Source organism: Lagopus leucura, unplaced genomic scaffold (genome assembly GCF_019238085.1).
Source record: "Lagopus leucura isolate 7727_CA_CO unplaced genomic scaffold, USGS_WTPT01 Super-Scaffold_100008, whole genome shotgun sequence".
NCBI classification, from domain to species: Eukaryota; Metazoa; Chordata; class Aves; order Galliformes; family Phasianidae; genus Lagopus; species Lagopus leucura.
This window is the reverse complement of record NW_024962265.1, coordinates 29,619,855-29,691,943: the sequence shown is the minus strand read 5'-3', so window position 1 is coordinate 29,691,943 and position 72,089 is coordinate 29,619,855. Positions and strand designations below refer to the sequence as shown.

The 72,089-nt window shown below is 42.0% G+C and overlaps 1 protein-coding gene, 1 long non-coding RNA gene and 1 other non-coding gene across 3 annotated transcripts in view; 2 read left to right on the top strand and 1 right to left on the bottom strand.

Annotated features, from left to right (window-relative positions):
- Window positions 1-25,378: 25,378 nt before the first annotated feature.
- LOC122180853 lies at window positions 25,379-51,732 on the top strand. The gene is made up of 3 exons (XR_006179241.1): window positions 25,379-25,442; window positions 43,341-43,409; window positions 51,543-51,732. It is a non-coding gene; the product is annotated as an uncharacterized LOC122180853 (long non-coding RNA).
- Window positions 49,778-49,940, bottom strand: LOC122180958. The gene has a single exon (XR_006179268.1). It is a non-coding gene; the product is annotated as a U1 spliceosomal RNA (small nuclear RNA).
- Window positions 51,733-71,318: 19,586 nt separating the features above from the next.
- The window catches only part of SLC38A2 (solute carrier family 38 member 2), a 15,278-nt gene continuing 14,507 nt past the window's right edge, over window positions 71,319-72,089 (top strand). Inside the window, exon 1 of the mRNA XM_042872471.1 lies at window positions 71,319-71,592. The gene's annotated coding sequence lies outside the window, so the exon portion shown is untranslated. The remainder of the gene's footprint in view (window positions 71,593-72,089) is intronic.

Genomic DNA, 72,089 nt, shown 5'->3' with positions numbered 1-72,089 from the left:
TTGAGTCAGCCTACTTCATTCAGCTGCACAGTTCCTTTATTTAAAGCCTAAAGACTTCATGTCATGGTAGACACTTTGGCAGACACTTCATTTCCTCTGCCCTGTAGCAGCTCTTTTTGAGAACACAATAGCAGAACTCCCTCAAACTCAATTTATACTGCAGATACATCCGCCCTTCAAAAGCTCCAAAGGGCACCTCTCCCCTCTAAACCCTCTCATTTCACTAAGGGTCATGAAACAAGCGGTCACTGCCAGCAGCTGTTCCTGCCAAGTTTTTATTTGCCACCACCACATGTCCCAGCATCCCTGAACAGAGTGAAGGGCTTGAGGCTAGGAGCATCAGGAGGCAGCAGCTGCACAACACCATATCACTGATGGCCCTGGCCAAGCAGAGTGGCCGGTCTTCTGCCCACCGGGGCCCACGGCCACGCGGGTGCCACTGGCTGAGGGCAGCAGGGACTGAAATCAGATACTCATCAGCTCAATGGGACCTTGTGCCAGCATCATGTTCACAGAAAAAGTTCAGGCAAATAAACAGCAAACTCGCTTGATAAATACGTTTCTCATGTTACTGACTCCATTTATAATTGCTTTAATGAAGCAGCAGCCAACTCTCTGCTGTGAAATCTGAGGACATGGGCACCTCTCTCCCTGCTGCACAGCAAAGCATTGTGTGCCACAAGGAAGAATCAGGCCCTTTGGGGTTAGATGTAATATTTTAACTAATTCCCTCTCTGATGGGAATGTCATCATTCACAAGGAATACTAATTTTAGTTGGTCCCCAAGCAGTTGGTTTCATTTCTGTTTTCCCCGAATGCTAATGGGGAGCAAAAAAAAATTTTTTAAAAGCTGGAAGCTGCTCTTAGTTTCCATGTGAGGAAAGTAAGTAAAGCCAGAAGATAGTACCAGGGCCCTGGGGAGATGTACAGGGCCAGGTGACTCGCTGGACAGTGTTCTGCTGCTGGGCCATCTGCATCCCCGATAATGCCCTGTGTTGGTCACACTGGGAGACCTCTCACTGGAACACATCTGTTTTCAGTCAGACTATGGCAGAAACTGCAATACTGCAACACTACACCTCTCTGCAGGCTCTGAGAGTACCTTGGGGTGGCTAGAGATGGCACTGTGAGTTGCTACTCCATCAGAGTGAGCAAAGTGCTGGTATGGGGGTGAAGCTGCCCAGGGCACCTGCTGGTGCTTCACACGGAGACAAAAAATTGGGGGAGTTCAGCTGCTGCCAAGCACCTTTTGAGTTCAAACTGAGCATGCCAATAACTGCAAAGGCTATGTCTTTGGGAAACTGATGAGGCCATGCCCCAAATTGCTCAAGGCAGAGGCTCAGGGAGCACCTACATGGCCCTCTGCCCCATCCCATGGGAGAAGTGCTCCATGGATGCAGAGCAAGCATTTTGTGTACAGGGGTCAGAGAAGCACAGACCTAAGGAAATGCCTTTTAAAAAAAATAGATGTGTCACAGGGCAAGGAGGCATTGCTGTGAAACCTCTCCTGTAGGATGAGTTAGATCCCTTCCCTGCAATCCAGGGACACAGGCAGAGAGTGGACCTCAGTCCCTGCCTCATGCACTCTGAGCAGTATTACAGGCATGGCAATACTGGATAAGAAGATGGCAACCAGCTACTTTCACATAAGATAAGCCTGATTCCCTCTGATTCCCTCCCTGGCCTAGCAGAGAAGATGAGCTGAGATGTGGGACATACAGCTGGGAAGATAAATCTAAGCATGTAACAATGAACAATGTATGGTCTCAGTGGCAAAGAACCTGGCAGTGAGCCACTTAGTCAGCATGGCCTCACCAAATTTAAAGAACCTTCAGGGTGTTGCTGTGAAAACAAGAGAACCCACCGGCATGGTGGGTATCCTCCAGGCAGCATTTGGTTTCCAGAGAACCCCACTGCTTGGGTAGGACTAAGCACCTTTGAGATCCCAAGTCTCATTACCTACAAGTTGTTAGGCTATGAGAGCAGGAAGGGGAGCACGGTGCTGGCACGAAGCTGCCCTTGCTCCCCACCACCCTTCCCTTCTCGAATGCATTTCTACATGGCCTTATCCGCAGAAGAAACCCAACCACAACAAAGGTTCTACAGCAGTGAAAACATCAAGGAACAGATTCATGGCTACTGCCTATCAATGCTCAGGTTCCAATTTTCATTGCCTTGGCATGCTCCTTAATGTCATATAAAGCCGAGTTAACTGAGACATGAGGCTGCTGATATTATTTTGGCTGCTGCTGCAAGGGTTGCTAGCCAAGAGAGCAGCCTTCCCAGAGAAAAGTTGTCATGCTAGGAAACAAGTTGGTGCTTCTTAACCACAAAACCACTTGGTTCCTATTTTGTTTCTCCAGAAGGTCAATGAGCTGAAATAGTTGGCGGTACAATCAACTGGTTGTCTGCTGAAACTATGTGACCCAGCCATCAGGCACAGTACTTAATCTTACCGTATTGGATTCACTAGAAATCTGTGGCTTGTAAGATCGGAGAGTTTTTGCTTTAGCCTTGTGTGTTTGCTGGATCGGCACCCCTGGACCACCACTCCAGCTGCAGGTCCAAATGGCCCCAGCCTCAGTCCCCCCACACCACTCACCCACACCATCCACAGGCTGGCACAGCCAGGTTAGGAACTGCAGCAATGATGGAGCCACACTGATAGCAGCAAGCCAGGGCAGCTGCTGTAGGAGCCAGCAGTGCTGGGAGAGCCAACTGCTCGGTTACACTTAGAGTCAGTGACGAACTCTGCACACCAAGGGCTTGTAGAGAAAAGGTGCTTATAGGAATTAGGAGCTCATCCCTGCTATTAACATCAGGAGAGCTCTGCCCTTGACAGGAGGGACTTGGGAGGTCACACCAGGTCAAGGATGTGCTGGGAGGGTTTGAGCTGGGACGCTCAGCACAACCGATGGCATTCACATGGCCGGTGGCACTGCAAGCTGGCAGCTTGGGAAACCAGTAGCACGGAGATGATCCTCCCAAAACTAAAAGCTGTCACAACAGGAAAGAACTCTGCCTGCCAGTGTCTTAAATAATTCTGGAAAGATAATGTGTTTTTTTTCAATTGTGTGGAATTTGTAAGTTTGCAAGTATCTCTTAGAAGCACACCAAGAATCCTATTACATACACTGACTGAAATATGATCACGTCAAGCATAGGAAGGGGATGCAAAGATTTTCACCCCTGTGCAGTTACATTTGTAGGCGGGAGTTCTTTGGCTTTTAATAGCTGATAACCTTCTAGAGGAGCTGATTCAGGACTATACACCACACAATATAGTACACGCTACTCTCTGCAATGCACATCTTTTGAGGAGAACTTGTGCAAGGAGCTTACTAAAAGGCCAAGCAGAAAATAGTGACAGTCACATACAAACCTCCTGGCAGACTCTTTTACCCTGATAGCTTTTTTTAATAAGTACAGGGCAACGAAGGACCTGCTATAAAGTTTTTATGCGCTTTCACTTACCAATGTTTAATATTCTCTACATCAAATTCTGTGATGAGGTAAACTTCTGCAATTTGTGGAGACAAGAATTGTACATAGACAACCCCTGCTTGCAGGATCTGGCCATCCCACCAAAGCCAACGGCCCCAATTAACATGTTTTGTGTTCAACCAGGAAGCAGCTGGTCTGGGGTTCATGAAAGTTCCCACAACAAAGCTGCAGTGGAAGGGCAAGCAGAGACACACACACGAGTTGAGCACCCTTTATCCAGATCACAGCACATGAAGTTCCCAGAATGGGCCTGTCCAGAAACCAACCTTGGCAGCCACTGTGTCAAGTGTCAGGAAAGGAATAGTGCACACGATGTAACCTAATGAGAGGCTGAAATAAAACTTCATAATGTGGAAGAATGCACATGTGTTGCTGTTAATCTACCTGAAGTATGAAAGTTGACCTGCAGATCACCAAACAGATCAGCCTTTCCTGCCCCATCTCTTTAGTAGGGGTCCTGCATGCCACTGGAGTCATTCAGTGTGACTGCAGCAAGGAAGGCAGATGGCCCAGCAGCCTTTAGGCCATTGTGAGCTCTCCCTTTCTCCTCTCCTGCAAGTGGCCAGCCTACAGAAAGGTAGCATAGCTCCTCTTGCACCAGCTCCCTTCTAGCTTTGGGTGCAGTACCCAGAGGGATGGAAGGAGTTGTGGTTTCACCCCAGCAGATTTTAACCAAGTTAAAGTTGTCCAAGTGCTGCAGGTAAGGACAGCATGCAGATGCTGGGTAGATAGCTGCAGTTACAATCAGCTCTCCAAATACCTGTCACCAACAGACCTTGCCTACAGTAAAGAACTTGACCCACTGCATGCATAAAAATGTGCACAGACTTGCATAAGACGTGATTAGATTAGAACTAATGCAAATATTAGCCGAGGGGTCTTTATGAGATTAAAAAGCTCATGAAGTTGCTACAGCTAATTATGGACGTTTTTAGAAGAGGACATATACAATACTGACGTAAGTACGACTAAAGAGCCAGTAGTGCAAACACTACTTCTTGTTGATCTCCGAAAAACGAGAAGCCTCCATTTTCTTCCCATGTAACAGTAAAAAGTCTCTCTCTCATTGACCAGAATTTCTGGTCTTTTTCTTGAATTACAGATGGAGGAATTGTACTCACGGTATTAGCTTGTAGGCAGTCTTTCATTACAGAGTGCTTGCCACACTGATCTCACAGTGGAAACTCAGGATTGTCCTACATCAAACAGACATTATCATGAGTACCTATACTCAGTGGAGTGGAGAGTTCAGCCGAGGCTCAATTTCACAAAAACAAACATCCAAATGTTCTTAGCATTGGACCTAATCCAAATTAGCCCCCCAAAAGACTCAATTAGAGAAATGAGCGGAAGAGACAATGTACAAGGTGCTGCTGAGGTGGGCATCTCCGGGTAGGCAGTCAGGCAGCAGGGAATGGTGTCCTGGAGGTGGTGGTGGTAAGGCCCAGGTTCCGGAGAGCCATGGAGAACTGCTGTCAGCATGCAGGCTTACTCCTCAGGACAAAACCACCGAGGATGAAGAAAGTCCATACTAAAATGTCAGTGTGATGCTACTGAAAACAGTGATTAGACAAAAAGAATTTTTCCCTTTTTGATAGAAAACTAGAATACTGGTCTATAGCTTTCATAATTGATCTGCTTTAGCAAAGCAGAAGTTCATCCTTAGAAAAATCCAGAAAATAAACATCTGTAGTTTGACCACAAAAAAAAAATATCTATTGACAGAAAAAAAAAGAAAAAGAAAAGGACAAAAAAATCTAAGTTCTTCCACAGTACAGCCTTTCTTCCTCTTTCCAACCACCACCCCCAGCAACAATGAAAATTACTGGCTCCAGTTCGAACAGCTGATGAAAATCATACAAGTTGTGGCAGCAAACACATCCTGAGGTTTGCAATGCTGCCTTCATGATGCTTATGACTGATTCAGCTTTCCAAGCTGCTGGTCAGCATCCGGGCCCTGTATGCATTCCTGGATGGAGCACAGCAGCCGCCTGGCTGGCCTGGGCACTTCTCTGGGGTAGCCTGATAGCAGAGTATGCATTATTTGTTCTCAAAGATCCTTGCCAAGCACAGGACTTAGAGTTAAGTTTTAATTCAGTTATGATTCTGGATTGCTGCTTCTGAGCTGGTTCCTGTGCTGCTGGGATATTACAGGTGCATTCTTCTGGCTAAGGAGCCTCTCCCCTCCCCTCCCTTCCCCTCCCCTCCCCTCCCTTCTCCTCCCCTCCCCTCCCCTTTCCTTCCCTCTCCTCTTCTCCCTTACCCTGGAGAGTAAGAGGAAAAGAGATGTTCTTCAGAAGTGATCAGCAGGCCCATACAAAGAAACCAAACAAATACAGGCCCACCATCCTCCAGAGTGAAATAATACTACTGACTTGCTTAACTTCATGTTCTTCATGACATAGTCTATCTTGATCCCCTAACTTAGAGCTCTCTATGTGAGACAATTAATGACTAATATACAGCTCTGGCTTGCAAATTCGTCACTTCCCCATATGATGGCTCTCTCCCAGTCTGTAGAGTATAGTTTCAACACTTACAGGCACTTTGATTTCTGCAGCAATGACACATAGTAATTAAAGTGTCTTCCTCTCACTCAGTACCACTCAGTCAGTGAAATATCAGGATAGGTCTGACCCACATGAGGCATGGTAGGCAGGTACTCACAAACCCTGTTTCACCCTCACATGGGAGCACACCACAGCAGCAGCCCCTCTTTGACTAATGGCAGGACTGGACCAGGGACATTCAGCCTTATCCAAGCGGGAAAAGGTGGAGGGGTGCCACAGGCCTCAGCCATAGCGCCCAGCATGTCAGGACACATTGCACCAGCTGGCTGAGCAAATCGCCTGCCCACAAAACTCATGCCTCAGCTCACAGCATCCTCCCATGTGAGCCACAGCAGCCCCACAACTGGGACACGAACTGCTGGAGGGGCAAGAGGAGGCATAGCCCCACTTTCAGATAGATAGGCCCCACCAAGGCCCCACTTTCTGGGGCCTGGTGTTGCAAAATGAGTGGGCAGTAAGCAATCCAACTTCCCTGCAGCCATGGGGCCATCTGTCCCACCCTCTTTGCACAAGATACAGGGTGCCAGGGCCATGCAGATGGGTAAGAAGCAAGAGCTGTGCTTGTAGGGCAATGGCAAAAGCGGAGTTTGGGAAAAGCGAGTTGGTTCAAGCATAAACACAGCTGGGGAGAAAGCTTCGCCAGGGTCACAGATACCTATTGCAGTGGTTTGGGACATGTAATTTCCTTGCAGTATAAGATTTGATAGTATCACATTAACATTCCTTTCTGTAGTAAAATGTGCTATTCTAGCATGTTTTGACGTGAGCTTGGGGTTCTGGCCAGCGTCCATTTTCATGGTGGTGCCGTGGTGTGGCTGCTCACAGCAACTACATTGCATGCACTCCTTGTCTCAGAAAGAGGAGTTCAAAACCTTTCGTTACAAAACAAAAAGATTCCAAAATGCACAGTTCAGCCTGTGACCCAGGAAATGCACATTCACACTAATGCAAAAGAGATGAACAATTCTCCTCTGCTGTATCTGAGGTTAAAGCACTAAAATTCAGCGGCGGCTGGAGGAAGGAAGGGGCTGGCCAGTGCGGAGCTTGATTATTCTATGACAAAACGCATGGCTGTGGTGTCTGCCAACTGGTGTTCTGTCGGTCTTGCCCCAAGTTAAAACATTTCTTCCAAAAGCCATTTATGTAAAAGCAAAACAAATGAGAGTGCTCTAAGGCAAGTACCATGGCAGTACTATGGTGTTTGAGATGTTTCTGCAGCATCTCTTGGCCTGAGCCATGCAGCACAGACGACTGCCAGTCCCAGCTTTGTCGATCTCTCCAGTAAAGGCCACAGCAGTAAGAGTTTTCCTTCAGATTTGCACAGTTTTCTGCTCCTTCTGCTATTCCTCAAAGTAGCTCTCCAAATCCCCAGAACAGTGAAAACTGCATTGGGTTTTGCTTCACCAGCATGTTTCGGCCATGCTACTCCTTGTTCCCTCTCTCAAAGTCTGTCTGACCTGACAAGCTCTGGAGAACTCAGCCTTCATCATAAACTGAAGGAAAGAAACAGAAGCCCTAACTCATCATGGGAAAGCAGTGGCCAAGGATCCCAGAATCATACAATGTTTGAGATTACAAAGAACCTCTAGATCCATTTGATGCAACATCTGCCCAAGCAAGGACACTCAGAGCAAGTCCATGTCCAGATGCTGATGAAGATTTCCAAGGAGGAAATTCCACAGCCTCTCTGGGCAGATTGTTTTCCATCACTTGCACACCACAGAAGTGCCTCCTGACAGTTAGTGGGAACCTCCTATGTTTCAGTTTAAGCCTGTTGCCTCTTGCCTTAGCACTAACCACCACTGACAAGAGCTCAGCTTCATCTTTGCACCTTCCCTTCAGATATTTATGGACACTGGTAAAATTCCCCTCTAAGACTCTCCAGGCTGAACAGTCCCAGCTCTCTCAGTCCTCACAGGAGAGGTGCTTCAGGTCCTTCATCATCTTCATGGCTCTTCACTGGGTTCTTTCCAGTGTGCCCATGCCTCTTTTTGCTCCAGGCTCCTAACACAAAGTCAAAACATGAGCACTTATCAGAAATTGGTACCCTGCACTCCTGATTCACTGCAGTAACCATCAGCTTCCATCCTCACCACAGTCCATTCCCAAAACTGCCAGTGGCCAGCCAGCAGCTCCCTGTGAGCTCATGGTCTGGGAGGCAGCAGCCCCTCAGAGTCCCTTCATGCAGCTCACTCACCCCAAGAAAGTTACCAGAGTGCTGCACACTCGGGATGTGGAGCGGAAGTAGTAGCTTGATTCCAGAATCTGGGCAGCCTCCAAGTCGAGGCAAGGACAAGTGTCAGCGACCTTTGTAATATTCCAAGAACTGAAATCCCTCCAGTCTCTTCTGCTCACTGGAGAAATGGCAGAGAACCTGTTCTCTTCCCAATCTCTACCCAGGGGAGAAAAAAAAAACCATTAATCTCTGTGCAAGTGCGTTTGTTCCCCGTGTTCCTGATTTTATATTTTACAAACTGATGCCAACTTTCAGTCATTGAATTCAGACACTCACAGCAACAATGGCTCATTACATTTTCCATCCAAAAGCTTACCCACAAGTGCAAGCATTAATTCAGAGCACACTTTTGGCAAGAGAAACTGTCATGAAGCATCACAGGCCCAAATATTCAGCTGTTGGGGATGGAGCTTCTTCACAGCTGCTGGTCGAGCTGCACCAGTTTGCATCAGTTTATATCACTGGAGGCCTTCACCCAGTGCTGTACTAGCACGGCTGGACAGCCAGGATGCTGTGTTAGGCCAATGGGATTTATGGCCATTTTAAATTGAATCGACATTATCACGCACATCAGTGAGCTTCTGTGTTATTGGACTGCAGGCAGCTGAGTACTTTTCCACTCTTTTTCGCTCCTGCTATCAGAAATCATGGGTTAGTCGATAACCACATTCCTCCTAGATGAGTTTGCCAGCGCACTGAAGGAGATCTGCTCACACTGGGAGGCATTGTTTCCCAGGCTATTCCAAACAATACAGAAAACACTGTGTTCTCATTTGAGTACTATGAAGAAAGAGCTCAGTTGATGGGCTTTTAAAGAACTAGCATGTGCAATTCTATAAACCGTACCCTTTAAAAATAAAACCTCTCTCACACACACAGAACTAAATCACTCTCTGCCTACGGACTGCATCCAGCATCAGAAATATGGACAAGTTTTGGATGGACTTTCCGCACAACAGAAATAAATGCTTCATTCCCTGTGGAAAATGCATAAATAAATAAATAAAAGAAGAGACAACACTAACAATTGAGGCCTCTTCACCCTGGTTAGAAAAGCGTAATGGCAAATTCATTGAAATAGAGCAGGATCAAGATGTCTGAGACAAGATCTTGCCCTGAGTTAACTCCTGCCTCAGAGACCTTGCCTGTGAGAGAGTCAGGAGCACAGGGTTAATCCATATGTACCACTCTGTATCAGCTCTGCCAACCAGGTCAAAGGCAGTGTTTCAGACACTGACTTGGCAGCAATGCTGTAAATAGCAACAGTGCATATATGCCCCTACATAGCATTCTCCACAAGGAGCAGCACAAACGTGCCCTGGTTCTGAGGTGCCCCTGCAAACCAGCCATGTCCCAATGCAAAACAAAGTGGGCAGGCTCACCTGTTTGCCATTCTGAGCCAGACAGTAAGAAGTGGGCACACTCCTTGTTGCTCAAATTAGACATGAACAGCTCTGTTTATGTGCTTTTTGCCCTTAGTTATAGCTCATACAAGGGATCTCAGTCTCAGGATCGGCTCACTCAGAGCATGCATTTGGTTTTGCACCAGTTCTTACCTTGCCATTTACCCACTGAGCACAACAGATTTCTTTTAGCTCTAAGGGAAGCCAGATCAGGCCAGAAAACAAGAGCAGCAATTTTCCCAGTAAGAGTCCAGCACAGTCCAACAATGAACCAGCTTTTAATGAAGCACCACAGATTGAACATGTGAAACAAAGATATCCATTTTCCATAATGAGAGCTTGAACAATTTCACCTACATGGTTTAAATCCTTCAAGGAGCACGAGGATTTAGAATCACAGCTGTATTTCTGTCTGCTTCCCTTACTCCCCCATTTACGCAAGAACCCCAGAGAAGTCCAAAGGAGGGGAGCGGGCAGATGTCTTCACTGGACTGCAGCTGCCTGGCAAAGCCCAGCTGATCAGGTTCCTGCTATTATTTCTGCAGGAATCTGTGCCCTGAAGAGCAATTCCAAGGAAAGCCTCCAGGCTGGATCCCAGCCAGGCTTCACATTGCAGGGTTAAAGGGGCAAGTTCAGTTCAGGGTGGGGACCTTTTTGTTTTGCTTTGAATTTAAATCTGGAGTATTTTGCACTGCACAACTGTTTGAACCCACAGTCACGCTGCAGTGAGAAGAGGATAAAATAGAGGAAGGTAGTGGAGAAGTAACAGAAATCCGGCAGTAAAGTAGCAGACAGATTCCAGCAGAGGTAAGTCACTTCAAAAGCACTTCTGCATGTTTGTCGCAACAGAACCAGGTCTAACAATAACATTAATGTTGACACCATGCAGCACAGGAGCTGCTGGGGCAAAGGAGGACACAGGCAGGAACAGAAGCTGGTTGTCAGCTGCAGCTCCTTCTTTTCTTTACAGACTGACAGCTGCTGCACAACTCAAGTGGGCAAAGTGTCCCCATACTGTGTCACTCACAAGTGACAAGGGGTGCAAGGAGGGACAGCATGTGTCTGAAGGAGGGAGATGCTGAGATATGTTATCCAGAGCACAGAGTATCTTTAGCTTGCAAATAGACCTTACTGCTCTCAGCCAACCAAAGAGTTTAGTGGGACTTTAGTTGGGCCCAAAGCCAGGAATAAGTAGATAATACTCAATAAATTCCTACAGCACGTCAGCCTAGGTTTTATGTAAAGCAATGTGAGCATTTAAAAAAAAAAATCATCAGAAGAGCAGAAGAACAAGAAGTATTCTGCCCCAAAAAAAAGGGCTTAGATTTTTTCATGAGGCTCATTCAAAGTGGAAAGTCTAGAAAAACTTTGGAAAAAGTTCAGAGAAATAGTAGATTAATAAAAAGGTTTAGCAAGCATGAGAAACAAAGGAACTGAATTGCTGGAGGAGAAATGGCTGCTGGGGTGAAGGTAGAAGAAGAAACATACACGCACAAAGAAAAAAAAAAAAGAGAAAAAAAAGACCATTCTTATACTGTGAGCATGGAAGAGAACCACAGTTATCACTTACAATCCATTCACATTACACTGCAGAGCGAAAATATTCCTTCTGGTGAAATGCAGCAGCTAGCTGCCATCCCTCAGAGGCCATGCAGGATCCTACCCTCTTACTGCAAGGCAGAACCCTGAGCCCCAATATCTGAGAGACAAGCACCTGCAAACGCAACCGCGGTGTCTGGGGGGGCATCTTTAGCCTACACACTGCCAGGGGCCATCACCCACAGGGAGATGCATGCCCCAAACTTGGCACCCTGATTCCTTCTGCAAAGGAACTCAGATGCATGCCCAAGGGAGGAGCATATTTTAACCCATTCTAGCTGCCTGTCAGGCAAATACAATCCAAATCCCTAACACACCACGTGATATTAAATTACAGCCAGAGCCTGCTAGAGACTGGGAATTCTGCTTCTCACCAGCTCTGAGCCAAGCATGCTTGAGCTAATGCCAGAAGTGAAAGTCCCCGTCCCACCTCTTCCACTGGCTTTGTTACTCATCAAGCCTGCAAACATACAAGTGTGAACCCAAAGTAAATTAAATTCACTTGGGTTTTGTTGTGGTGGTTTTGTTAGTTTTCCTACAGTTCATCTCCCTGAGGATGTCCAAATCAGCAAGGGAAGAAAAGGGGACACACCACCAAGAGAAATGGCACTCTGGCTGCAGCTTCATTATCAGTTTTCTGAAAGAGCAGAAAGGTAAAAAACAGAGCTGGACACATAGGCATTAATACCAGAACAAGGCAAGCAGGGCAAGTTGGAGATGGAAGCGTGGAACAGAACTGCAGCTTCTGAGGAAAACTAAGTCACCAGGCCACAAGTCTGTGGCCACACAACCATCCCTATCGTGACCTCGGCCAACATCCTGGAAGGTGAGAAGGAAATCTAGGCGCCCCCAGAAAGGGAGAGCACCAAACCAAACATGTTTACTCTTACTCATACTAGGGAATCATTCTCTACAATGCTAGTGAGGCAAAGGAGCAGGTTACCCTGAGAGGTGGGAGAGGAGTTTGATTAGATTGATGTTTAAAAGTTCCTTCCAACTTGAACAATTACATTGTTCTATGCTTCTATATCTCAAGAGACTCAGAACATCCATCAGTGCCAGCAGAGCCAAGAGACCAGCAGGTGCTGGCATGGTAGCATGGCACCCTCAGCATGTGGCAAAGCAGTTTTGCACACCAAAGGCAGGACAAAAACACTGCAGATCATTTCCATGCCATCTCAGGATAGCCTTGTTAAAGCAATACCACAACGGACAAAAAGCTTGGGCATTTTTCACAGCAAAGGTCATAACAAAAGCTAATCCAAGTCACCATCATCAGGAGATAAGGGCTCTGTTCAGAGGACCAGTATCTCTTCATTTCCTCTGTGCACCATGGATAGAGTCAGCTGGTACTTTGCAATAGTACAGGTGGCTTGACAACAATGAAGTGTTCATCTCAAGCTGACATGCAGCCGGAAGAAGAAAAATATACTGGCAATCACAGCACAATCTAGACATACGTATAGCCCAAACAAAGATCCTGTTTTCCTCCTTAATCTATACTAACACTGTATCCAAGACTAAGGAAGTCTAGCAGCTAATGAAGCCTAACCACAGGGAAGGGAAAAAGACTTTAAACAGAATTTATATTTTGAAGTCTGAATGATATGATATCTCTAAAACACAAACAACTCTTTTTTTTAAGTTCTGCTTTGATTTATGTCCAGCCAAACACATTAGGCCCAGGTTTTAGGCCTAGAGGAGTCCAAACCAGAAGCTGGCTGAGGAGCTCCTTACCAAGAGAGGAGCAGCTGAATCACCAGGCAAGTTTTGGCAACACTGGACAAAGGGAGGGAGGGGGCAGGACATCCTTTAGTAGCAGCCTGGGGGACGATAACCTCACTCAACATCGGCATTGCACCAACAGAGCCACAGGTGAGCACTCCCTGCGCACCCACGCCGCTGAGGGAAAGAAACCTTTCACCCAAGCACTGCCGCTGTTCAACAGATGTGGTTCCCTCTCCAAAGTCAAAAAACGCCCTTCAGTCCTCATAACTTGACAGGAAAAAGACCCCTCACAGGCCGGATGGGTGTCTGTTTTAGCTAGAGTGCTTCCCCTCAGCCCTAGCTGATACAGACAGAGCCACAGTGGTGACTGGCACCTGCAAGGAACTTCTGCCCTGGAAGAAGGGAAAAGGTTGTTTTCATGGAATGAATCCCACATCCCAGACTGATCTTGTCAGTAACATGCTGAATGGCTCAAGGGAATCAGATAGATCTTAGAATACTTTTTTTTTTTTTTTAAAGTGCAAATGTTTGCCTATTATTAAAAAAGCAGAGTTAAATATTTTCAACCACCTGCAATGATTTGGTAGCCATCCATGAACTTCCCCCTCATTCCTAGATTAAAAACTAAAAGCAGACCCAAAAGATAGCTTTTGGTGCAGTAGGATACTCTGAGCACTTACTTTCCTGGCCCACAGTAACCTCAGTCTGGGAAGAGACTGCTGATATCCTCTGTATAAGGAGTCAAGTCTCAGGCAGAAAGAAAAAATAATGGTGGCTTGGGCCCTCAAAATCATTGTGCTATTTCCTGTTTCAGTGGTAGAAAGTACCAGAGAGAGGCGAGAAGCAGAAAATGTTTCTTACAGAGTGCAGTCTTTATGTATTAAAATAAAGTCCTATCACTCATCAACTTTCAATTTGACCCAAAGCACACTTTGATTTTCAGTTTCTTCCTGTGTCTTGCATCGCCATATCTTTGGTTGCTCATACTGACTTAGCTCTTGAATGCTAGTGTACTCAGGGTAACATTTTAATGACAATCTGATACACTGCACCATGCGGGTTGGAAGTGCCCCACCAGCCCTGGCACCTCCAGATAAAGCAGAGCTAGAAAGGACTTTTCCAAGCCTTACCTTGAGTCCTATACACTTTGCAACTAAAGACAGTTCATGAATGAAGATTGGGCCTTGGCAACTCTCCGTTCATTACTGACAAATTAACAGCTTCATAATTCCACCTTTTCTTTTGTTCTTTGTGCACAGAAACACACATACACACTTGGTGACTTGGGTTTTTTCATCTTGACAGATCCTTCCTCCGGCTTCCCTCAGTTTTCAACAGCACAACAGGGAGTCAATCAGGAAAGCTTTACAAGGCCGATAAAACGGATTTGTTTAACTGGTTTCCAGTTCAGTCCAGAGTATTGTGAGGAAATACACAAAGGCAGTGGGAAATAATTATCTTTCTTCTGCAAGACCTCTTGGCCGCTATATCAAGTACAAATGTGCATAAAATGTGGGCATTTTCAAACGCATCCACCAATCTGGGTGCTTCACAGATCACAGCTCCCTGAAAGTCACAAGGTAGGGATGGACTCATTCAGATGAAACTGAAGTTTCATCATGCTTTCATACCTGTAATTAATTTACCAGAAAGCAGTAAGCATTGTCTTCACAAATGGATTTTTAAGACCTGTATCAGCTGTGGTTTGCAGCAACATTTTGGGCCTCAAGGCCACTACCTGTGACCTGTCTGCATCTGAAACTATCCTGATTACACAAATGGAACCAGTGGGGTAGGAGATAAGCACCAGCAGAGCAGGAGAACATCAAGAAGGACTTCTAACCCAGTGCCCCACTGCTCAGGAAGGCTCTCCCAGGCTGACAGGGCTCAGCTGTCTCCCATTTCAAAGCAAGCCGGGCTGGCACTACTTCAGAGGTCTCCTTCTGCCATTGTGCAGCACAGACAGGACTGTCCTGCATGGCCATCTGAGGGAAGGGGTTGTTTTATTTATAACATGGGAGGAAAAAATAAAGTTACTGAATTGTTTTTCATTTGGGGTGAAGAGGAAGAAAAGAGCTCTCTTATTTGTAATATTCAAAGTGCATTCAGAGTGATTTGCTTTCAAAGGGAGAAAAGGAAGTGTGGAAGCTGAGCTTCTACCATGACTGAGAGTTTCTCACACATGCACAGAGATTTTTGGTCAAAAATCAAGTTCCTCATGAATCAAAACCAGAATTCAACTATGTACACAAAACAGCCCCATGAGACCAGGGCTGAGCCAGGTTCTCAAAACTGATCTCTGCACTCTGGAGCACAAGGATGGAGGCAGGAGGGTCCTTGGGGTATGCTCCCCGTGGGACAGGCTACGGAGCCTTCTATCCACGGAAAAGGGGACCAAGCACAACAGCATGAGGGACGAGGACAGCCATGGTTAGGGTATGCTCCTGTGAGATTGGAGATGCTGGTTCAGGGCAGCCTGGTTAAATGAGGAGAGTGACACAGAGGAGTTGTCCATATCCCACAAAGAGCCATCACCTGACCACTGCATTGTGGAAGCAGCACAGGGCAAGGGAAGGATTGCCTCCTCCATTTTTTCAATCCAGCCCTTCATTGCTATGGCTTCTCTCACCACTCAATGAGGCACTGTGTTTCAGGAAGAAAACAAAATGTTTGTTTGACCCAAAATGAACTTTAGGGCTTTAAATTCACCAATAAGCCATGACAAAAAAAAAAAAAAAAAAAAAAAAAAAAGTGCTTTTTTAGTCAGTCCCTCCAATTTATTTTCACATTTATGTGTTGACAGCCAAACAAAAAAATAAGTATTCACATAATGACATGCTGTCTTCCACTTGTTTTCACATGAATGAGGTTACATATTTCAATCCATGGTCCTAAAAACTTGTCCAGATTTTATTTGAAAATTAAATAGAAATGCTTGAGAGAAGAGTGAAGATTACAGTAAACATGGATAAGTTTTACTTAGCAACTCTGTGCCTTGGAGAGGACTTAATGCTATTTATTTCATTTATCTGCTACGTTTAGCTGGATAGATTCCACATTCCATTACAGTTTAGAAGTGATGTATTTCATCCTGTAACAACAATTCCCAGTTAACTGTTACAATCAAATATTTTTGTTTAAAGCCAAGCATATACAAAAATCATAATGCAAAGCTCCTTTCCTTAAGAATCGATGTAGTTTTAATCTGAATTTCCATAAAAAGAAAATATTCTTTTAAAATACAAACTTTTAGATAGAATGAAAAATGAATTCCATTCAGATGATGTAATTAACCCCAGTATAAATAATGTGTGGTGTATATTGTAATATGATAATGTGAAAGTCCAAAAGGACTCATTCCCAGACCACATCAGAAAATCTACTGAGTCAACAACTGTAGCAGACAATAACAGCACGAGTTAAAGAGCAGAGCTTTAAAGCAGGTTAGTCCAAACTGTGCAGCATCGAAAGCACTACTGACAAGATTAAATATGACCACTCACACTCTGGTGTTATGTGAATTCACTCAGAAAAGACTCGATATGTAAGATCTGTCTGTGAAGCAACAACTCGTTCCACTTGCCATACTGAACTGCCACACATGGAAGTACATTCCTGCCTCTGTTTTGTATTATCGCCACCAATTTTAGAATAATTTAAAAGGAAAATGACTTTTTTTAACCAATTTTCTTAAAATTTGCTTAAATTACATTAAGAAAACATATCTGAAGCTCACTTTCTTGCACAGAGATTCTCTGGGCATATAGGATGTGGCTACAGAGAAGATATAAGGAGCTGAAATGACAAAGTATTATTATAGCAAGAAACATGTTGTTTCAACTGTCCTCTCAGATCAAAAGAAAAACAGCATTTCAGTGGGATATAAGTGACTCAATGTTATATGTAGAAACAGCTCAAGATCCACATGGTAATGATTACTAAAAGTGCATATTTGTTCACTTTTTCTTGGCAAGAGCCACATGGCTTTTTTTAATCTATTGTATCATACATATGATGTAACAGTATATCAATGCAAATCAAACAAAAGCTAAGCAACCTTCCAGCTGAGAGTCCAGACACAGAAGTCAGGCAGGAACTTCTGGTTTCCATTCCCAGCTCAGGCCTCCATGCATACATTTTCTGCTGCTATCTTCCATGTCAAAAAATCGTGGTTTAAATCACAAGAGAAAGGAGAGAAACCACCACATTTTTTATGAATTCTAACACCACATTAAAACCAAATAGGAAAATGGCTTTCTCCCCAAAGCCACCCGGAGTGATGACTGCAAGCAGGGGTGACTTATCACCCTGTGCTGAACACTGTGCTGCCCATCTGCCACCAAGACACCTTTGTCATGCAGCTTGATTTAATGTAAGCCTGCAACTTTGCCCAGAGCTTAGGACTGCAGCAGTAAAACAGCATAAAATTCAGCAGAAGCCCCAGCTGGTATGTGGAACTGCATGGGAAAATCTGCCAAATTAAATGGCTGTGGTTCAGTCCTTCCAAGTAATTTTCTATGTACCATGCCCTTAAAAAACAGTATAGTAATGCTTTAAAAGCATACATTTTACTTCAATACTCTTGATTTCTTTTGGAAAGATTCGGTATCTAGAGGCCATAAGAAAAATACCATGGCCCCATGACGCAACACATTCACATGGTATGAGGTCATGGTGCTGGATCAGAATCTCTCCAAGGAGGATCCTAGTGGGTTAGCTATGTTTCTGCTGTAGGCCAAGCTGCATCCCTGAAACAGGTGCTCAGGACATGATCCATTCTTCATCTCACAGCTTCCTAAATAAGAATATATTGCCCACAGCTCCCCTTTTTCCCAAGGCCAGGAGCAAGTGCAAGGTTCTGCTCCATCCCAACTGCTGTCCATCCCCCAGTACAGGTGTGACTATGTGTGCATTCAGACTGGTGTAGCATTGCTCAGGATGGCAGTGGAAAGGAACTGCGTGAGATGCCTGCTCTGAAGCAGCATCTGCTGGCAGTACCTTCAAGACAATTTGTGCTGGGTAGTAGCTGGCTCTTACAGGAGAGGAGTCACTAAAACATACCCCTACAATGCAGTACTGCTCGCAAAACACTGAACACAAAGCAGATCCTTTGATGCCAAGCAAGCTGGGACACTGTGGCTTGCACCAGCCAGTAGTGGTTGTCACATTAGCTTGCTGTTTTGGCAGAGGCCCTTCAAAATGCAGTTGCATACTACATCTGTCTGACTCAAGCCTGCACCACCAGTTCTATTGCATTGCACAGAACCAATTTTAATAATCCCAATTAATCCTAATTAATAGGGGAAGCTGTGGCAGCACTGTAAAAATTACAAGGCCTTCTTCACATTTGAGGTTTGGATTTCAGAGAATTCATAGGTCTTCATTTCATCACTATACATTAAGGTCAAACCAGCAAATGGATTTTATTAATCTAGCTTCTACTTTTGTGAACAGAAAGAAGGCTCCGTTGAATCTGTTGATTTTATAAATCATATGTAAGTTCAACATTTATAATCCAGGAAAGTTAATCAGATCTCTCTTATTTTGTTCAGTTTACAAAGTTCAAACGTGGCAGGAAAGTGAGCTAATGTAAAATTATCGTCTGGGTCAGAATATCTATTTACAGTGTTCAATTACATGATCATATCATTTTGCACAGCCTTCTTTATATTGGCAAACTATAAAAGAGCTTCTTCAAATGGAGCCATTGTTCTGCTGCATGCTCTAAGAATAGCAAAGACTATATATAAGGCCTCGGCCCCAGAGCTATGCAGACGACCTGCCTTGATAAATTCAGAAGTTTCCTATTGCATCAAAGTTCCTTCCTCCTTTCTCTTCCCAGTCTCCCTTCCCAAATATACCAGACTGTATTTGGGCACCCCACATAGATTTAGGTACTGATCTTCCGCAGAAAACTGCATTTTATTATGTCCAGATTTGAAAGGCTTCTCTTTCTTAACACCACATTTGGCCTAGTCTGCCAGACAATAACAGAACCGGGTGTTATTTACAGTCAGTCGATGACTTGTTTGCTAGGAGATGCTGATAGAAAGGCCCTTACCTGTCTCTGGACTTCTCTTCTTGTTGCCATAGTTTATGGTCATGGTTTATCCAGAGGAGAGGAGATAGCCACCAGTGGCACTTCACTCCTGAGTTTATCTATAATTCCATTGGAAATCCTACTAGAAAATTCAACTTTGGGTACTTTGTGTATTCTCATAGAAGTGAAAATATCATGGTATATGGTATAGAGGTCTTTTAAAGTAGCTAGGAAGTATTATTTTATTTCTAACTGCTGAAAGGAGAGGCAGGGAAAAGATCAGTATTGTCCAGATGGTTAAAGAGACTGCAAGAACATCAGCATTTGTGAAGCTGATAAGTAGGAGGGCAGGTTAAAAAACAAACAAACAAAAAAAAAAAAAAAAAGGGCAGGCAGAAAAAAATATTGAACCTAAGATTGTATTAATTTTCAACGTCCATGAAATTGAGTCCTCCACTAATAATTATGATCAAACAGGAGGTTTGCCACGAGGATGAACATCTCAGAAAAATGAAATAAATGCAGTATGATGACAGTTTAGCATCTCATGCCCCAGTTTACGATCTCTTCTCCGATTTCAGGAGCTGCACGCTCCAATTTGAACATGTTCACTTTGTGCTTTCTCTCATTTCCACCTCTCTGTTGGTTTGAAACCTCAGGGAGCAGTACTGTGAAGGTAATAATATTGATCCCCCCTAGTTCAGTGTAATTCTACTCAAATGGAGTAATCCTAAATGCAAGGATGGTTCCCACGGAGGGAGAATATTGTCTGTAAGGGCCATGGCCCCCTGGACCCAATCACCTGGCAGGATCCCCTGCAGGAGGGGGCCAGAAGGATGCACTGAGATAACAGAGGAAGCAAAAAGTTCTGAAAGGAGCAGCAGCTCCTTTTTACTCCTGCCAGGGATTCTCAATAGCCTCCCAGCTCAGGGGCTCACTGAAGGAGAAGGGAATAGCTTGGTTTATCCATCTCAGGCAGACTCCTAGGAGGTCCCAAGGGCACACTGGTCTCCAAAGACAGGAGATACTTTGCTTTGCTTTCAGCCTGCAAAGCCATGTGCTTAAATTCTGATCAAAACAACTGTGGGTTAAAGCTGCCTGTGCAAGCTTTTGGTATTGTGCAAAGCCTTTCTGTTTACTAGTGCTTCCCACACAGCTCCTGAAGAAATAAAGTGTGAGAGGGTGGGCAATGCGATTCCCAAGTATCTCCAGAAGAAACACCCATTGCCCCAAGGTTCAGAAGTGCCTGGCAGACACCCTGGAAAGCAACCCAGGGAGTCCCCAGCAGGCCAGATTTCATCACAGTGAGTAACCAAAAGTTTCTTGAGAGTATATTTTTTGGATTTGTATAATTTTTCAAAGCTATGCAGACAGCTTCAATGCAATTTCTTCAAACCTAACTCACTCACTCTGCATCTCAAACACGCACACCAGGAATGCAGCAGTCTGGCACGAGTTGCTCATGAGAGGGAAGAGGAGCCAGCTGCTATTTATACATGACATACACTATGCCCACACTCTTAGCAAGTGACTTCAGACTGTGGCATGGAAAAATACTTGAGGAACAGACCCTCGTTTTATTTCAGTTTTAGGAATCCCATCAGCACACTCACTGAAGAAACAGCTCCTAGAAAAGCTGCATGCAAACACATAGAGCTAGATTTTAAAACTCTGTTAGTTTTGGCCTGCCTTTGCTCTCTCTGGAGTTATTTTGGCCAGCACTCTCCATTTCTGAGAATCTTGCAGATAGAATTACAAGAGGGAGACTTCTTCACACACACTCTGATGCACTGAAGGAACACTTCTGGCATCTTTAAAGAACCTGTCTTCTCTGGAACTGGGGATACCATGGAAGGTATTATATAAAAAAATTACAGGCAGTGTATCCATATTTCAATGGCACCTATTTTAAATTCCACTGAATTGTGTGAAACACTTACATTGGACCAAATAAGAAAGATCTTCTGAATAAATAAAGTAAGGAAGCTTGGCTGATAGAGCAAAGATTATTTTAAAATACAAAGTAGAACAAACTGCTCTCAGTAATACTGTGCTTTATTGGGGCATCCCCTTTTGATATACTTGAAAATTCTACACTGATGAATAACATCAGAGCAGGAGGAGAGGGGAAGGGGGAGAGGGGGAAGGGGGAAGGGGGGAGGGAGAAGGGGGGGGGGGGGAGGGGAAGGGAAGGGAAGGGAAGGGAAGGGAGCAATTCAGTCAAGGCCTCTGAAGGAAGTGATGAGTTGCCGGGAAAATGAGGAGATGTAAACCCTGACCCTCACAAAGCCTCATTTTAGAATGCGCTGAAGGACTCAAGTTACTTCACTGGACACTGAATTTTGTCTTTACTAACAGCACCCGAAGAATATTTTGCATTTTCATTGACTTCTGACAGGATTTAATTACAGCTGCTGTACTATGCTGTATGCAAAATATAACACAGAAACATGTTACCTGGCATAGCTGAGGTGAAGGTAAGCAGCATCTGCTTCACTTGGGTGAGTCACAGCTGAAGGAAGAAATAATTTGCTGAGAGCTGCAAGTCAAATCGGTGGCATAGCCAAGCTTGGAAATTAGGCATTCATCATTTCAAGGAGAAAATATTTGGGATGATGTTACTTGCTGAGTTTGGGGAAAAAAGGAGAGGGACAAGAGATTCTCTTTTACTAAAACTAAAAGTGCAGTGTGTGGTTTAATTACTACAAAAACACCATCAATGCAAAAGGCATCGAGCAGACTGGAATACTGAAAAGCAGTAAGCAATAAACACTGAGGTGAGACATGATTCAGATAAGTCATTTGGATAATGCAATAGATCACGTAAATCACCATCATCCCAGAAACAAACTGCAAAGCTGACTTTATTACTGACACTGGTAACACCAGCACTCTGCAGGTGCTCACTGCAGGAAAAAGGAGCTGGGAGCGATGTGAGCACAGACATCTCCAGTCACCCGGATGCAGACATGACTCCACTCCACTGCCACAAGAACCCTATGTGAATTCAGGAGCAGTCAGTCAGTACTCTCCGTGTTTCTGGCCAGTTTATAGTAGCCTAAGTAAATCCTTAATAAAGGCATCTGAAGAGGAGAGCACCTGCATTTTCTTCACAACAAGAACCAATTTTATATCCTCAAACAGTAGAGATAATTCTGTTTGGTGGAGCACTTTTTGAAAATGGCTTATTTCATAAAGAGGATGTGAAATGCCATTTAAAATTTCTCTCTCCTTTTCCTGAGAAAGTATTTCCTAATACCCCTTTTTCACTTAAACATTTTGCTAAAGTTTCTTTCTTTTTTTTTTTTTTTTCCTGGAAATAAACTCATTAATTCTTGCCTTAGCACTGTTGGATGTATAATAAAACCATATTACTTTTCATTCTGCCATATCCCCTTGCTTGTCTGAAGGTTAGCACTGCATTTCCTTTCGTTCCTCAAAGGAAAGAGAACAACTTTATTTGTCTTTCCTTGCATTAAGCACATCTCCCATCATCCTTGTGGCCGAGAAAACAGAGATCTCCAGTTGATCCAATCTTTATTTACTTCAAGTGTTTAACATTGAACATACTGCAGCTAAGGATTCAATGGCAGGATCATCTCCCAGCACACATACACCTTGTGCTGCTGGTCCTCCAGCATCTGAGGGGAGCAACGCTGTTTTTTTTTTTTATCTTTTAGCTCACCAAACAAGATCCCAAAAAATAAAAATAAAAATCATTACCTTCCCCTACTGTTGATCACACCTTCCAAGAAGGGATCCATCGGTTGTGGCCATCTGGCACAATATCATCAGCAAAGATGTTTGAAGTCTTTACTCATTCTGAAGCTCATTCACTAAACAACTAGCTCCTCACACACTATTAGTATGGGGACAAGGAATTTTCACGTGTCAGGATCACAGTGGTTACAAACACAGTTACAGATGGCTGACGGTCTTCTGTTTTAACACAAAAGGTGCAGACTTCAGCCTGCAGCACAATGCAGTAGAGCTGAGCAGCTCCAGGCAGGACCATTGCCTGCAACATGCATGAGCCCACTCTGCTGCTAGTCATGCTGCAGATCTACTTGCTCAGTCCTTGTTCAGCAGTACAGCACATGCACATCTTGCCCTTCACTAGGCTTTGGCCATGCAGTTCTCCTTTTTCTGCACAACTCATACTGCCCAATTATCCAGAGAGAGACACTGGTAAACATGCGTGGGCAAAGAAAGAAATAAGTGACCGCTTATGCCAAAATATGTATACATTAAAATGAATAAATAAAAAAAATAAAAGAAAATATATTGTATATTTCATATACAAGGCCAACTGAGAAACCCTCCGTGAAGTTGTGAAGGAACAGCTTATCAGTGTTTGGTGCACCACCTGGGTGCAGAGAGCGGATTCTTTTATGCACATTAAAAGTTTCAGATAAAAGGACCCCTGCTTACTGACTTGTTGCTATATCTCTCTACATATAGTTGAATTATGTCTCTGTATATATTACAAACAAAGGGATCTATCTGTTCAGAAATCCCTTCCATATCAGACCACTAGTGAAACCAAAAGGGAGAATCATGCCTGCTGTTGTGCAAATCAGTAACCTCAGACAGGCTCCAGACATGCAAAGTCTTGGGGAAGCCATCTCCTGCGGATGATAAGGTCTGGGCTTCTGCTGCACCCATCGTCTCAGCCACTACAAAAATGCAACCTCACCATGTAACATCAGAGGACCATGAGCAAAGAATAACTGTCACTGGCAGAATTCCTCCATACTTTTGTCAAATACTCATTACTGTTACAATACTTCGCCGCTGTCCCAGTGCTTTTATTTCCAGAGCTCTTCGGATATTCACAAAGGTGGTGAGGACAAAACGCAAAGCAGATCTACAGATGTGCAGAGCTTCCTTTCAGAAGTCTTTCATCTATCATATGATACTTTCTGGTTAAGTGATCACCTCTGATTTGTTGAATCAGAGTCTTAATCATGTCCTTGGCACCAAGCAAAGGAGCTGCTAGCAACATCAACAGGGTTATTCAGGATTGGAGGTGGAAGTCCCCACCGTTTAAAGCAAGAGTTAGACAGTATTACCACATGATCCCCTCACTCAGACTCTTTGAAGTGCTATGAAAACATTTTTAAAGCAATATTTGCCACAGGGTAGTCACTCACATTATATCAGCCTTACCCCTCCTCTTTTCATCTGTGAGCACCTCATTACCAGTGGATAATACCAATGCTGAAATACCACTTTCCCTTGGGAACAAAATAATAATTGTGTGTGTCATTCGAGAAGGACCTGCTTAGGCCTTTATATGCAGCAATGCATGGTTATGAAGCACTTCTGACAAAAACTTTGATTTTGTCGTGTTCTCAGGTAAAGAAATACCAGTATAATGTGTGTTCATTTGTTTCCAGTCAGGGATCTTGAATGCACGTTTGTTTGCACAAAAAGCAAACATATCTGCCCATTAAGGCAGAAAATGAAATAAAGATGCCAGTAACTGCAACAACAGTACTGCTACTATTACTACATTTCCATTTGTCCAGAGACAACAATGAGTATTTATTCCATGAAATTCATGACTTGGCTCTGTATTTTCCTTTCTCTAGAATAAGAGTTAACAGGGCTCACGTTGTAATGAGCTTTATCAGAACACGACCTCCTCAAATCAGCTCAGGAAGTCAAAGTTTAGGTGAAAAAGAACACAGAAGGAAAGACTGCAAAGGTCAGCAGATGTGCTGAAATTACTGTACACAATGTAGCTGTCATTATTTTAGAAGAATTTCTCAAATAAATATTTCAGATTTGGGCTTAAACCCTCTGAAACAGACCCTTGTGCCTTACATTTTGTACTGTGGAACTCTTAAGTTAAATTCTTTCCCCTTCCTGAGTAATTACCACAATCTCATTTGAGAGTATTTAGACCAAAGCATAATCCCTTCCCCAAAGCCCAGCCTGCTTACCACCTTGCAGGGTGTGCAGCCAAGCCCTGGCCTTGTCCATCTTTAGGACCACCTCTGCATTCATCTCCAACTACAACAGAGCACCCTTCACTGCTCTAAATATTCAATTTTTTGAAATTTCTCCAAATCTTACAACTGCTCTGTTTTTGCTTTGATTTTGAAATCAGCGAGTTTCAGTAAAATATGAAGGGAACCTCCAGATACAAACGTAGTCCAAGCCTATTTTCAAAATGGAGATACTCTTCCACAAGAGAACGGGGCTTTTCATGCTGTCCTCTGTCCTGGCTCCATCTCCCAGAACACACGCAAAAAAGCCTCCAATACTGTCCAACACATCCAAGCCAAAAGGGCGAAGGTCACCCACTGAGGCAACAAAAGGAGGATAATGGCAGAGCGGAACAATCTGAACCCAAGGTATTTTTAAACTTTATCATCATGGGAGTTAAAACACTGCGCATAATGCTAGTTGTTGTCAAGATTAACTATGGTATCGTGGGAAAAAAGGGCTAAAGTCACATAATAATTACATTCACTTTGATGTTTATTAAGAACAGCTACTCTTGTAAAATTATAATGCTGCATTCACAGATTAGAGACTAAGTTCCGTCAGCACTTTCACTATAACATTTAGTAAGATTAGTCATTTTGTTAATGAAATATACATCTGGATTATGCTTTTTAAAAAAGGCTTTCTATACAGACCCTTTAACCTACAAATACAGGACTGATAGGATTTTATACAATAAGTGTTAAATGCATATGCAGCAATAACCTTCATTCTTGCATGGAGAGGTACATCTACACACAGGCATTTTACCTTTTGACAAAGAAATGAAGTTCTACTTTTATGCAAGGCTCCTTGTCAACAGAATTTCAAAATCCAACTTCATTTAAAAATGACAGTGAGTATAAAAAAAGAAAGAATTTTCTCTACTCTTGGTGCACAGGGCAAAATTTGCGGAGAGGCTCAAATTACTTGTGTGGGAGAGAGAAAACAAAGATGGAGAAGCATGAAGAAAAAGTGCCCTTCTGCAAATTTCCAGTACAAAGATTCATCTAGAGAAGGTGATAAAATAACAGTTCCTTCAGTCTGCCTCTATTGGGTCAGGAGATGCAGTGACCAGGTAGCTTAATGGTGCTCAGTACATAATAACACCCACTGCCATCATAGATGGGTGTTTTTCAAGACTTTGAATATTCATTACACATTCTGGAGAGGCAGCAATTGTTATTATTATTGTTTTCTGGGTGGAGATTGAGGCAAAGAGAAAGTACCTAATCTGAATGAATACATAAATTGGTACTTAGAGCAATTTAGGAGAAATTTGGGTATGCAAGTTCAAGCAAGTGAGCCATCAGCTCTCCACCCAGCTGCCTGGGCTGTGGGGTGTCCAAGTTCTCACCAGAGGCTCAGGCTGTTATGCATTTTATGAGCACCTCCAAAACTGTGCTGTAGGTTGTGTTGAGCCAGGGTGCTTGTCTTAAGCCTGAAACACAGCCACCTTCCCCACTCTTGTCAGGTACGAACCCAGCACTCTCACCTGTCGCCTCCTACCTTGAAAACTTGGCTGCTGGACAAAGCAAACTGGAGATAATTCTCACTTTGTAGATGATGCATTGGTTACAAAAAGGAGAAATATAACATTCAGAGCAAGAGTAATGACAAAGAGGACAGCACTCCAGCACTCCAAGTCCCGAGTACACATTCCTGTGCCTTATCCTGGTTAATACAATAAATGTCAGAAGCTAAAGCAGTGATGAACAGCAGACTCCACTGCTCTAGACTGTTTTCCAGAGCTAGATTTTAAAGCTGAGTTCAGGTATCTACACAAACTTTGGCCTTCAGCACAGTCATAACATTCTGAAAAGAAATCAGTGGGAAAGAATGGCTGAGGGCAGCTCAGATGGAGGGACAGAAAACAGACAGAAGGGTGGTTAACAACTACAGTTTCCAGTATGAAGTTTACAGCTGTTAAGACACTCGGTGATGCAGCATAGAGCAGGATTGCAATTAATTTTACTGTTGTAGACAATACCAACAAGGAAAAGTGAATGTTTTCTAATCATTACAGGGCAAGATTTTCCATCTTTATAAGCTGGCAAAAGGGAGATTTTAGTATTAGCTTTCACAGTGAGAGTAACGGGACACTGGAACAGGCTGCCCGAGGAGGTTGTGGAGTCTCCCCTGGAGATACTCAAGACCAGCCTGGACACCCATCTGTGCCACCAGCTATAGAGAGTCTGCTTTGCAGAGGGGTCGGACTCAATGATCTCTAGAGGTCCCTTCCAACTCCTACAATTCTGTGATTCTGTGTGATTTTGTGATATTTGCTCAGTATTAATTAGTGTTATCATTATCTATCACTTCAGTGGAGCTGGAAGTCAGGCTCAAATCTAATTACAAAGTTAGCCTGGAATTAATTCCTCTGCAAATCACAGCAGACAGACCAATGGGACAGCACAAAGCAAATGTCTGTCATACTTCACTAATTTCTGTGGAAATGTTATTGTTTAGAACGGCCAGTTTGCAAGCAGTAAGTTCAAGACACGTCTTCTTTTACAAAAAAAAAATCTCAGTCCATAGGCCATCCAGCTGCAACAGCTATGCTGTTAGATGAGCACTGTTTACATTCCTCCAGCAGAATGAGATAATACAGGAATGTCAAAAATTCAGTCAAATCTGCTGAAGAAAATTCTCTTCTTTGCAAAAGATCTGAATTTTGGACAGTGGGATTTTCCACAGCGCTGAAATATCATTTTCCAGTTTCTGTGCTATCAAGTGATCTACTGGCTGGTCTCATACAACTGTAAACACAGCAGTACATTTTTAATTGACATCCTTTTGGCCAGATAGTCTGTCCATCTCATATTCAGTTTCCCAGGCAGCAACGCTAAGGAGTAAGAACAGTTGAGTAGAAAAGCACTTCATTTTGACACAACAGATCAGTGATTCTTCTCCAGCTGAATGAAGACAGCAAGTACAGTAGTTTTCTCACAGCATAGTGCCCTTCTTCAAAAGAATGTACACACATAACATTTCCCCCTTTGCCCTCATCTCTTAGGCTTATACTTCTAAAGAGAGTACATATTATTGCGACACGTTGATATCCTCTGTTTTAAAACATTTAAGTGTTTGGGAACAAAGAGTGCCAGCAAGGATGACGCTCTAAAAAGCAACATTGCATTTCAATTTGTGATACAGCTTTGATACAAGCATTACAAGCATTTCTAAACAAGGCATTTGTTTTTTGTTTTTTGGGTTTTTTTTAATAAGTTATTAAAAATGCTTGGCAAAACGGAGCATGCAATAACAATTACTTCTTTGGAATAATAAAATGCTACATTAGAGGCACGCCTTGCCCTCGCTGCTATTGACTTCAGTGGAAGTCAGATCTACTAGCATTTGATGTGCATCCTATGTTCTGGACAGAAGAGTGCAAAAAATGAAATACATGATCCAAAACAATATTAATGACTGTCTATTCCACATCTTAGATAAATATCTACCAGCCTACACAACAACAATTAAATCTAAATTCCTAAATGGAGATCAGATGGCACAGGAGATTACAAACATAATCTGAGCCATTTCATCTCTAGTTTACTGGTTTCCGTACAGTCCTACTGAGGACAGAACAAAAAAGTCATCAGCAGCAAACATTCACTGGGAGTCAAACTGGCTGATTGCAGTTCACTTTTCTGTGGAGACTCAGATAAATTGGGGTGGAAAGGAAGTGGCAGAGGAAACATCAGTAAAATGGACAAAGCTGGAGGCCTTGAATCCGTTTGGAGAAAAGCTCTATCAATTGATCCTTAGGGGCCCCATCAGAAGCTGATGGGCAAAATAACAGAAGCAAAATAGTAGTTCTTTACTGGGAATTTCAGTCTCTGGTGCTGTAAGCATTTTTCTCAAGCAAGTCTATCTTTAGAAAAGGATTTGAAAATTACATAATAAATAGATTTCCTATATTAGAAGGAAACTAGAAATCATTCTGCTTAAGTGTACATGTTGTTTCACAAGAAGACGGGCTTTCAGACACTTCATCAGGACTGTCATCACATATCTCAGCACTGATTTACATTTAGAGGAGGGAAAGGAGGGATTTCACTCTCTAAATCTGGGCTCTACTGTAAACAGACGTGACTTAGGTCAGAGTCAGACTTCAGCTTTCATTCCTAGCCCAGCAAGCTACAGGCAAGAAGAAAACACACAAGACACATGGAAAGACAGATTCTCTTCCAGTAATGCAGAATTACTAAGTGCTTCTCAAGAAAGCCTCTTTACAGGAAATGTGGACGAACGATTTTAGGCTTCACTGAAAATGAAGTAATGCTTACACATATGTGAGGATACAGCAATACACACAGTACACAACTGAAAGAAACAGTTCTTGCTGGTAGATAATACCATCAATCTCCAAAATGAAAAAGTCTATTGAGGAACGAGATGCTCCGGATTACAAACATCCTTTCCTCCACTTGCATTTTTTCAGACATTCGTGAAAAGGTGACAAGCTTATTCAATTGTTTTTAAATCCCAGTGATTAGGAGAAGAACACAATCTTAGCCTACAGTTAATTTGCAAATGATTAATTTTGACTGCTTCCAGATAATAGAATTCAAGTAATCAAAGCCAGAGTATTGGCTGTAAAGTTCAGGCAGAATCAAACTCAGGAACAGAAAGAATAGCAAAGAGTTAATGGCAGATAACAGCAAGACATTATTTTGGGAATAATTATCTGAAGTAAAAACTCAGGTGATTTTTGAAATGTGTGTAAACATCTTTTCAAGGACACCAGTATAAATTAAGTCATTCTAATTTGTAAAAGAATGGATATGATGACTCCATAAATAAATACTCTTCATTTGTTACAAATATTTAGTTAGTTCCATTACCATTTTTAAACATGGAAAATAGATCCAGAACTTGGTGGCAGAGTTATGAGTATTTTTCACATTCCTCAAAATACTGCTGCTACAGAGATGTTGCAGGAATATTACGACTGAAATGTTAGAGCTTATTGCTCTATTTCAATCAGAATGTAGGTTCACGAAATGCAAGCAGATAAGTAATTTAAACTAAATGAAGTTATCAGAAGTCATGCATGTTATGTTATTATTGCCATATTCCTCATCCCCTTAGTTTAATGCACAGTTGGCCATGAGGTCTGCATGTTCTTCAGGGACACAGCACAAGGTAACAATGCATCTTATGAGATAACACCATCAACTTCTGGTGACATTTTTCAAACAATAAAAGGCAGCACAAATTTTTGTACTTGGAACAAGTTAGAAGAACAAACTATTCCTTCATTTCAGCCTGAGGGAAAGTATTAGACATAAGTTGTGGTGGGTGCTATTACATCTTGTTACAAGCTAAATCAAGTTTAAAACCACTGTTTAGACAACAGCATAGCTGTCTTCATATTAATCTGGCCTTTTCCTTTTAAAACAGATCTCACTCCATTTTCTTTGTTTGTTCCTTCACTGTGATAGTAAACATTCAAGTCTCTGTTCAGGGCACTCCTCTTAGTGATGTTGCAAAGTGTAAACAAAGATGATGTTACACAAAATTTGTCAGATGGGAAGACTCGGTTTCAAACAGGTTTTGCCTACCATATGCTTTTCTCATTTGCTCAACGGTTTGTTTTGTATCAAAAGGAATTGGTTCTTTTCTCAAATGCAACATTCCTTGACACTTGGCATTGTAAGATTTCTGAGGGTGAGATAACACAACATAGGAAGCAATGGGAAGACTGACTTACCAATTTGAGCTTAATTTTCATTTGTTTCTCACTATCCACAGCTGAAGTGCACTAGTTCCTATTTTTAGCTGGTCTGAACTGTTTTGCTAGCATCTAGTCTACTAGAGAAACCCAAGTGAAGAGGGTGAGGAGCCTAAACCCATTGCCTGCTCAGCAGGAAGGTGCAAGTAAAGCTCTTTGGGGAGTTTAGCCTTTTTTCTAATCAGCAGATTTTTCAGCACAGACTATTGCTATATACAGAATGTTCCTAGTGTCTTGCATGAAGATATCCACAGAGCCTGGACACAAGGCTGGTTAGACATGGCACTGAATGTTCAGCCAGGCCCAGGCCATCCCTGCTGGAGCAGCATGGGCAGGTTTGAAACCATGCTTCCCTCACCTGTAAATTCCCCATAGATCAGCACTGATACTTGTAAACTGTCAGGTCTCAGCTCTCAGAAGAAAAGCACAAGAAACAAATAGATAAGCATGCTCAGCATAGAAAGGCCAGAAACAAGGGCCAAAGCAAAACACAGGGAGAAAGCAGGCCCACAGCTCTCAGTGAGAGCAGTTGTGATTCTGTCCTTCCTAAACCTCATCCTGGAGTGGAACAGGCCAAGAAAGCATCTAGGATGTGACCACAAGTAGAAAGGAGCACAGCACTGGCTGGGGCTCAGCTGCCATTTTGCCACATGCCTCCATAAGCAGATCGCAGAGACTGCCCTGGACCTGGGATGGAGATGCTGATGTTGCCTGCTTTCCCCAACATAAGCAGGCAGAGATCATTTGATTTGACTAGAGTTTAAGTTATTTATTCCAACAAGTAATTCATCCCTTCAACACTATACTTTATAACCAGCTACTCTGCTTCTGCAAGCCAACGCCGTCTCACACAGCATTGGATGGGTGCTGCTCTTAAATAGCTGGACTCCAGCTTCACATTCCTCACCTCCACGTCCGCGCTGCCCAGTGGTTTACTTTACAGATTCCCTGGCTTCGAGAGGCAGCTATCATATTCCCCCACCTCCCTGCCCAGATTAATAGGGCCTTTGTCAGTGGTGGTGTTCAGCCCCAGCCTCCCGGCCATCCGCCAGCCTACCTGACCCTCCCGGGAGAGGCACCAGTCCCAATCCACCCTGCCCACAGCCCTGCATGCTTAAGCAAAATAAAAAGGAGGACATAGCACAAAGCCTGACCCCATTTTTCATCCGTGGTGTGTTTGTGCTGAGGACTTGCCAGCCACCATGAGGAAATCGGTCCTCCAGAAGGACGTGGCTAGTTCCTTCAGAGCAGTCTGGGTCGGAGATTAGTTCCTGCTTTGCACTTTTATCCCAGACCATGAGCCCAGACCTGTTAAAAAGCACACCATTTCAGTTAATCTTATGAAAGTGCAAGCCCAAGATTAAAGTAGATTAATCCCAATAAAAATGGATTACCACAGTCAAAGTTTCTGACAGGAACAATGTGGAAGTGGCAGTTATTTCTTAATACCTTTGTGTCTTAATTACAGTACAGAGAAGTAGCTCTGTGATTAGACATTTACACAAGATGACACTTTCTATCCAGCAATTGCTGTAATGAGGCTCCATGAGCATCACCACAGGCTCCCAGGACCCATCTCACTCCTGGGAGCTTTCTATTGATGAAAAGTGCAGTCTAGGGCTCTCCTGGGACAGTGGGCCATGCACAGGGGTTTGCAGATTTTCAAGGCCAATGGGGACCTGGTGAGGGTGGTGACAAGCTGCCTAAATAAGCTGTGGACACACCATCCCTGGAGGTGATTAAAGCCAGGTTGTATGGGACCCTGGACAACCTGATCTAGTGCCTGATTTAGTGGTGGGCAATCCTGTCCAAGGTATGGCAGGTGAAACTAAATGATCCTTGAGGTCCCTTCCAACATACACCATTGCGTGTTATGACTCTATGGGTGCCTGGCCATCCCAGTCACTGTAGCAGTGAAGGTAGTTCACGTGTCCAATTACAAATACCTGAAAAAGCAAAGAAATGCTATATACAACAGGGCTAAGCTGATGGTGAATAGAGTCCTAATAGGTAAATATTTGCGTACCTGTACCTTTCTGAAAGGCTGCACTCAGCTCACTCTTCAAAGCACAGGTTGAAAGAGCACTGCCTACCCTCTATTTATTCTCATTAGAGAACGCTATTACTCCTTTGGGCCAGAGTCTTTAGCTAATGCTTAGATTGTTTTTGTTGAGGAAACTGGAGATTGAATTGTGTATAAACAGGGTAGAAAACCTGTTTATTTACTGAAAATGGGCATTAAGTTGTATTTCTGTTAACACAATCATCAAACAGAAAGAAGGAATTTCTTTGCTCTTTATTCCAAGCCTTTTATTCACCAGCCAGCACTTCACCCAAAAAAGCATGAACTGTTTTCTTTTTGTTTTTCTTTTTTTTTTTCCTCCTCTCACGGCCTCACTACTAAGACTCATTTGACCACTCTTGGCTTTCTGCAGTGGTCTCTGCTTGCTCTTGTGGTATCCCAGCTGCACTGCCTACACACTGTTTTATCCAGCCCACACCCAGACATACCCTATCCCTTGATTTCAGCCCCTTCCAAAGCCCTCACAGTGATACAGCTCATTCCAGATCTTCAATGCATTCTGTGTCACAGTCAACTGTCACTGTCACTTTAGTTTTTTTATGCTTTTTGTAAGAAGACTTCTATAACTATCAGCTTCCAGGATACTGCAGACAACTTCCACCTTGGTGACACTCTCCTTCAAGAACTCTGGGCAAATCTAGGTTACTACAACACTCAGACCGAGTCAGTCTCCCCACATCAACACAGGTGGTACGCAGTCCCACATGGAAAACATTTGTTTCCAGCATTTTATCTGGAAGCCCAATTCCCAGAAGTGTAAGTAAGGCACAGAAGGAGCGGAGGAGAGAACTGTGTGGTTGCCCGTTCCCTCCTGCCAGATGTCACACCATGTAGAGAAACTCCCACCTGTGCCCACACATGCTGTGTGACAGTCACACAATGAAAGTGGTGACTTTGGCCACCCAGGGACACATAATGTGACTCCTAGTTTCTGTGAACTCTTTCATCTTCCCTCCTGCTGCAGGGGAGAAAGAGAAGCCACAGCAGATGAAAAGCATGCTCCTGCTGCCACAGCACCATGGAAAAAGAGGACACTGGGATACTTTGGTCCACTGACTTCCCAAGCATTCCATAAGTGGAATGGCTTCAGCATCAGTCAGTTACTGACATTAGGCAGTATAGATATCTTATTTTAAAACTGTTCCAAGTCTGTAAATATTACATTATGGAAATAAGGGATAAGAAACCAAATTCCTTCTAGAACAGATAGTATATGTTTCAAGAGGCTTTAATCAAAGCCATATTGCGTGTGGTTTAGTTGTAGCTTTGTACAGACAGTAAGAAAGCCTGAGAGATGAAAGTCAGTCCTGAATTTTTTGCCTCCTGAAGAGATGAAATCTTCATATAACTACGTCCCTCAGAAACTACGCTGCTAAATTATGGAACAGTCACAAAACCGTCCTCTCAGCAGAAATGAAATGACACAGTTTTGTAGACAACCAGGAAAGAAAGATAAAAGAAAAACAGTGGGTTTGTCAATATACAACCAGCTCTCTAGTCTAGGTAGTTCATTATTCCCAAGTAGTACCACTACCACGTTAAGGAAAAAAGATCCATAAGCTTCCCTGCAATAGGTTGGTTTAGTCTCTGCTTACCATTGAAGTTATCCTAACCATTAAAAACCACAGATCACTTCAGAGCCTGTGGTTTTTCCAACACTGATTTCTACAGTCTCTCAGGATACTGATATATGGCAGCTGTCTATCTGAATATTCACGAGTTGCTCCATCGTGACATCTATTATTTTCTAAAACATACATTGGCAGCGAGCGCCACTGTCTAATCACATGTTATAAGAAAAAGTTGTTGGTTGATTATCCACCATGAATGCAGCTACCTGGAAATGATACAACTTATGCTTAAAGGATGTACAAGTACTCCTGCTCACCCTCACTCTATGTATTGTTTTATTTAGGGCAACATATAGGCAGAACTGTATCCAGTAATGCCATTCATTACAAAGTACTTCACTGCTAGGTCTGTTTCATTTTACACTTTGTTTTGTGCTTTCTCAGGCTGCCACACATCTGTTCAGACACCGGTGTTGGAAACATACCTAAGGATGGCAGAATTTCGGGCATGTTCCCAAGAAGCCATAAAAAAAAGCACAGTAGCTTGATAGATTCTGTTATTGTTTGGACTCGATTTGAAAATGAAGCTGGTAATCTTTTGATCAGTTTCAATCTAAAACCTTATTGTGCAGCCATAACTATTTTCCGCCCTGAGAAAAATCATGGGCTATTTTCCAGATGCACTGTAGCACAATGGGCACAGCATCAAAAGGCAGCATCAGTGAGCAGAGGAAAAACAGATATTTCTTTCTGTTTGATAAGTTCATTCACTGAACAAGTTTGAATCAGAAAATCTAATGCACTTCTGATTTTAATTCACAAGTAGTGGCCAACAAACTGTACAAGAATTTGTCCTTAAACAAATGCACTTTCAAAGGATGTGAAATATCTTGATTTTGCCAAAAGAGAATGGGCTAAACCCTCATCTCAGTTACTGACTGGCTTCAGTTCCCATGAGATGGGATTTGGGATGGTGTATTTAACAGGAAACAATAGATCAAACAATTTCATTGCCTGTAAAAATTAAAGACTGTATTTTCATAACTTGGGAGTTATGTAAGGAATATTCCAGAGGCATGCAGCTATAAGAGCACTGTACCCAGCTAGCTAGCAAACTTTGAAGGATGAGGCCAAATAATAATTGCCTCCAGAGCTTGGGAAGTATAGAAATCTCACATAGTCACAATCCCTAGAGCATGTTAGTCAGTTTGGAAATCATTGAATGCACTTTTGGAGAGAAGATTTAGGGGAGGAGGAGGAGAAGGACCAAGAGAGGGCTTCATGCAGCCAAGTTTTGTCATTCTTCTTCTATGTGCATATCCTCCCTTAACTAGCTAAGCACCTTGCTCCCTGAATGTCACAAAACATGTGTGTAGGTAATATTTATATATCTGTATCACTCCCAGGCACAAGGATGAAAAAGCCCCAGCATTTTCAGGAGCAGAAATCGAGTTATAAGCATCTTCAAGATGACTGGATTAGCTGCTTTTCCCTCAGTAAAACATGTGCACTTTGGTGATGTGGGACAGTGAAAATCACATACACACCCTCCCGTGTGTATATTGGCTAATAGAGATCTCAGCCTAGAGTGCTATAACCCATCTTTAAATCAGCTCTTTTAAATTTAACAAAATACACATATCGGGGGGGGGGGGGGGGGGGCCAATTATAAAAACATCCACCCAGCTGAGATAGTGAATCTCATGGCTGGTGAGGAATGAGAACAGGAGACAGAAAAACTCTGAAGAACCCAGCCCTCACCTTTGTCCAGGTTATTAATTCCAGCCAGATAATGCAGACACCTGGCCTGTGGCTTCTTGGCCACTCTGTGGTCTGCTTGATGTTTTCCTTACATTCAGAGCTAGCCTGTTTGAGAAAGGAAAGCACAGTGAATGCGAAATGTGAAGAAGTTCCATTTTGAAGGAAGGTTTGGAGAAAGGAAGGAGCAGTCTGAAATGATCAGAATAGAGCTGCTGAAAGTAGGAAAGGACACAACAAGGGGGAGAGATTTCTCCTTGTATGCTTTGTGCCCCAGACTTGTAGCAAGGGAGCTGCTGCTTAAGGACCCAGAAACTACACCATGTGCATTTCAAGGTTTACTTTGGATAAGCTCTAATCTGACCCTGTGGTACATTAGGTGTGTTCCTGAGGAACTCAACAGGATTAATGCTTTGTGCAAAAGGAATTCAGTCAAGTTGCGTGCTCCAGAACTTGCATGGGAATGTTTACTGCAAAAAGTGCTCCCGATCCAAACTAAAATGCTAAGTGGGGATACCCTGGGAGATGTGATATTGGGTAAAAATTGCTCTGGTGAAATTCTGAACCAGGAAGAGGTTATAGAAAACATATGGGCATAAAAGAAGAATTTATGCAGGCTATATCGAGCTATATGATCAATTCAGAAGCAACAGTATCTTAATTGAATCAATCAGTCACATCATACAACTGAGACCAGGGGAAAGACAGATTTCAGTAACCTCTTCTCAACCAGGACTGACAGGCAGGCCATGCTTATGGACACCAAACAGTGGATGTGAGCAAAGTGGAGCTGTGGGTGGTGTATTTCAGCAGTGGTGACAGCAACAGTGGGTCTCCTCTGCTGCAGATTTTTACAAGCACAGCGTGTAGGCTCTTGTTCATCACTAGAAAAAAAGGAATAGCTAACCATGGTAACTATGTTGAAAAATAGTATTCTGTAGCTGAGAATTTGCTCTATCAGACAGTGTTCTTTGTATCTGTTGTAGTTTCCATGGAAAAAGATAGGAAACATTACTTTCAGAGTGACCTACATACTATAGTAGGCAAGTAGGACTGAGTCAGCCTTGAACAGCTATGTTTGTGAAGTGCTCTGGATACAGGCTCTGATCCAAGTTGGAAGACATACAGTTGTTGCATTTCTCACAAAATACCCACTCAGGCAGGAGAAAATCACTGAGCTGTTTCTATGTCTCGTCAGGAACTTGAAATATTATCCAGAGAAGTAGTCTACCTTCTTATGCTGCTTTCTGCAGGGTTGTCACCACCTAATCAAGTTTTGTTGGAATGCTTCACCCATCTTTTTAAACTCAGATTTTCTGATCTTCAATCTCCAGGGCAGAAACTTACTAATTCCAGGTGTTACTCTACTGTCGCCCTTAGCTGAAGGCTGGAGAAATGGAGTCAGGCTTCATTTTAGTGGTTCAGTACCACTGCTTGGTTTCTGTAAGACCAAGAGCAAGTGGTAAAGCAGGAGCGTAAAAACAGGAGATGAGCTTTCTGCTCCTCCATGCTTTCATCTTGCATCAGTGTGGGAAGTATAACAGGTGAAGGAATACAGGCTGTTTTTGGAGGCAACATCAGTGCAACATTCATGGCCCAGGTAAAGAGCAAAACCCCAGCTCAGAAGCAACCAGCAGGTTCCTCGTGGGACATGCGGAACCCAGTGTGTCTGCCATGCTCAAATAATCAAGCACAGGAAAATGTTTGAGAGAACAAAATGGCAGCAGCTCTTGAAAAGCCACTTTTCAAATGCAATGTAGATATCTATGTAATATCTAACTAATTAATTGAGTTTTATGAGTCAACTATTATATAATAATTCATTTCCTGAAACAGATGTAGCCCTTTTCCCACCTTATTCATTTGTCTATCTGCTTCTTCCTCTATGATTAGAGACAGTGGGTTAATCACATTACTTCCCTTTATATCAATGGGTATTTTCCATTAGTTTTCAGGAAGCTTGTGACACCCTCTCTTTATCAATGGAAAGAAAACATACTGATTTAACAAAAGATGTGATGTAGACATAAAAGTAGGCTATTTACTAATATAAGAAGGTTGCTCCGAAAGTGATGTCTGCTATTCATTTCCATGGTAACTAAAAGATAAAGAGAGCACAATAACTCTGTTTGATAGAGAAAATTCTCAGCTACCAAGCACTATTTTCAACATAGTCATCACCACTAGCCAATCTGCATGGATGAGGTGATTGAGACATTCTTCATTTTGTGGTGTGACAGCTGTGCATGACTATCTGGAACATGCCTTATCTTTCATGTCACTGTCACCATTGCTGAAATGCATCACACCACCTCACTGTGCTCACATCCACTGTTTGGTTTCCATAACCTTTCAGCAAGGGTCAATGAACGGCAGTGGGTGCAATATTTTCTGTACAGAGGAATTCAATTCCACACCTTTGGTTCATACGCGCTTCCATGTCAGACATCATCAGGTCAGAGTGCCCTTCTGCTGCCATCAGTTGCACAGCAACAACATGTAACAGACTACTGGTGGGAAGACTCAGCCTCTACTGCCACACCAGCACTGTCTGCCTCTGACGCTGTGGGCCAACATTATAAAACAGGAGGCATTACTTCTGGAGTAGCTCCTGTAAATATGTAGTTACGCTGCAGAAACAAATCTTTTCAGAATTATCTAGGTATGGTTTCCGAGAAACCCCACTCCATGCACACCAGTGGACAGAGGTACAGAAATTCGGTTCGTATTTGTGATCGCAAGCATGAGACAACAATAACACAAGCTGCAACAGGCAAACGGGCATGTCCAAATTGCTGTATTGCATTACAGCTCTCTTCCCACATGTACAGCGAAGTGACAGCCGGTTATCACCCTGCGGTGTCAACCATCAAGCGTCCAAGGTGTGGCTCTTCCTGAACGAACATGAACAAAGGAGTGACCATATATAGTGGCAGCATCCTTCTCTCTACCAAACATCTTTCTGTTCCAGAGCACATGATTTCCCCCTCACATCCCAAATCTGCAGGCTCATTCATCACTGTATTATTCGAGTTTCATGCTGTTATAACTCTGTTAACACCAGGCCCATAGAAACTCTAATTGCCTGCTGATACTGAAAGAAAGCACACATCTTTCCAGTAACAAAAAAACAAGTTTTGTTCTGCAGCTTCTTTCAAAACAAGCTGTTCCTCTGTATTCAAGTTCATGACAGCTCTGTAAATCACGGGCCACTTGGCAGTGCAGCTCTACAAAAACTAAATACAAAACATTATTAAAAGTCAAGACTTGCAGCTATTTTAATGCCTTCCCTTTACACTTCTTCAGTTGTGTCACAGCTGTGTTTGGGGCACACTTATTTCACGATCGCCTTAACAGGAAAAAAAAAGTAAATTCCTTTATTAGAATATTTGTTTAACGTTTTAATCCAAGATATTCTCCTACCACACACAAGAATGCACAGTAATACCTATTTTAAATCCGTAAAAGAGTTCTCCTGTGCGCTTTCATTTTAGCTGAAAGCAAGAAGCAAATAGCTAAAACAGCTGAATCCAGGAGAATGTAAATAAAAGATCCTTGCCAAATCTTTCCTGGTTACCAAACATTCTACCAAGTTTAAAGATCCCATTGTGATAACTTTGTACTTTATTTATAAGGCTTTGAGTAAGCCACTCCCTTTCCATATTTGTTTGAGTTCATGCTTGTATTCCCATGATTATTGCAGAACAAATCCAGGTGAAAGGCTGCTCTTGTTTCTCACCAACATTCATCTGAGCTTTTCTCCTTTCCTGATGACATATTTTTAAAACATCAACCAAAGTCTTAGAACAAACTAGAAGAATTCAACCAAAATATTTAAAGTTCTGCTGAAGCTCTGTTTTCTTGAGAAACAAGGCATCTTTCACAAAGCAATTTAACTGCACACTGAACTCATCTTAGAATGAGCTTTTGTGAAGGTTCCAAATGAAGAAAAGCTTTTTCTGCTCTTCTCATTTCTCCAGTGGACTGAAAATTCTTTGAATCATATCCAACAATGTGGATATCTTCTAGCTTCATCGGTGATATCTCCACAGTACTGGATGCAATCCCAAAGTCCTGCCTGAACATATTCCAGGTTGAATTGTGCAGGACTTAGGAGGGGTTCTCTGAACACTGTCTCTTCTCTGCACCTTCGCTGAGAAAGCAGACAAGCATTCCCAGGGTGTTACACAACTTTGCCGCAGGTAAAGCATGAGATACTAAGTGAGAATGCTAATTAGAAAAAACTCAAAACTGAGTGACCTTCCGTCAGCACTAACATGCCGCACAGTGCTAGCTTTGTCCTGACATGTGAGGCACTTCTCTTCTGTATCTAGTCCAGGAATCGCTTTAGATTTCATGAATCTACATGCAACGTGAGTCAGATGTAAACAGAGTTGCCCAACCCTTTAAAAAATTCCATTACACTTACTCTTCCTGCCAGTTAAAGTGAAAGTTCTAGGCAGAGCAGGTGTCCCACAATTCACCACCTATTTTCTCTGGGCCAAGAAGCTGCGATGAGACAGTGGGTGACAGCACAGGCTGCTATCTGTGCACACAGACATCTCCGTTTTCAGACAGTCCTACTTTATACTATCAACATGCTGAGAGCTCTTTTTGGGCTCCTGACACACTCCAGCCCATCCAGCTATCTGACTGAACCTTTCCAAGGATGCCTCCCAGCTGTCATGTTGGCACCTATGGATTAAAAAAAACAAATAAAGCAAATTACCATAAATTCTGCTAGATATTTTCTTTCTTCAAATCTCATGATATTTCATGCTCAGTCCAGAGTTTGATTGAAATTGAATGAAATTATTTGAGGCACTGGAGTTGTGGAGTTGTGTGTATTGATACCATGCAAGTACTTCCCAGACCCACAGCCAAAAGCTGGGAGAAAACAAGGATATTTGGTACTCAGCAGCAAAAAGCACGTATGTTCACTTACCCATTACATGAGAAGATGGCACAAGCAATAAGTTTCTCCCCAGAACTTGAGAGAAGGTTGGCTGATATGTACCAGGGGGTTGAACTTGAAGTTGAGTCAAGAAAAATGAAATCAGTTCTAAATTAAAAGTGAGTTTAGAACAATAGGCTCATAGGTTTGTAAAACTTCATATTTGCTTTCCACCTTGTTCCTTCCTGAGATGCTAGTTGGTTACTGCTCCCTCATAATATAAAACAAAATAAGAAATCTTTATCTCCAACCTCACTTCAGTGACTCATACCAAAAACATACCCTTTTACTTCCCTGAACTTCTGAGGAATTCAGAAGTGCAATCCTCAAAGCCCTGAGGGAAGTTTGGCATTTCATAATAGCCCAGGAGCCCCACCTGATGTGTAAAGAATGCTTTGAAACATGCCTATGATTAATTAATTAACATATTGGCATTTTGCTAGCTTTTTAACACTCCCCCTAATGTTTTGGTTTAGAGCTGCCCATGCCTGTCATGGAGACTAAAGTAGATTTATGTCATTACCTTGTAAAGAATAAGGCATTTTACATCTAAGTAAACATAACAATGTAACACAGATACTGTAACTTGTATTAAGGATTAATTACAACTATTCGCAAGGCTTAGAGTAGCCACTTTACAAAGGGAGGAAGCAATTATTTTTAAAGACTGTTCTTTTGCTTCAACATTTCTGAGCAGTTGCATCATCCTTATTCCTCACAACAAAATCAGAATCCAGAATGCAGGAAAACAGTTCTTCAGATATGAGTGGCTGCTCTGCCCTTAAGTCTGATCATCCAAGAAAAACGTAAGCTCACTCTCTCCTCTCCCAGGTAGGGGCATGCCTGGGAGACGACGCAAGGCTGCATCCCCGATGCTTTTAGCGCCCTGGGAAGGATCCCGGTGGTCACAGAGCAGGCAGCACAGAGGGGGGGGCAATAAGCCCTACAACCAAATGTTCCATGCTTCCTTGTGGGCTTCAAGATTAGAGCTGTCCTGAAATATCAACCAAGGAACTGAATGGGGTCATTTAATTTGTAGAAAAAAAAGCTTTGCTCAGAGAGGGGGAGTTAAATTAAACTTTCACTGAAGAGCTAACTAAATTACTTGGTTAACCAGGTTATTTTGGAATATTTCTGGTTGTTTAGGTAGCATAAAACCCACTCAACCATAATAACAAAGTACTACCAAAACACCTAGGAAAACACAAATCCACTTTCTCCCCTTCCAGCTACTAGAGTAAATAACTTGTTTGTTGCGTACAAGAGAATGTGAGGCAAGCACTAAATCAAAGGAAGGAGGTTTGCATTTGGAGGTTGGTGGCCCTGCTTGCATCTTGTGGGGGTGTGTTTCACTGTGCAGCTGTGACTCCAAGGAGAGACGTCTCCTGTGCCTGTGGCTTTCCCCTTGCCAGTAAACACCTGCACTATTGCAGGGGGATTGGTGGTGCTTTGGCAAAGGTGGTGCAGGCACAACTGCCAGCATGTGACCTACGTGGGTTTTTTGGGGGTTGTTTTCCATCATCTCAGAAGGACACGATCAGTCTGCATGTGGGGGCTCTGACTGCTGCCTGGGTCTGTCACCTCTGGCTGCTGAAACAGGAGACTATGCAGAGTTGGGAGCAGTTCTTTTTCCATCTTCTTTTCTGAGTTGCATACTGGTCCTTGCCATGGTTTGATATAGAAAGCAGTACAAAGTTAGACGCTGAATTTGCACGTGGTTTGTGACTGTCCCACAAGTCAGTATGAAGCTATGCTGAAGCTAGTTTTCTAATTTAAAACATGGAAGTAAGGAGTAGCAGCACTGAATTTCTCCTTGGAAATGGTGTTAAGTCTAGAGTTAGCTACTGACTTCATCAAAGGAGGCCGCTTTTCTAGTGATGAGATGCCAGATAAAAGATCGAAACTGAACCAGTGTTCATAAATGAAACCATAAGATAAAAAAAATTACCAGTGGAAAAAAAATCGAGTGAGATTCAGTTTAGAAACAAAATACATATATGGGGAATAATAACTCTAAACCTTTGAGAAAGAGCAGCCTTAGTAGAAAAGACTGAGTTGATACTGAATGTCAAGATATTTATAAGCTTAAAAATTTATAAGTCAATAGTGTTGGTACAGAAGTAGGATACATTGATCTGTCTTGTATGACTCTGTGTACAGATCTGGATACCTCAATACTGGAATGACATCTGCAGATTGGAAGGAATTCAGCAAAGAGCAACAATGCAGGTAAAGGAGGTAGAGATTATTATATGTTGAGAGAGAAAATAGGTTAATGCATAGCCTAAGGGTAAAAGTAAAATATAGTAACTCTTACAAAAGTGTGAACAGCAAGGAATTAAACTGTTTAGATTGCTAAAGGAGCATGGAAGTAAGCATAGTAACTTATCCTACTCATTGTACTACTAAAGAAATATAAACATTGTGTACTGTGTAGTTTCATTTGAAGGTGGAAATCAGGGACTGGATTTCAAATCTGCTGTTCCTATGTTTAAGCTTTTCACTTTTTTACTGACTAGAGCAATTATTTTTCTGCAGTCGCATCACAACAGTGGAATGAATTGCCACCCTAAAAGACTTGTGCACTCTTTCTCCACATGTACGTATGTGGTAGCCAAGAAACAAGAACAGAAATTTTTTATTGTTGATTGAACATCTGTCATTTTGCTTTTCTCACATTTCCAATCTGTGTGTTTTAGGAGTTACTATGTTGTCTTTGAGCAACAGAAACATTACAAACATAGTCTTGACCCAGCTTTTCATCAAGGACCATGCCAACAAGTGTCACAGGTAGCATCGTATGCAACTGCAAGTGGCCAAGTTATGCTCACGATTACGTCTGTTGCTACGCATGAAGGAGCATTTGTAACCAGAGCCATTGCCTTGACAGGACCATAATTCACAGGATAATCAAAAATAGCTGATGACAGCATGTGTTGCTCAAAGAAAGGAAGTAGCCTTCGAAGGGCATTTCCACACATCAGATTTCATTATGTAACACCAAAATACGTCTTTCTGAGCATCTGGAGATTTCACACCCTGCACCTTTAGAAGAAATTTCACCCTTTCCCAAAGGGGTGGTGAGGGAGTGAGAAAACAGAAAAAATTCTAGAATCTGCTTTTCTTCTCCTCTCCTAAAATTTACACAATGCTGTGGTATGGTTTGAGTCAACAAGTCTCAGCAGACTCAAATGCTCTGGTACAACCACAGTTTTATTAGACATTCTTCACAACTTTTATTCTCACTACATCATAACAAATATTGTGTTTTCAAGAATGACCTGAGCAGAAAAATGTTATACTCATCATCATTTAGGATTCTCAAGAAGTTCTGGAGAGGATAGGGGGACAACATGAAGGAAAATAATAATCACAATTCTATGAAATCTATAATGCTCAAAGTATGCTAATGACAAGCTGTACCTACTAATTACATATTTGTACAGAAATCTGATCATAAAATATCATTGAAATACAAATTCACGCAGTACAGAGCAATTTTTCTTGGGGGAAAAAAAAAAAAAGAAAAAATGAATTATTCATGCAGAAATCATTTTGATTTTTGTTGAGTTTTTGGGTACCAAAGGCATTAAAAAATTCCAGGCTGTACTATTCTTCTTCAATATTGCTTCCCTTAATCTAATAATACTGCACTATTTGGTAAAGTTCATATCCGGTGTAAATTTAGCTTCATGACCAAACTTTGTAGTTCTTAGTTGACAAAAATGACTTTAGAAGCCAAGAGGAATGTTGACAAAACTAACTACAGTCCTGCAGTCATAAGCTACACAATTGGTCATTTGTATACAAAAACAGGCATACAAATTTGTCCAAAATCTAAATTAAGAGCACAAATTTAGATAGAAAATGTGCCCCAAAAAACACAGCTCCATTCTGCACTGTGGCTTGGGCAATGCCATCCTGGTCTCACTGGGGACTGCAGCAAGCTCGTGTCATGCCCTGCTGTCTGACATTAGAGTTTTCAATCTGATGTTTCCCATCCCATCATCAGCAATTAAAAAGGGAAGCAGGAGTCTGAAGAAGGAGTGTTGCACTGAACAAAATGCCAGTTTTCAACATCCTTTCCCTACGTGTCTTTCTCAGCATCTCATCCTTCAGTTGTTCTGGGGCACACAGCACTTTACACAGAGAATTGTTTGTCAAAAAAAAAAGGCAGATTTCCACATAGTGAGCTCTGATAGGTCTGACCTACTGAACTGTCCTGTGTTACAAGTGGAAGTATATTTGATTCTATGATTCTGTATGAGTAGTCATAGTACTGAGGGACACGGTTTAGTGGGCAATATTGGCAGTAGGTGGACAGTTGGGCTAGATGACCTTAGAGGTCTTTTCCAACCTCAGTAATTCTATGATTCTGTGATTCTATTAATCATAACAAGGAAATACAACCGTGCTGTTACTCTTCACACACTAAGGAAGGTAATGTACATAGTATGAGACTGGATTCTGTTCCATCCAATAATCTGACCTTTGTTAAATAGAAAGAGCCTATTAGGAATTAATGTACTGCACGTAGAAATGTCTGCTTGCATTCCTCTTTCACAGACATGTGTTTGGCGCCTGTGGTATTAACTTTCAGACTTTGTTTCTTTTTACTGCACATTCGTCGGCAGTACTGCTGCCTACAAATGGGGTGCAGTAGAAAAACAAACTGTGTTGCCTTTGCCTTTTCCCAGTTCTCTCAGATGAAAGGTAGGTCGTTCATAGGATCGTTAAATGGTCTTAATGATTCCTCACATCAGGCATTGTAATCTAATGAGACTTTATTTTCAACTTTGGTAGGAACTATAACTCTTAATAAGTTTCTATTTATGAGCAACAGATTTATTTAACCTCCAGTGTCAACAGAATCAACAGCATTTTAAAGAAGCATCTCTGGAAAATGAGAAAACAATACTTAAACACAAAACTACGTGACAACCCTTATTGTCTAATAAACAGATAATTGTTTCCAAAAAACATATTACATCCTTACCTGGTTCAGAACTATGTTATACGCTATTTTGATTAAGCTTTATTTTGTATAAATAAAAACAATTCTTGTTTTGCAGGCAGAAGAATGAAAAATATACTCTGCAGAATGTTACTCACAAATCATTCAAATGGTAGCTCTAAACAGAATACCAAAAAAATCTGACCCAGGAACTGTACAATTCATGCTTTAAATTTTTTCTGCACTATAAAATAGTTACAGCTAAATTTCTTCAAAACTAACTTATTTCTTACTTCAGAGATGAACGTACTATTAAGTTAAATCAACTACGATTTTCTTTAATATAGCTGACAATAACTTTTGATTATATACTTTTCCTCATATTCCAATGCATTTTGAGTATTTCTACTCTTGCGACCTTATTTTGCAATAATAATCATGCAGGTTTATATTTTGACATTAACAGGTTACAGTGCTGAGGCAGACATCAATAATTATATAACTTCATATGTCCTCATTCATTCTTCTCTACTCATAAAACAGAGGCTAAAAAAAGCATGAGTACCTATGTATAATATACATTATATTAGTGTGCACGATGCATGACATCACTTCAACTGTAAGCAAAAAATAATTTCAATAGCAGGATGTAAGTGCTTATGCATTACTAAACAAAGGAACTTAGAAGGAACATTTAGTGAATACGCTCCAGAAAAGAAGAATCACCAAGAGAATACTTGGGCAGGTCATCTCACATGCTTTTAACATGACAGCAACTGCTTTCATGCAGGCACAGCTACTCAGTGATGGAAAGCAAAGTAAAAGCTCCTGTGCATGAATACAGTTGGACAGTGATGTTAACACTAGTCACTTAAGTGGTGATAAAGAGGCAATGGGTCAAACATACATTTATTTATTTGTTTGTTTGTTTGTTTGTTTATCAGCACCATTTTCCTCATAAGCTCACTAGTAATAGAGCTTTCAAGGCTTTGAAAGCAGAATTCTTTATTCCGTATTCATAAACACAAACAGGTTCATACAGACCATAAGAAATGAAGTGGATGAGATGGATATTACTAGAAGCGATTTGTATTTAGAAAAAGGCTTATATTCCTCTATAGAAAGTACACATTATTTTTATTATTATCGCCTTTGCTCACTAACATTATTCCCAGATATATCTGAATTTCTAGTTTAAGATTTCCTGTGGGCAATCCAGCCAAGTTGGAATTTCATGATGAAGTACCAAATAACAAAATCTAACCCTGACATTTTCATAGCTCAATCTGGAGCTATAACATACCTGTTGACATTGATCAACCAGTTGCTATGACCCAAAGAAGAGTAGCACCCACTATTTTGCTCATAGAAAGATACATTGATCTGGACATTATGCAGCTAATTTAGCGATGCTTTTATTTCACTTTTCAGCATCAGTTATATTCGTTTCAAGCAGCCAAACAGAGCAGCATGATGTTAGTTCATGGTTGCAGAACTTTCTGCATCTGTAGAGAAAATATCACCCAAAAACTCTATTTACAAATCACTGTATTTGCAGATTGAAATAGGCAAATTCAGACACAAACCTCTATGTTCTTTCCTTCTTCCTTTACTGCAGTGAAAAATGAGCTCCTTCTCTATCTTGCTATGAATTTTAGCAAGGATGTGAAAGCTGACTTCCTCTCTAAAGGAAAAGCAGACAGCCCTTACAGCTCACAGGATAATTAGTATGACTTACCCATTATTTTATAAACCTGCTCCACAGAGAGAAATAACATTTGGAGGTGCTTACAGGAAAAAACAAGTCACTGAAAGAAAGATTATCCTCACCAGCTCCACAAACCATCATTGCCTACCTTTTTCCCTACGAAGGATTTGTTTTGCTCTTAGGAGAAGAGTAGAAAACATAAGAACAGTTATAATTTTTCCAAAAGATTTGAATAAGGAACAAAAAGGGCTTTGGTGGCCAATTACTGTACTAGGATGCAGGAGAACAGATGTCACCTCTTGGCTCAGTCGAAGACTTTGAGTGATCATGGCTTAGATAACGCAAAATCACTCTGTATCCCAAGCCAATGTGCTAAGCAAGGATAACAGTAACACTATCTTTGTGAAACTGTAGAGACAGATCCTTACTGTAACCTCTGCCTCCTATGTCAGGCACTGAGGACATTATTGACCTCATATCCAGGTTGAAACTGCTGAATGTGGTAGGCCACTGTGATGATGTAATAGCTTATCAGCAACTTTCTGTGCAATTCAGTGACATCTACTACAGATTCAGTCAAACTGTGGACTTACTCAGTCCCAAATAAGATAGTGTCAGTGCATGTTTCATCTACCTATGTCCATGCACCCACCTCACAAGGGGAACTACTTCTGTAAGATAGAAATACTAATGCGTAAGGAGGCTAAGAAATAGCTTCTCACGAGATCCTGGGCATCTAAGTTGGATGTAAGCAGACTTTAAACACTTAAACACAAACTGTGAATCTTGAAATATCCTCTCCCCTACATTTTTGTCAGCAGTTTTTTGTTTTTTTTAACACAGATTGGTACCTGTCTGTAGGGGGCTCAAGGTCACTGTCTGCACACAACTGCTCTGTGACCCGTATCCTCTAACACCTGCAGTGCCACTCTTCACGCTTACTAACACTGTCTGGTACATGGACACACTCAATACATCCATAGGAGGAAGCACTTGAGGAAGTATCACAGCAGATGCTATTTGACTTAGAGGAAGAAGAAACAAAGTGTTATAACAGCTAAGCAATTATAGACAACCAGCACCCAATTCCAAATAGACCACAAGCTCTGTCATCTCAGAGATGACCTAAAGCAGTAGGGCTGGAGCCACGCTGCAGTAAGGGTGCCTTGGAGGAGCTGTACTGCATGACTGCTGATCTCATTATTTAATGAGTTTGCAAAAGAGACTGTGTGACTCTGGTCAAGGGGTCACATACTGGCCTGCAATGAAGGACATGATCTCCAGACGTCCTTTCCAACCCCTACAATTCTGTGACTCTGTGGCACCCAAATTCCCAAATCTGGTCCAGGTACAATCATAAATAAACAGATCTGTGGAAGAAGACATCCATGATAAGAGAACAGGTGAAAAACATCAGAAGTACTTACATATCCTCACCTATATACATATATATCTATAAATGTATCCTAAGAAAAATGAATACACGTTATTCTATAGAGCAACAGTGAAGGCACGTAACACAGAAAAACTGGGAAAGAGCAAGGACATATGTTCAGAGGTCTGCAACCACTTCCATATCAGGAAACGATCAGACAGTTCAGGACTCTGCAGTCTGGCAAACGGATGGCTGAGGAGGGATGTGGCAGAAGTAAAGTCATGTCATGGAGAAGGTAGTCTGGCACCAACGTTTTACTGAATCTTCCAGTTCAAGAGTGGGGGATATCAGATGAAGCTCCAAATGAGAATTCAAACAGAACTGAAAGATAAAGTTTTCATGTGATGGGTACAATTCCTTACAAGGAACATCAAAGATGTCCCAAATTGATATGGATTTGATACGGATTTAAGCAGCAATTAGATCACTTTTTACTGTGTTTTACTCTAGCCATCCACTTAAGACTACTGGGAGTTTGGAGGTGGGATTGTGTTTTAATTCAAGAGAACATACATATACAGTACCTCACATTACAATTTTACAGTGAAGTTTCCTAGATCACAGAATTTGCAGTGGTCAGGTCACCAGAAGTGCAAGGAATGAGGCTCAACCTTGGAAATCACCTTCATGACCATGATACATACCTCCCTGCCAGTTAAGTAGCAGGGCTGGGTGAATTCTTGTCACGATCTTGGACAGCCATTCTTACCTTCACTCAATTGCATGATATCCCTATTGGCTATCAGAGGCTTCACTCACCTTGTTTCAGTATATAACTCCATGTACATCCCAGCTATGTCTTCCAATCAATAGGTATCACTTTTGTAGAAGACAAGTTGGCATTTCAGGTTTGAGTGTCATAAGCTTAGGTAGGCAGCGCTACATCTGAAAATGGACCTTGTTGGTCTGTCAAGATGCTAAGCTAGAGGCCTAGACTTCATATATGGAGCAGAAAGGCATTCCTGAAGGATACCAAACTGCCTACAGTCTTATAGCTTTTAAAGTTACGCAGGCTTTACAACCAATCTCCTTACTTAATGTCTATCTAGATTGCACAGGAAGTATCCATATGGTATTTTGGATCTTGCCCTTAATACAAACATGCTTTGAGAGGAGAATCAGTTAACTAAATAGAAAGAGTCTGATGAAAACTTAGTTACAGTAAATGGAATTAAGTCAATTGTACCTCCTACAATATTTGACTATTTGAACGCTAAGGAGTTTGAGTTTTTGTGAGCCTAAGGGATTTTTAAACTCTCTAAAGGCTTGCAAAATGAATTTGGTTTCTTTTTACTCTGTCATATAAACTCATAGTTTGTTTTATTTCATATAAGGGTAATTTGATTTTTTAAAACCCACAAAAAATGTTTTTCTAGCTACAGACAATCATGTGCAATGTATTAAGGACAGAACAGCCTCCAAGTCCAGGGTTTGGCACGGTCTCAGTTCTAAAGAGTCATATTTTTAAAAATTAGGATTTTTTTTCTTTCCCTTTTCTCTGCTGCTTTCCCAGGGTGTCTCTTTCTTTCTTCACACAGTCAACTCTCTGCTTATTTTCTCACCCTATTTTTCACGAATATATTTCTGTCTTCCCTCTTTTTCATAGCCACCCTTAAACAGATAAGTAAGATGTGCTCTCAATAATGCTGGTGTAAAAGGAAAAAAAAATTAATGAACAATATTTCAGCAGGTTTGAAATCTGTCAGAATGCTTTAGTCCACTTCTAATAAGAACAGGATGTCCATGGATTACTTCCAGTGCTCTCTCTTGTGACTTTATTGCTCCTGATTCAGAAGCACTGCATTTTGAATAGCACCAGATCAAATCTTCGAAAAGTATTCACTCAAATTAATATTTAAATGTGTTCCTTGTCTTCGTGTTCCCTTTTGCATTCATGAATATGTTAATACATGAAGTGATGATTAGAGTAAGAAGTAAAGTTTAACAAAACGCATAAACAATTCAACAGTTGGCAAGCACCCAGAGATCCAAAAGAATTCTTATAAATTGTATCACAAAAACTTTTTGAATAAATTTGGGTTAGCTGTAAACAATTAATAGGAATTTCTTTAAGGACAAAGGATTATTTTACATAGATAAGTATCAGTACAATACTCAGTATGACTACTAAGTATTCTCTTTCCAGAAGGTTGAATTAATGGTTCATTCAGCTAATCCATAGCAAGAGATTCTGTTATTATGGCACACCATCATGCATGCAACCAGTAGTGGCACACACTTTATTGCTTATATTTTCTCCCACAGAGCACATCTAGGAGATTTGATTGATATTTTTCATTGTGGAATACTGGAGCATTATAATATTCATGTGAAGGAGGCAGCAAGAGCCAATGGCATCTAAAAAGCTTCCTTCCTCAGATACAGTCAATTCCAAGTCGTACAGCATCTTCCAAGCAGCACCTGCTTTCAGCTACTGGAGTTATAGTCAACTAAAACCAACAAACAAAAAAGGAATCTTGAAAATAAATCAGCCTAATGCATCTCATCTGTAAAATTATATTCCTTCTTGGACAGAAAAAATATTTTTCGAAAGAGACTTACTAAATAACCTACAAAGCAAACTGGACAACCTCCTCAGTCTAGCTCCCAGACCTTCTCCAGATGCTAAAAGCACAGACACAAGCAGTGTTGCCCACTTGGCATTGTTTTAAATATGCAGGTAAGAGAAATGGGGAGGTGTGCAATAATTCTGGGCACATTTTATTTTTGCACATGTATACATTTAGTAACAATAATGCAGCAGAGTCACTGCCAGATGCCAAGTAAGTAGATTTTGGAATTTACCTTTTTGTAGCATTTTTAAGGAAACATCCAAAAGCTAATCATTCTATTCTCCACTTACATTCTCTCAAAGAACAGTTACAAACTCCCTCTTACTGACAGCAGTGTTAGCACAAGAATTGTCTATTATTACGTTGCCTGGAAGTCCTTGGTACAAAGCAGATCTCAGCTGTCTAGATGCTGCAAACAAGTCTTCTCAGTGAAGAAGGTCAGAATGAACTGAAATTTTTAGAGTTAGCTGTAACCAGAACCACTGCTCAAAGCAAAGTTGAAGAAAATCTTGGACCCACATGCAGACTCATTGCTCTGGCTGCTTCTGTGATAATGTCAGCATTCTTGAAACCCTCAATTGCTAATCCAACTGGCTTTAAACCAGAGCCCCTTTCCTGTCAAAATCCCAAGACACAGAATCAATAGAAACAATGGAGAAGAGGATGTTATTCTACTTCACTAAGCTTTGTCCAAACACAGAATAAAGACAGAGGCTACACTGAAATTTAGGGGAACTGATACTTTACATAATTCAGGCTGTAACCTGCATTCATGTGAAAGGTTGTTCCTTCTTCACCAGAAGCACAGAAGAGGCTCTAAGTGCAATCTAATGGTAAACCAATTGCAAATGAAACAGAAAGAACTTAAACAAAAACAACACGCAGTAGTTGGACTGTCACTTAAACAGTTAATGACCATCTTGCACTGGTGAACTTGCATAATCTCAAAACGCTTTATTATTGAGAAATAAAAGCAGATTGTTCTCTTCACAAAGATGACAGCCAGAATATTTCTCTATGAACTTCATAGGAGGTTCCTTTCGTGCACCAAATGCCAGGACTTCAGTCAGTACACAATACAGTTCTGTTAATTAGTTACCCAACCTCACATGTGAGGTAATAATTCTTGTGATACGTGGCTCTGGCTCCTTGAACTTTCTCACAAAAAAAGGTCTTTTGATGATTAAAAAAGGCCCTATCTTTCACTCCCCTTGACTGAATTGTGTTTGTTTCTCACTATTTCTGTGCTACAATAAATCTACAGAGAAGACTTGAGGTAGTGGCACAGATTTTACAACACACTACAGAACGCTGACATTGTAAATTCCTCTGTACCCACAGTTAAAAGGGACATGTAGCAGCTTGCTGCTGCTTTGCTGTAGGAGAACCTGCCAAACATATGCAAAGTAATGAAAGAAAATAAACATTTTAAGAACTGATCTTGCAAGCTGTCCAGTCACCACCCAATCACTGCCATGGGAATGTTTGCACTTAAAGAATGCACTTAAGAGCTTTAATGATCCAAAGCCAGAGAAAGTAACTCCTTGCAGCATTTGTATTTCCACTCACTTGAAACTATACACTCCTGACACCTCCCTCCTTCAGCTGTTTTAACCAACTGATGTATTCTAGATTAAAGCAAGTTAGAACTTGCTTTCCTTCTCTCTCAAAACCGTCTGATTTTTACTGTTATTAAATACCTTCATTAAAGTAAAGCCCTTCTCTACCTACCATGAAGAGAACTCATTGACACATTTCTATATTTCATAACTACACTGAGTATTCGAAGCATGTGATTTGCCATATGCTTTACCTGAATGCCTGATCATTTAATCAAAAGAAACTGATATATCTGTGGTGACAATATGACACAATTACCAAATCTGACTTACTTTCTAGAATCCATTAGAACATTTTGTACCCAGCATTTACAACTGTACTGTGAGTAATCTTCCTACTGTAAATAGAGATGTCATTATTTTTATGACACCATGTTTTCTTTTTCTTGCCCCAATTTCCGTTCTGGCTTTAACTGAACAGCTTAACCTTAGACTTTCACCATCACTTCCTTTGTTAAATTAGTGCGGCTGAGAACTCTTGTTGATCTCTTCACCTCTTGCATTTATGCTTACTGTGAATTGCACAGTCATTATTAAAACCAACAGTTTCTTGGAAATATTTTTAGGGCCATTGAAGTCTTTGGAATTGTTGCCTACAAGGAATTCTGTATACCACTGCTTAGCCAAAACAACTCTGTTTCTCATATTGCCGTTGTTCTCGAATGCCTGAGATTCTGTTCACAAACACAGGAGGATACAGTACCAAAAGACTTGCTGTTGCTCAAACGATACAGGTTTTAAAACTCAAAATGGCACGTGACTTTCACTAAAGAACAATGTTGTAACAGCTCTGGCATTTTTGGCCAATGACAAGACAGCTGGTTTTTAAAAAGAGCAATTTTTCTACAGGATCTAAAACGTTACGCAAATGCTTTATTTCTCATGCATATAAACAGAAATTCTTAAATGTAATTGGCTACAGTAATTAGATTAAACACATGGCACAGCAATGTACTATGAATCTTAAAGCCAAAGGCAAAATTTGGTTGCTCTTGTTTTGTCATGGTTAAAAGCAAAAAAAGTGTGAATATTCTCAGACTATTCATCCTAAAAAAAGTTGAACTTGTCATACTTGTGCTCAATCATCTGTACACTCTTCCAAACTATTTCTAGAACATTTCAATGTATTTACATCTGAATAATATGAGGAATGATTGTCTCAGTGGTTGCTTCACTTCCCACTGGCTTCAGCAGCAAAACCAGTTTCAGAAGCCTGGGCTTCTTCTCTTTCACCACACCAGTTTGCTTCCTCCTCAGCAATACCCATGGGGTTTTGTCTGTGGGCACCACAAGAAGCTGGACTGCAGGAAGGCTCAGATGACCCTGGAGAGGCTGAAGTACAGCAATGTAGGGGTGGCAATGGGAGACAAACAGAAGAAGAGGAACATGGAAGGAGAAAGGACTCCCTCAGATGACATTATCTTTGTAACACCGTCAGATACCCTGAATAGTATCCTCCTGTGGCTCAGTAACTACAATGGAGAGGTGTGAAGAGTTCCTGATGCCTTCAGTGAAAGGAAGAAAATGAATTTTAACAGCAACTGCGACATCCAAAGTCAAATTAATCACAGCATTGAAGAGGTTACAAAGCTGCTCCTCCTCACCCCTAAAATCTACAAAGTACAGTAATAATTCCTATGTTTTTTTGCAATTGCTTCTTTCTTCAGACATTCTGATGCTGTTATTTCACTGATGCTGCGATAACCTTACACATCTTTGTTAACTCAGAAATGCACTGAAGATGAGGGTAGGACTAAAGAGATGTCCAGTCAGACAGACTTCTCTGGCTAAGGCCCACACAGATGTCCCCAGGCTGCTTGTTCGGGCCTCACCACCCATCCCAAGGGAGATGGCTGCACCTTCCCATCTGGTGGCATCATTGCAGATCCCGTCTCCTCTAACCCAGTTCTGTCAAAATTGATTCAGACATTTTTTATTTTTTTTTAATCCCTCACTATGAAGTATTTAAACTCACTCAAATGGTTTTAACGGGATATTGTTAACGAGTAACAAGGCATTCAGTTCTGCTAGAGGCTGGGGTAGGGAAAGAGGCAAAATTTTCTGGTTAGAAGAAAGCAGGCAAGTGACAGTGGCTTAGAAACTCCGTCCCTTCAGTGTGATGGCAGCTGCCATACGTAGGCTTGTCTTATATTGGCTGTCATAATCAGACCTAACCCTTCAGTCAATCCTGACTGATTATTTTCAGTCAGGCAACAGCATCTGTTACTCAAGAGCAAGCCAGATGAACCAGTTCAACAGTGCCCGAGCCCTTTGGCTTTATACTTCCTTTTGGGGGGAAAAAAAAAAACAAAAAGAAATCAACTTTTTTTTTTTTTTTTTTTTTAAGTAAATTTTGAACATTTGTTTATGCATTGTAAAGCACTACAATTAAAAATATCCATTCATGTTTCAACTTTTCATTTCAAATGACAGTGCTCCTTTTAAATTAAAAATACCAACTTTGAATGAGTTGCAACATTATGGGGCAAGTTAGTCTTTTAGGATGCACATTTCCAAACTTTAATAAGCCACGGAGAGACCACTGCCTTATCTTCTCGTGCTGTATTTCTCCAGCTCTTTTTTCAATAAATATGTTTCAGTTCTGGCCATGTGTTACTGATTAGGTAACTTCACGCTCTCTTTTGAGCTGGTCTAGTATTGAGCTAAATCCTGATCTGTTTCCTCAGAATTTGGCTGCACCAGAGCTGGACCCCTTCAGTGGCAAAAATCACCTACCAATTACTCTAATGTATGAGTTACTATGGATGTGATTCTGTTTATATTTTGCTGATATAATGCAGTGTCATTCAGTCAACAACTACATAAAGCAATAAAAAACAAAACATTTCTTTATACCAGGCTGCACTGATGATGACTCAGTAACACAGTATCAAGAATCAGCCTGTCTGAATCATTCATGTCTTAAATTACCTGGTTGGCACACCATTCTTTAATGTTATTTTTCCTTGTCTTACTCCTTTCAAATGAAATGCAGGGCTATAATTTCTTGTATTTCTACAATAAATCCTTGTAATATGCATCAGGTGTAGTATTTGCTAACTTTCCTTGCATTAAATAAGCAAATACTTCTACAAGTCCATATAGAAGAGTAAGTTTGGCCTCAGAAATCGTGCTTTACCATACTTAAAACATAGTAAGTCTCAATTATTTTTGCAGCTAATTGCAAGGGTGCACAGGCACAAAGTTCTAAAATGCTTATTGGTGAATCTTTACCTTTTCATCTGCTGAGCTAAATAACAGAAAGTTTAATGTCAGCACAGCTCAAACTGTGTTTTTTGTATCTGGCCTTGGAGAAGAGTGCAATCATTGTTATCAAGAACAGCAAATTCATCATCTTTACATGTTTGGATAAAGAAAGGTTTTATGGGAAGTTGTAGGGAAGAAAAGCACTTTTCATGCTATCAAAAGATCACTGTTATAAAGCATCTGCTTATTGGAAGCTACTGAAAAAATAACTATAATAGAAACATTAGTTTAAAACCCATGAGATTTTGAAAAACTTGTGTGTGAAACCCAAACATTGAGTCATTTTCATGGAAGAGTCCTGACAGAAATTAAAAAAATCCTAGTCATAATATTTTGTGAAAAAAAAAAGTCGGTTTTTAATGTAAAATAGACAGCATTTAAGTTGGGGGGGAGGGAAGTTTCATTCTTTCAAAAGTTATTAACAAACCTTTCCACAAACAGAAGAATATATGCACCATGAATATCTACAGATCTATGCCCCGTACGCTCAGACCACCGCTGTAGAACAACAAATTCAAATTCCCTGGTTGTGTGGACAGCACAGATATTCCAAGTTATTGCTTTTCTGCTTCAGAGTTCAAGAGGATTTCCCTCAGCAGCGCTGTGTTCAGTGCTCCCAGGACAATGATTTGACAAAACCTCATCCCACCTCTGCCAAATCTTGGCATTTCAGTGGAATAGCTCTGTCCCCACCAAGGCTGTCCTATAAGCCACAGTAATGAGGAGTCACTGAATGGGATATTCCATGCCCCCTATATTCTACAATACTTAGCAGACTTAGTATTTGTCAGTATTTTTGTTAATGATTTGCATAACAGAATCAATAGTGCTCCTATAAGCTTTGCAAAGGATGCAGCGCTTGGAAAAGCTGCAAGTCCTGTCCCACAAAGACAGCAGGATTTGACAGAAAGATGAGCTGAAGAAACAGAGGACACTTTACAGAAACACACATGGGTGTGCATATGGGCCTTAAAAAAACATAACATATTCCACTAAGGAGAAACACAAAGCACAGCACTTGGGAGTAACTGATTGAGCAAAATACAGGACGGGGAAGGACTGACTGGGCAGCAGTTCCACACAAGGGATCAGAGGTCACACACTGGACATACGTCAGCAATGCCACTAGGTTGCAAGAAAAGCAAACACCATCCTGGAGAAGTGTCAATAGGAAGGCTTTGTTCAGATAGAGTACCCTGTCCAGCCTAAAGCATCAATTCCAGGAACACCAGGAACCAAATGGACAGAGTACAGAGGAAAACGGGTAGAGCTCTCCAAGCCTAGGAAACATTGGAACAACCCAGCCCTTCATCTACAAGTGAAACCACTGTGGGGAAACGTGGCAATGATCTTCAGATGTGTAAAGGCTAATGCAGAGAGAACAGACTGAAGTAGACTAAAATTGCTAGGTTAGACATTAGGAAGAGCCTGCTATCAGGAGAGCAATTAATGGAATTGATTCCTTGGAAAGGCTGGAAAGAGATTTCTGAGAACACAGTGGACACATCTCTGCCACGAAGGGATCACGCCTCCCTAAATATACCTTGAGAGCAGAAGACAGACAAGCTAATTTTTCAAGGGCTATTTTCCCTGTCTGTACACCATGACTTCTTTAATTCAACATTCAAAAAAAACTCTGAATTTCTCCAGAAGCAAAATATAACCATCTTTTTTTTTTTTAACATATCTACTGCTCACCAAAAATGACCGCCTTTAAAATAAAAATCCAAAACCAACATCTCTACATAAACGGAGAGAAAAGATACAAAGCAGAAAAATAGCTTTTGGGGAACCAATTGAAGTATTTTCTATAAGAAAGAAAAACAATAGTAACAAGATGAGTATTCAGAACTTTCATGAATGAGTTGCTGCCAGACAAAAGGAAATGAATGCTAAAGACTTTCATAAAGACTTGCTTCATGACAAAGCAGATCATCAGGCTTTAGCAAAATGCAGTTTTTTTCTGTAGATACATCTTAGAATGAAATATTTAATTCATTCTTCTAAGTCTTCCCTTCCCCTCCCCCCCCAATAGAATAATTGCAGTATTGAGATGGAACAGATTATTTTAACTATTGTAAACCCAGCAGCAACAGGAAGGAGTCCAGGCTTCCAGTCAACAAGAATTTGTTCTCTGGACTCCAAAATGGGTTCAGTGTCCCCTCCTTTTTTTTTTTTTTTTTTTCTTCCCCAGCCTAGATGAATTCTAACTGTGGCTTGAATTAAATTATCCCTTTGTGTGAGAACATTGACCCTATTTTTTTCTGGCATTGTCTAAGTTGGCAGGAGATAAGAAAGTGATGTTTTGTGTCAAATATTTAAGGCATAAACTGTTTTTTAAACTTAGGGGAAGGATTCTACAGATAGCTTGGACTAAATTCTTTGATAACATGCAGGCATATCACATCATATGCATATCATAATAACAGGGAATCGGCCTCTGTTTTACTCTGCCTTGCACAGCTTGTATCATATGGCAGCCATTGATGTTAGTCAACACCTGCATCTAATTAGTATGATTGTTATCTTATACCTACAGAGTACCATACAATCAGAGTAATTTCACGTGTTACAACTGTAAAAGAATATAATATACAAAATCATTTTACTATACAAGAAAGTATAGCTTTCTTTGCACCAAAAGAAGAGAGCTGGACATTGAAACAAAAGCATGCAAGATGTCAAACAGTGGAGAATATTAAATTCAAAGGACAGGGAGACAGAAAGAGCAACAAAACCAGAGCTGGCTGAGAGAATTTCTGATTTTGTCTGTCTAGTAACCAAAAGTGAATATACAAGTAATTGGTTGAACAAGTCTCTGTACAACGTTGCACATGTAAATAAACTTGAAATCTCAAAGTCAGTATTTACACCATCTGAAATTGAAATATCTTCCTCAATAATATACCAGAATGGGCAGGAAGAAGAAATAATCACTTCTAGAACACAGAAACATCAAAGTTTAGTTACTTTGTTTTCCAATTCCATTGGAAATTGGAGATTTATTAAAATAGAAAGTCAAGAATATCACTTACCACTCTCATAATTTTTTTATTTAAAGACCTGGAAAAGGGTGAAATAGCATACTTACATATATTGTTAGGAAACCCTATGTCAGCTTGTTAGGACACTTCTGAAACTATTTTACCTATATGGCACAGCATTAAAGACATCTGGTTGAAGCAACAAATAAAAGTAAGAAATAGAAACAACAATTCTTGATGGTCTTTTCCTACATCTCTCTAATTCTCTAGCATAAGCAGCACTTGTTCAAATATCAGAAGAAAGACAGGAATTGTATTACCCTTCACTCTACTGCAGCTCCACAAGTTTTAAAGAAGACTTTTTTTTTATTATTTCAACAGAAAGAAAAGTTTTAAATGTTCTGCACAGCACTGGGAATGAAAGACTATGCATCTAGGGCTCCAGACCTCAGGTCCACGTGTCTGTGAAGGAACCACTGCCCTTACTGATCGTGACCCACAGAATGAAGCTAAAAAGAGTGGTGGTGAGCACATCATCCTGTGTTCCTTCTCCTCTTCCTCTCCTTTGCACTGCAGAGCACACTGTGTACCTGCACTCAGTCCAGCTGCAAGAACAGTTATCATCCACCAGATGTTTGTGATCACAAATTTAGCGGAACGTACTACATCCAGAGCTGAGCTGATGAAAGACACGTGAGCATGCTTTATGCATTTCATGTAAAATAGAGTGGGTTGTTTAAAAATAACTTAGAAATCTAGTGACTTTGCGCTGAAACCAAAGAAGAAACTTCACATAATCAGTCCTGCCAGTTTGGCTGAGGGGGCAGTAATGCTTCAGGTAGCACAACCCTTCTGCAACAAGTTTCTTACCGTGGCATTAATGTGTATACGGAACCTGGGACCATGCTTGGCTCAAAAGGATTACAGAATCAAAGACAGTGGCTAGGAAGAACTGACTGAAGAAAATCCAGCTGCCTACCCACTCAGATTTACACAACCAATTATATTACCAGTTCACCATTCCTCCGTTCCTGGCTTTTGCATGATTAGCTAAGGATAGATAAAAGGCTGAATTAGACATCTGATAAAGAGTCACAGATTGATTACATCAACTTCATACATTGTGTGGGCACACAATAACAAGAAAATTCATAATTTCTGCTGCCAGAGTACTTTTTTAATAATCACCTGGTCTTGCATGGGGATTATCATCTACACATGGCAGCATGTGTGACTGTATTTGTGTGTATAGAAGCATGAAATCAGATAAAGCAGTATTCCGAAGCACTACAATCTACACACTTTGCAAAATACTTACATTTGTACAGTCCTCCTTGTAATTTATAGAGGTAGCATGCTGCTTTTTAAATAATTTTATAATAAGGAATATAAAATCTTGAGAGAAGATGTTTTAGTAAATATATTGGCATGTTTTATACTCTGTAACTAATATAAAATCTTACCATTGTTCCTGTTGTACAACACATTCAGATTTCAGATTTATACTGGTTAGGAAAATTCAGATATACTTTAAAATGAAAAGGATGGCCCCTGAATACGGGGTTTAGATGTTCACCTAATGATTAACCAAGCTATGTGTTCAAACACAGATCATCATAGTCTCATACTGTCTTCCTCGTGATTTATAAGCAACTAGAACTTAAGAATAAAGCTAAAATTTAACCAAAAAATGTATAGTACTCAGTGATAAACTATTTTGTTTACCCATGGAAGCTCGTAGTGACTCTACACAGAGAGACTCCCACACCTTCCTTTTATTTACTACAGGATTGGGGCCAAATTCTTACTGAATGTCTTGAACTACAACCAACATAATATTACGTAAATGTAAAATTCCTCACGGTATTAAAAGGTGCCCTTAAATGGTGTAACTTTGAGGAAGAAAATATTTACATCTGATGCAGGTAATGAAAATTGTCAAAAGAGATCCAGCTGGCTACCATGAAGCTGGACCTCCTCACCAGGAGTCATGAAGGTCAGAAGCCTATCAAGGTGTTTTTAGGGAGTGGGGTCCAGCTGAGGGTGTGTTCTTTACAAGCTTTCAGAGTGGATGGGGAGTATTAAGAAAAGAAGAGGATCCATTTTTCTTTTTAAATACTTTACAGTAGCTAGTAAATATAAAATTAGCACAACGGCTCTGCATGCACCTGCAAGAAGGATGAAGCTAAATGCCATGAGCCACAAAAGAAAGTTCTCAGTCTGCCAGAACTAGTTACACCACTCTGCTACCTAGAAACACAATTGTTTCACCGAGTCTCATGTGTGTCAGAGGGGAGGATGTGCCAGGAGTCTGAGATAACCCCAGCAATAGGCCAGTCCTGTGGCATGCAGGCAGGGTCAGCGTGGTGATAAGGACATAATCCTTTCACAGTCCCAAGCACAGTACTGCCCCAGGTCCGCAGTGCAGCCAGGCGGTGCAGTCAGGTGCTCCTGAGGAGGGAGCTGAGAACAGGCTACCTGTAATACAGGTCCAAGGTCTAGCCAGGAAAGGGCTGGAGACATAGCTGACGTTAATGCAGGTTCAAGGTCCGGCCAAAAAGGCAGCCAGCAAACCCCGCTGCAAGAGCTGGACACAGATAACAGCACAAGAAAGAACGGGATCTGTGCTTAACCAAGCAGTGTGTTTGTCCCCAGTGCCTAGGGTAGCTGAGACCTGCTACTGCCCTCAAGGGCCTGAGAGCCTTGAGCAAGGCCTAAGCAGGAGGTATTAGACACAGCAGGTCTCAGCATCTGTTGAAATGCGTCTCAGGACCTGATCATCAGGCAGCACGCTAACCCCTGCTGCTAGCTCACACCAGGTGAGCACCCCAGTCCCACTCTGCACATCTACCCAGCAGCTCTGGGGATTTTGTTACAACAGCAAAAGACTGCGAGGACAGAGGGATATACACAGTTCCTGGCAGTCACAGATTTTTAGAGCTATCAGAAAAAAAAAGAATAAAAAAGAGAAAAAAGCTGCCAAAGCGCTAATCATATATACCCTTACATAAAACAGTCCCTCAGGTTTGGGGAAGGTGGCATACACAGATCAGGAACAAAATACTCATGCAAGTGATAACTCAGCCCAGGTAAACTGTTGTTGAAGGTCCATGATGGCTCCTGATGGCAATTTAGTGAGTAACAGATGAATTGGCCTTTCTGAAGAGTTTCTTGTTTCTCTGTGACTCTTTCTAATGAGCTCTCCTCTGCCTCTAGTCTTTTTCTTTTTTTTTTTCCTTGCAAGGCCTTGTTACAAGTAAATCTCAAAAGTCTGCATAAAATTAAAAACCACAGAAAAGTCTTTTTTCTATCATTAAGCTTTTGCAAGGTATTAATCTGACCTCAGGTATCTGGCTCATGAACATTAGGCAGAGTGTGAGAAGCAAAGCACTCAAAGAATAATGGAACAAAAATGTCCTGCCTGCACTTAAGGAAACTACAGGGATAGGAGTAGAGAGGCAGTACTGTTCGTTTTGCTTCATTTTCTATTTGTGTGATTTTGTCCAGGTCAGTTATTCTCTCTACTGTAATACTGCCTTACATGTCTTCTTTAAGAGAAAGGAAAGTCACATTTATTTGTTTTTCATCTAAATTCATATGTTTTTCTAAGTCCTTTTTGGTAACAATTAAAGTCTCAGTTTCTTTTCAACAACTCATGGTATTTGTTACATACAATCAAATATTATAGAATACTTACAAAGCACTGGAAGAATAAATACACAAATCTATTCAGCTCACAGGAAAGGGGAATTAGGGGATGGTTAAGGCCCCTTCCATCCCAAGTCATTCTCTGGTTCTATGGTTCTATGTCTAGCACACTAATGTAGTAATTATCATTTAAATTCTATCTCCTGCAGCCAAATTCTCATCAGCATTATCATAGCATTTCTCTCTGAGACTTTTCTATTTGGGGCTGTTTGTTAGAAAATTAGATCAACCTAGATCGTGACCTTGAGGAGTTCTGTAAACTAACATGTTAAAAATAACTTAGCAATCAGAACAGAAAGGAACAAAATGTGCTTAATAATAGCATCCGCTAGCCATAATTAACTCTAAAAATCTATAATAAAGCACATTTCTCATTTTAAAAATATTACCTATTTCCACACTAATTAGTGGATCTACTTAATGATATTTCTCAATATCAGAAATTATTCTTAATTCCTGGTGAAGAGATTCCATGCCACATTACTTCCTGTAGCTTCATTGCTCGTAAGCAGCAGTCCAGATCACCTGGTTTGCATGTGCTAACCTATGCATGCAAGAATACTTTATGTGGAATAAAAAGGAGATTTTGCAATGTAGACATTTTTCATTTCCTAGTTTGGAGTGGTTGTGAAGTATTAGGATTGCTTCACAAGTGTACTGATCGAAGGTTAAACCACAAGTGAACTATGGATTATATACATCTTATAAATAGGACTATTCAATGTTTTAAAATTCTCCAGATTGTTTGTACAACTTATAGCATAGTCTGTACAACTTATGATATTCCATGTCATATCACAAAGAAAAGTGAAAATTTCTTAGTATAGCAACAAGAAGGAAAAAAAAGTATCACATTCCTGTGCTATTACTTCAGCAAATTATATTCTATCAGAAATACTGCAACATAAAATCCATCAAGTCCAGTCCTGCAAAAGCTTGAGTACATGCACAAGATCATACCTGTGGGGACTGCATGACACTGTTCAGATGGCTAACTTCCCCATACAGCGACATCTCAGCATTATGGTAACTGTGGTACCAGTGGGTCTCAAGAAAAAAACGAACTACTTTAAGTTCCTGCCATACTCTCGTTTTAATCTGAACAAGGCTATCAAAAGAACAGCATAATAAGCACTTCCGCAGCAACAACCACTATTCCCCTGCTGAACACAGTGAGAAAACTTTTTATCCATAAAACGGTTTATTGCATACCATGGGAGTACAATAAACCTCCAAAAGAGGAAGTTTTATATGACAAATTATAGTAAAGCCTTCAATGGTCAAAGGTAAGTTTCAGTCTCGGTTAAAATATTATACCTACACATTCTACAAAGAAAGTAAACAGCCACACAAAATGTGAAGTACAAAGCTGTTTATGGGCTAATTATGCTTCCAGCAGCTACATAAACTAGCTATTTAAAGGATTTTAATGTAAGTAATAGCTGTAGATATTTCCATAAATTGACTCTGGATTCTGCTTTCCACAGTCCATACGTGCTTACACATTCAAATTTAAAACATCACATAGGAAGGGCAAACAGATGGAATGGACATACTTTTATGGCTCTATAGTAAAACCTTCCTACATTTATGAAAAGGCAGTCAGTGCTTACAGTTTCTGGTAACTTATTTGGCCTCACAAACTATTCAGTATAGATTATATATTGGTACCATAAACCGAGGATTATCTAGATTTAGACTTAACCACTTTAGTTACAATATATATTGTATATATATATATATATATATATATATATATATATATATATATAGTACATATTTCCTCTGTTCAGAAAAGATAGCGAACAGAGTAACATCTATACCTCAGGTTTAGCACTATTTAAATATTCAGGTAAAATCTACAGTGCAAAACTGCCAAACTCAGCACACTGGAACGAACACTATTATTCTTTTTAAATAACAATGAGTCATTACTACCAGTAAATGATTTAAAGGATAAATGAGGATTTACTTTTCATAGCTGCATAAGTGCATTTCCATTCTCTCTGCTTATAGCATTTCCAATGAACTCAGCTGTAATGCTGTGTCATGCTTTCGTTTCCCAAATAAGGGACTTTGGCACTCCTCGCCTGATACACAGCAGAGGTCTCCAACTGAAGCAGAAGCAGAGGTCATTCAGCAAATCGTGACTCAGCAGGGGTAAAAGCACTCTGCACACAGGTGATAAACAGAAGGCGCAAGGTCCTTACAGGAAACAAAATTCTTGGGTACGTATACAAACAAACATGTCCTTTCCACAATGCTGGATGTAACATTTTCCCACTCATTTACCTTTCTCTTGTATATAAGGGAGACTGCATAAACAGGTTTACCCAACCACTTCTCATTTCTGCCAGGAATTGAGCCACTTCTGACACAAGTGGAGATGTGCACTTTGCTCTTTTAAAAACTGTCTGTACTCAGTAGAATTATTTTTCTCACCACGCTCAAAATGTTTACATATGTTGTTCATACATATTTAAAAAAAAATCCAGAATATAATAATAAACAGCCACAAGTTGTCTACACGTGGACACCAGCCAACTTAGGATATTCAGATCAACAACAAAAATATTGCATCAGACTGAACGCAGGAGAGAAAAAAGTGCAAAGATAAAATCTGCATGCTGCCATTTTGTAAGAGTCTAGGTTTAAATATTCATCTTTACCAAATGAGAGCACATCTATAACACCTGTAACAATGTTCATTTCTCCAGTAAAGGAACCCAGAGGAGCTGAAGATACGAAAGTTTCAATTAGATTGAAGGACTGACCCCTTGACTTCAAGCAAGACAACTATGTGAAGTGTAATAAACAAAAAACAACTCTTAATGTGCAAAACATGAGGATCTCAAATCAACAAACGGAAGAAGTTTTTGTAAATGCATAAATAAGCTTTGGCACTGCTTATGCTAAACACCAGACTACGCATGAGTTCAACATTCATCTGCATGAGTGCATGCAAATGCATATCAAAAACCTTAAATACTGCTAAAAAATAAACTGCAAGGCTCTACTTTTATGCTTCATCCTGCGTTTTTCACAAAGAATCTTCTATTGCCCGCTACTGAGGATAAAGTATTCGATTTGACAGACCCTATGTGGTACTGTTAAAAGCCATACTTTGAGCAGATGTAATTGAAAAGTAGAATTGTAAGTTCAGTAGATAACAACTGTTGCCCACAATTGTTTTGAGGATCCAATCCTCAAAACATCTAGGAATGCCAACAATTTTCCTAAAAATAATAAATAATTTACAAAAAAGATTACGTATACATCCACACATGTATTTATAGAATGGAGATTCAATTTTTTTTTTTTTCAAGAAATACTAAATGGGGGGGCTGATCTTGCTGGTTCTCTGGGGTTCCATCAGAATGCACCACTTACTGATCTGCCTTAGCTTGCTTTTTTGTGACCTATCAGTACATTCACACTTCCATTAATGAGTGAAGCACAGCTAATGTCGTTTTCTTCCCTGCTGAACACAGCTCTTGCATAGGGCCTTGCCTGGAGAACTCTGTAAAATTTCTTGAACTTACACTATTTTTAAAGGATCCGCAAAAATGCAAGTGACTTTTCCAAGATCTGAAGCATTATTTAGTTGATAACATGCTCAAAGATCTGCTGACACAGTAAGTGAGACTGATGTACAGACTGCTGTAATTATGGTGAAAACATCTCTGGGAATCTAAATGTATGTCTTTAAGTCATACTCTCTGCCACCAGCAAACAGCAGAAGAACAAAAATAGTAGCTTTTATTCCCATAAGGGTCTAAACAAAAATATGTGGGATGGCTTATAGAAAATGATAGTTTCAGTTAATTAGCAAATACCATTCCCAAAATATTTCAAGATTCATACTGAAAAGAGAGAGAGAGAGAGGAAAAGAAAATACATTTCAAAATTCATGTTAATTTTACGCAGGAAAAAAAAAATCAGTGTTTGCTGAGTGGAAAAGATGAGTCAGGATTGATGAAGAAAGGCTATTTTTAACCCCCCTAAAAATGTTACAGAGCTAAAAACATAAAGTAAAAATTGTTTTTGTAGCAGTTGGCAATGTCCATTTAAGGCTGACAATTTCTTATGGATGAGTAGCAGTACACATCATCATATAGAGCACCCACTGTTTGGAATTTACTGCAGTGTAGAAGCACAATCAGATGGCTTTAAAACTCAGATTCAGAATCTCTCCCTATTTTTTGTTTAAATTCAAGCCATAATTATACTAAATGTACTTTTTTTAAAAAAAAAAAAAAAGCTGCTGTTTATGTTCTTAAGGTACTGTTTTTGTTGTTTTCATATTGCAAAACTGAAACTAGCCTAGGATAAATACAGAGTGAAAAAATTAGGGCTTAAACCAAGTTTAATATGTAGCTCCAACTCACCATCACAAAGCCCAAGAGGCAGGATATGCAATACTGCATTCCTTACACACTAGTAATTCCTCTTGGCTTCAGTGGAAGTTTTGTTTGAGAAAGCATATAATCAGAACCTATAATTTCATTAATTGCATGCCACAGGCAGTCAGTGTGAGGTAAGAATGAACCAAACTGGTTGACAGGAAACTGGAATCTTCAGCCCCACCTGCATCTTTGTGGACCACTGAGTCTACACAGCAAAACTGCGAATCCTGTGCTCTCCCCTCTTGCTCACACCTCCAGCTTCCTTGTGATGACCGTGCCTGTGGGGAGGCCACTGTGCAGTGCCATATCAGGGCACAATCTAACACTCAGGCCTCTGCCACTGTCCACACTGTGATCCTTCTGCAGCCTCCAGGATTTCACCAGATACAGAACACGGCATAAGAAATGTGTTATTCACAGGAGACGGAGGCAAAATGAACATTATGTAGCTGCAAGTGCAAATTGCTTTGATATATTACATATTTTATTTAATATCCTTTGGGCAGTGTAGGAAGTATCACCTAAAAACCATGTGGATGGGCTTGACTTTTACATTACCATACACATAACATTTTGATGCATACCATAAACATAAATTACTCCACTGGCATGTGCTACAGGTAGTTTGAAGTACTCTGCAAGGTTTGTTTATATATGTAGGAAGAAACAGTACAAAACAAGAACCTCCCATGCTATAAAGGCCAGAACATGACCAAAGAAAATTCACATTTGCCCAGCTACTTCTTTTTCTACACATAAAAACAAACAAAAAAAAAAGAAAAAAATGTACACAGGCTAAGAAATTAGGGTGCATTAGAGCATGAGGTGAACTTACAGGGGAGACACAGCTGCAAACTGAAATAAGGAAGTTCACAGCATGCACTTCTCCAGCTACAAAAGAACCCATGGCACTCCTGAGTAACATACTGGAATCTCCATTTCTACCTACATAACTGAAGCTAACCCAGTTTCTTCAGCACCTAACAATCACAAATCACAGCTTCTCTTACAACACCCTTGCAATTCTGTAACTTGTTTTTGTTGATCTGGTTTTGCTTTGTTTCGAAAGTGCAAAGACTCACCCCAAAATGATTATGAGAGTGGGGGGAGTCCAACAACCCATAATTCTGCACCCAAGTAAATACAGAAATGTGTTGTGCAAAGAGTTCCTTCTTAGCTATCTTAAGGGCTCAAAGTTTGTAAGGGAGTCTGTAATAAGTGGATACAGACAAAAGAACAAAAAAATTAAGAAGCAGGAGAAAAGGAAGGTACAGAGACGAGGGAATACGGACAGATAAAAGGCAAAGGGGCTGAAAGGGAAGAATAACATTGGTGAGGGGAGAAAGAAAAGCAATGTCCCAATGAAAACAAATGAATTGCTTAAACTATGGTGGGAGGAACTGATGAATATTAACTTTTATTATTCTGATTGCAAAATGTGTTTCAAAATTGGATGAAACACGTTGTATGTACATTTTGCCAAGTACATTCTTGGTAATTACAGTCAGGAAAATTATAATTCAATCAGCGAGGCATAACTTAAAACCGCTTGAAAAAGTGGAGCATTTCAGTTAGCTAATAGCCCCAAATGGGTAAAGATGTTACAGACTCACTATCACACAGCAGTGCGAGGAGCACTCCGTGTGCCACACACTGACCCTCCCAATAATGGGGCCATTACGTTCAGAAAGTGCCATTTTTCTAAGTGTATTGTGACCGTTTTTATCCTCATAAATGAGGAAAGAAATCTCATCATGTTGTTTTGGTTTCATATGAGGACAGTTCTGGAAAAAATAATCCAACACTCATCTATCAAGACATAAAATTAGGATTTGGCTTGAAGAAAAAACAACCAACAGTACATCTGTGCTGCTCACAGCAACTGCTTCACATCTGTGAAGAGCTCCCCGTGCTTATCAGATTCACACCAAGCCATCCTTCAGGACGTAGCCATCGGTACCTCCAAGTTACCTTGCCCACAACACACGGGATGTCCGGAGGAACCAGCAGAAACGGCAACAAACGGGTCAGCCTGACCTCTGCGGTGCAGTTCTGCACAACAGCTCGGCCCTGCAGAACGGCACTGCCAAATTCCCATATCGATTCACAGGGGCGCAAGCCACAGCAGCCCCGCTCACAGCGCACCACCGGAACGCAGTCGGAGCCGCGGGAGCCACAGCTGCTCCGGGCGCGTCGCCGCACTGCCACGCGCATCTCGGGAGCTGCGGAAACCCGACCCCGAGGCACCGGGGCGGACAGGAGTGAAGGCGCGGGCGAGTTCAGCCTCACGGGCGCCTCCCGAGGCAGCGCCGGGAGCAGCGCCCCCCCGCAAAGCGCCCCTCGCCCAGGGTAGCGGCGGACGCGCTGCAGCGGCACCGCGCTTCCGCAGGAGGGGCGCCGCACAGCAGAGCTGCCGCCCGCCTCCCCTGGGGGGAAGGGGGAGGGAAAACGGGGGGGGAGGAGGGGGTGAGCGTTTGCGGTGGGGTGATGTCACGCCCGGATGGGGAGGGGGAAGAACTGCGGGATGGAAAATTTTCAGCCTCGCTCCTCCTGCGCGTGCTCAGCCCCGCTCCGCCTCTCGCCGCCGCGTTTCCCCCTACCCCGTTCTCCGGGCCGAGGCGCTCTGGAACGTTCTGTACTTCTAACGGTCGTGCCGCCTCGCTTCGCGCCGCCACGGCGGGCCCGGCGCTCGGTCAGCGGGGCGACGCTCTGTCGGGTGGCTCGGCCGTGCCCCAGCCTGGCAGAACGCGGGAGCCCCGGTGGGGTCCAAAGCGATGGAGCCCGGTGGGGCTGTGTGGAGGAGTGAAGCTCCGCTCGAGGGGAGCCTCGCTGCCCGCCGTGCCCTAGACGGGGGGAGAAGCGCCGAGCGGGGCTGACACGATGTAGGCGGCAGAGATGCTCGAACGTGGGCAGCACGACCGCCAACGAGACCCCGGCCCTTAAAAGAGAGGACAAGGGGTCGCCCCGCCCGCGGCCCGAGAACCGCCTGACGGCCAAGGCCCGCAGTGCGCGTGTGAGGGAGCGGAGCGGAGCGCCACGTGCCCGCCGTCCCCGAAGCAGCTGCCCCGCGGGGGAGAAGGCATATTTCCCTATCACCCCACTCTCCATCGCCAGTAGGAGGACGCTATTCCCTCTCGTCTCCCTCCCTAAGGAGACTCCCGGTGCCAGCCTCGGGTCCGGGCTCACGCACGTGCACGCACCCCCGTTCACAACACCGCGGAAGGGCTAGAGGTGCGATGGGTGGGCGGGCTCCGGCTCGTACCCCCCCCCTCCCCCCCGGCCAAGCGCGGGGCGGGGGACGCAGCCCCCTCCTCTCTCGAGGCTCCCGGCGCCGCGCCCCGCCCGCACCCCGTGCGGCGGAAGGGGGTCAGTCGGGCAGAGCGGGAGGGGGCGGCGGCGTCGACGGGAGGGCGGGCGAGTGCGCGCCGCGCCCCTCGCGATGACGCGCTGCATTCCTGCCTGAAGAGCGGCGGCGCCCCGAGGGGCCGTCAGACCGGGAGCGACGCCGCAGCCGGCACCGTGCGCCTCTCCGCTACGAGAACGCTGCCCCTGTGTTCCTTCCGCGCCGACGGCTTTTCCCAGTGACTGTGTACCCCGCCTTTATTTATTCCGGGTCCTCTTCGCCTCTCGTTCCGCTGACGCTCTGTAGCTGAGGATTTATTTTATTTTTTTAATCCTTGCGAGAAGCACAGCACAGAGCGGAGCGCTCCGTCTCGCCGGGACTCCGGGACAGACCCGCCGCACAGCCCTAGGAGGAGGTGAGGGGCTGCGGGGCGCGGAGCCGTGCTGTGTGCGGAGCCCCGCGCGGGGATGCCCAGGCGGGGCGTGTGGGGACACTGCCGCATCCCAGGAAGGATAGCAGTTGGAACCAAGGAGCGGGCGTGCGCTGCTGTACTGCGGCGCGGTCCCGTGCCCCCTCTGCGTTTTTCTCTAAAAAATGCGGCGGTGGGGGGGGGGGGGGGGGGTGGGAGGGTGCGAGAGGTAAACACGGGGCTGCGGCCGCCGTGACATCGAGCCGCGGTGTTGCATCAGTCCCCGCGCGGCTGCCGTGGGGAGAACTTCCTCCGGGGGTTGCCTCCTCAAAGGCGGGGCGCAGCTCGTCCCCGCGGCTCGGTGCGGCTCGGACCGCGGCTCGGCGGCTCCCCGGCCCCGCCGCCGCCACCTTTGTGTGCCCGCGCCCCGCGCGCCCCCCGCCCGCTCCTGGTACTTTTCCACTCGGCGGCGGGCGGGCGGGCGCGCGCGCGCCGGCCACGTG